The sequence below is a fragment of the Lepus europaeus genome, chromosome 17 (assembly GCF_033115175.1).
Source record: "Lepus europaeus isolate LE1 chromosome 17, mLepTim1.pri, whole genome shotgun sequence".
NCBI lineage: Eukaryota > Metazoa > Chordata > Mammalia > Lagomorpha > Leporidae > Lepus > Lepus europaeus.
The window spans coordinates 48367632-48428579 of NC_084843.1; the positions used below are offsets into that span (position 1 = coordinate 48367632).

General features: G+C 42.7%; 1 protein-coding gene and 2 pseudogenes across 1 annotated transcript; all 3 read left to right on the forward strand.

Annotated features, from left to right (window-relative positions):
- Positions 1 to 6534: 6534 nt before the first annotated feature.
- On the forward strand, positions 6535 to 15025 carry LOC133775797 (farnesyl pyrophosphate synthase-like; annotated as a pseudogene).
- Positions 15026 to 30646: 15621 nt separating this feature from the next.
- LOC133775798 (heterogeneous nuclear ribonucleoprotein A3-like) lies at positions 30647 to 31126 on the forward strand (the record flags this gene model as incomplete). The annotated part of the gene is made up of 1 exon (XM_062214289.1): positions 30647 to 31126. A coding segment is annotated over one exon (474 nt), but the record flags the coding sequence as incomplete, so codon positions are not given.
- Positions 31127 to 43126: 12000 nt separating this feature from the next.
- LOC133776460 (U2 spliceosomal RNA) lies at positions 43127 to 43274 on the forward strand (annotated as a pseudogene).
- The last annotated feature ends 17674 nt before the right edge of the window (positions 43275 to 60948 follow it).

Genomic DNA, 60948 nt, shown 5'->3' on the forward strand with positions numbered 1-60948 from the left:
TACCATGTTCAAGTTCAGATCTCGATGCAGGGGCTGGTCAGGATGCGTCACAGTTAAACTTGGAGGAATTAACAAAATGGTACTCAGTGTGAATGTCTGGACAAGGACACGAGTGGGTAACTGGGAACCAAAGGTCCCTGCCAAACCAGGCCCATACTGCTGCCTGCTGTGGAAACCAGAGTACCGGCTGGTGGGGTTGGAATTCTGTCTCCAAGACAGTGGGTCTCAGCATCTTCCCTGGACTCTTGCCTAAGCCTTCTCCTTCCAGGTTCCTCCTCAGCAAGCCCACCTGCCTGCCCAAAGTCTGTGTAGGGAGAGGATGCAGCTGGTTGGAAAGATGCATGCCCCGCTCCTGCCCCCGCCCTGGAACCAGCCCCTTCCTCAGTCCCCAGGCCATGGACCCTCCCAGATCACCAGCAATGACTTGGCCACTGACTGCTGGTGCTGTCCTATTTCTAGATCATCATGGTCACCAGCATCCAGGCAGAAGCATGCATGCATTAGATGAGGACAGCCAGTGCACTCCATTGCCTAGGGCTGACAAATGCCCTAGTCTGGGCATAGCCAGCAGGTCTGAGTACTCACTATACAGATTCGGAGGAGCCACGCCTCTCCCTCTCCCATCCAAGCTCTGCAGCTACCAGCGCCACCCCACACCACAGAAGTTGTGAGCCTGCCCAAGAACAGTAGGCACATGGCTGACCCACAGAAATGAGGCCCCTGATTTCTAGGAAGAGGTAGGTTCTTGAGGAAGTTGAAACGGAGATCATGATCTCCTCTAAGCCCAAACAGAAGAAACCCAATGAGTCTACCATGTGAGATCTTCAATTCAGAACCAAACTAATGAAAGGTGGATAGCCTTGGATTGTATCCCAAAGGAAATGCTTTCTCTGGAAAATGTTAATATAGGACACATTCCAGTTACCTGAGGTCGTTTGAGTGAAGACTGCCTAAACAGCTCTGTGAGATTTAGGCCCAAAAGCAGTGTGTATATCAGAGAGGATAATTTTCTTAACTACCTGGAAGGTATCACTGATTTTTCAAGAGAGCCTCTGTCTCCATAAAGCAAACACACCACCCAGCCACTCTCCAGGGGCTCGACAGTCCCTCATCCTCTGTTGATGTAAATGTTACCCCTAAGGAAGCCCAATTCCACATATTACAGCCTGGCAGGGGTGGGGAACCACTTTATGTCAAGGGCCATTTGACACTTACAACAACATTCCCAGGCCCCACAAACTGATCAACTTAAAAATTAGCCGGCTGTTATTGAATTTCGAGTCCTGCCTGCAGTTGCCTTGGCAGGGTCAGACCAGATGATTTTGCAGGCCTTATGTGGCCTGCAGGCTGGACTTTCCCCACAACTTGCAGAGGCTTCTGAGGGACCTGACCGTGCCCACATCTTGCTATCGAACACCTGGCCTCCAGAACAGTGAGCGAATATACTTCTGTGGTTTTAAACCAGCCAGTTTCTGGTGCTTTGTTATGGCAGTCATGGGAAATTGACATATCCCTGCAGTCCATTCCTGGTGAAAGCAAATGTCAATGCAAGGAACAGAGAAGGACGATATTATAGAAACTGCTTTGAATTATCTCCCAAATCTCATGATTTTACATACAATTCATAGGAAATTGCTTGCAACACACTTCCCAGCCAATCTCAATACACTGCAGCCACCCACCTCCACAGTGACAAACTGGTCATCTCGCCATACACTTTGCTTTTGCTGAGAAAACAGAGCCAGAGAGACCATTGACCCACCAGGACTCACCAGTGACTCACCAGCAACTTAAGCATGTTTCCCTCCTCATGCCCAGCCCACTTTGCTCTGGACAAACTTCTTGTACACAGGTAAGAAAAGGCCACCTGAAAGATGCAGAAGACTGCTCTTCGTTGTTTATATCAGTCCGCAAAAACCGTGCCTTCTGCCTCTAGTGTATAGCATTACAGGCAGCATGGCTGAAGCCTGAAGCTTCCATACGCAATTTTCCTCCTAACTCTGACTTTGAAGCCTAACAAAATGACTCACTTAGCCTGCTGAACTTTGAAGAACTGCTCAGGGTGAGTGTGTCAGGGCATCACCTTGGGAGGGGAGGAGTACACGCGTGCTTTGACATTACTGTTGGGGACTCAGATTAATAATACACCCTCCTTGAATGTAAAAACCAGTGGTGAACTCATCAAGAAGCCTACACCATAATTTGGAAGTGAGTGATTGCTCTATCTCAAACAAGAGTCTTACATAGTCCTCCAAAGGAGCCAAGATGAGATGTCAAAAACTGGAACAGGAAGGATGCATAAGAGCAATTAACTAATATCTTCAGCCTGAAAAGTTGCCCTCCAGGTTATGATGCCCTTCCAATAAGACTTTGCTAGCCTAGATTTCTCAGCATAATGTTCCCATGTGCTTCCTATCTGTCTGAATGCTAATTTAGTTTTCACTCACATTCCTAAAAATAATGAAGCTCCCAATTTTTAGACATAACAGATGTTATAAGAAATTAACTAGCCAGCAGGCGCCGCGGCTCAATAGGCTAATCCTCCACCTTGCGGCGCCGGCACACCAGGTTCTAGTCCCCGTCGGGGCGCCGGATTCTGTCCCGGTTGCCCCTCTTCCAGGCCAGCTCTCTGCTGTGGCCAGGGAGTGCAGTGGAGGATGGCCCAAGAGCTTGGGCCCTGCACCCCATGGGAGACCAGGAGAAGCATCTGGCTCCTGCCATCGGATCAGCGCAGTGCGCCGGCGCGGCAGCCATTGGAGGGTGAACCAAAGGCAAAGAAAGACCTTTCTCTCTGTCTCTCTCTCTCTCTCACTGTCCACTCTGCCTGTCAAAAATAAAAAAATTTAAAAATAAATAAATAAAATAAACTTGCCAAAAAAAAACAAAAAGAAAAAAGAAATTAACTAGCCTGCCAGTAAAAAGTTCCTATCCATTCTTCTTAGAAAGAAATTGAAGACTCATATCACAAGATGAACTTTCAAATAACACCTCAAAGGGAGCCTGGACACTCGCCAAGTATTCCGTACTGAAGTTTAGGTCCAAAATCCTGAGTCCAGCAGAACTACCTCCCTGAGGCGACAGAGGCAGAAACAGGGAGCAGCGCTGGTAGATGCTAAGCAGTGAAAGCCAACTTAGAATTCTAGCCTGAGGGGCCACTGAGGCATCTAGAGGAGAAAGAAATGGGAGAGTCAAGAGTCAAACAAAAAGCAGTCAAGAAAAGAATTGGGAAAAAGCAAGAAGGTCCTTTAATGAAAGCAAGCCAAACTGAATTAAAGGTATAAGGCCTTTTTCTTAATGCACACAGCTGACTATTGATTAAACCTTAAACATGATTTGATAACTATCCAAAAAAAAAAAAAAAATCAGTCCTCTTGGGGCAGACACTGTGGCACAGTTAAGCCACTGTTTGAGCTGCCCGCCTGCTATATCCAAGTGGTTGGTTTGAGTCCTGGCTACTCTGAACTTCAGATACAACCTCCTACTAATGTGCCTATCAGGCAATGGATAACACCTACGTACTTGTGTTCCTGCCACCACGTGGGAGATCTAGATGGAGTTCCTGGCTCCTGATTTCAACCTGGCCTACCCCTGGCTATTACAGGAACTTGAGGAGTGGGAACCAACAGATAGGAGATCTCTCTGTCTCTGTCTCCCTCTCCGTGTCACTCTGCCTTTCAAATAAGTAAATACATCTTTAAAAAAAAAATCAGTCTTCTGAAAATACTTCCTCAGCCTGTCACAGTTGCTGTTTTTTCTAGTCTATAAACGTGCCTGCCATGCCCACAGCCTGTAAGGAACTCTCAGAAGTACATGCCATCCACTGCATTACTGTAGTTCATTGGATCAGCAGTGAACACTTGATCCAAGACCAGCTCCCAATCAAAATGCTTCCTCAGTAACTTAAGAGATAGCCCACCTGTGGGTAGAACGTAATTGAGCTAAAGGGCTAAGTGGACTCTGAACTGGCCATTTTGGTGCTGGAAATGTGTCAATAGACAATCCTGAGCCACAGAAATAGAACAAGGCAGCATAAAGAAATAGATACTTGACACCCTGTGGTCCAAGAACAGTGAGAGAGGCAGGGGAATCACAGCTGCCTTAATGACTGACAGCATAGCAATCCTCACTCACAATCTGTATAAAATGCCTGCAGGGAGTTGGTTTCCATGAGGTTTCTGTATCCTTTTGTCCAACATCTCTTATATCCTGAAGGATTCTGGCTAAAGCAGCATGGTTACTTCTTCCCAAAGTTATTCCTACTGTTCTCCAAACACCCCTGTGTGGGCAGAACTGTCTTTCAGAGAAAAATACAACTCTAAGAAAGAAGGGGAAGCCTGAGAGCAAATGACTAAAATTGTCCTCTAAAATGATGTGCATGTGCACACACATGCATATAAAGCAGGATGAAATAGTGTGGATTCAATGGTGCTAAATGGGACAAGCTTGAATGTTGCCTTTTAAGGATGCTATAGTTAGCTTTACCCACAGACAACAATTGCTCATAATGATCTCAGATTCCACTGATACACATATCCCTTTTGATTTTTCTTCCTTATCCCTCAAAATAATGAAGACTATTCTGAATTTTTACCTAAGGGTAAAGCAGTAATATCTATCTGTTCCTACGAGATGAATTCTAAATGAGAAAAGTTGAGCAGGCCAAGTAAAAAAAGAGGACAATTTCACCATTTTTACAAAATGCAGAGAAAAGTGGATCATTTTGTCTCTGAACTTTTCATGGAAGTCAAGATTCAAAAAGTAAAAACTACACATAAAAAGAACATTTTGGGGGTTTTTTGACTGTAACATATAGGATTACAAAAAAGAAATAAGCTAAATTATCCAAGTAAAAGATACAGGCTGTCTGAATGGATTAAAAACAAGACCCATCTATTTGCTGCCTACAATAAACACACCTCACCAACAAAGATACACATAGGCTGAAAGTGAGAGGATGTAAAAAAGTTATTCCATGATAAAAATAAAGCAAAAACAAGCATGTGTTGCCATTTTAATATCAGACAAAATATACTTTAAGACAAAAACTATTAAAAGGACAAAGAAGGGCTTTATGTAATGATTAAGGGATCAATTCAACAGGAAGATGTGATTATAGTAAATATATGCCCAATGCCAGGGTGCTTGGATATTTAAAAAAAAAAATAATTTATTCAAAGGGAGACACATGTTCCAATACAATAATAATGGGGGGCTTAAATACCACATTTTCATCAATGACAGATCAACTAGACAAAATAACAAAGACACAACAGAGCTACTCTATAGTATGGACCAAATGGACTTGATTGATATCTGCAGAACCTTTCATCCCACAGTTGCACAATATACATTCCTTTCATCCATGAATGGAATTTTCTAGAATATACCATACAGTAGGCCATAAGGCAAGTCTCAACAATTTTTTTAAAAAGCTGAAATCATACCATGTATCTTTTTTGACCACAATGAAATGAAGCTTAAAATTAACAAATTAAGAAACTAGAAAATATGCAAACACATAGAAAATGAACAACTGAATGCTCCTGAATGGACAGTGGGTCATAGAAGAAATCAGAGAGAAATCAAAAATTCATAGAAATGAATGAAGATGACAACAGAACATATGAAATGTATTGGATACAGGAGAAACAATGTTAAGAGGAAAGTTTATGGCAATTAATGCCACATCAAGAAATTGGAAAGTCATCAAATAAATGATCTATCAATGCACCTCAAGGACCTAGAGAAACAATAACAAGCCAAACACAAAATTAGTAGAAGGAAAGAAATCATTAAAATCAGAGAAGAAATAAACAAAATTGAAACAAAAAAAAGATACAAAAGATCATTGAAATGAAGAGCTGGTTTTTTGAAAAAAATAAAATTGATGCATCATTGACCAAACTACCCTCCCAAAAAAGGGAGAAGATCCAAATTAATAAAATCAGAGGTGAAAAAGATGGTATTGCAACTGATATCACACAAATGAAAAGAATCACTAAGAATACTACAAAGAGCTATACACAAACTAGAAAGTCTAGAAAAGAATGGATAGATTTCTGGACACATGCAATCTACCAAAATTGAGCATGAAGACACAGAAACCTAAACAGACCAATACCCAAGACAAAGATGGAATCAGTAATAAAGACCCTCCCAAAAGAAAACCAAAGGCAGAATGGCTTCACTACTAAATTCTACCAAACTTTTAAAGAACTAACACCAATTTTCACAAAGTATTCAAAATAATTGAGAGAGGATCCTCCCAAACTCCTTCTATGAGGCCAGCACCATCTTTGTTCTAAAACCAAAAGAATATACAATAAAGAAAGAGAACTATAGATCAATATCACTGATTAACATAGATGCAAAAAATCCTCAACAAGATACTAGCTAATCAAATCCAATAATACATCAGAAAGATCATTCGCCTGGACCAAATAGGATTTATCCCTGTTATGCAGTGGTGGTTCAACATTTGCAAATCAATAAATGTGATACATAACATTAACAAACTGAAGAATAAAAAAACATATGATTAAGCAAGAACTGGCATCCAGGAACCAAGCACTTTGCTCCTGTCTCAGAATAAACAGAGACTAGAAGTCAGATGCTATGCAAAGAAAACCAGGAATTCATCCAACCCCAGATTGTCAAGGTACTAACTGAGGTGGAAATGGGGCACCCAGAGATAGGAGATGCTATTGCCCTGCTTAGGAGATCATGGAGTACAATGACCATTGGTGGCAAGTACATTCAGGGTTTGAGGGTGCTAATAGCCTTCTGGGAGCTGGTAGAACCAAAGAAGCAGGATGCTGAAAGTCTCCAGTGGCCCTGACTATGGTCTGGTATGTGGAACTGCTGCAAGCTTTCTTCCTGATATCAGACAACATCATGGCTATATCCCTCGCCCATCAGGAGCAGCTCTGCTGGTATCAGAAGCCAGGCATAGATTTGGACACTGCCAACAACATCCTGCTTCTGGAAGCATGCATTTACTGCCTGCTCAAGTTCTGGTGTCTGGAGCAGCCCTACTACCTGAACCTCATCAAGCTCTTCCTACAGAGTTCCTTTCTGAGATGGGAACAGATCCTGGACCTTGTCGCAGCACCCCAGGGCAATACAGATCTTCGCAGACACAATGAAAAGAGGTAAAAATCTATCATCAAGTACAATGCAGTCTTCTACTCCTTCTACTTTCCTGTAGCTAGTGCCAAGTACATGGTAGGCATCAACAAGGAGAAAGAACATGTTAATCCCAGAAAGATCATGCTGGAAACAGGAGAATTCTTTCATATTCAGGATGATTACCTCAACCTCTTTGGGGACCCCAGTGTGATGGACAAAGTTGGCACCTACACCCAAGACAAAAAATGCAGCTGGCTAGTGGTTCAATGTCTGCAATGGGCCACTCTGGAACAGTGCCTGATCCTACAGAATAATTACAGGCAAAAGGAGGCCAAGAACATGGCCAGGTTTAAAATTCTCTATGAGGAGCTAGATCAGCCAGTCATGTTCTCGCAGTATGGGAAGGACAGCTACAGCCACCTCATGATGGAGCAGGCCCTGCCACCATCCATCTCCGTGGGGCTAGTGCACAAGAGCTACATGCATAAAAAGTTATCCAGAGACTGTGAGAGAGGGGAGGGGAGACTCTCAATAAATTATTGTGTAACCTTAAAAAAGTATGATTATCTCAATAGATTCAGAGAAAGCATTTTATAAAATACAGCATCTTTTCATGAAAAAAAAACCTTACGCAAATTGAATATAGAAGGAACATTCCTCAATGCAATCAAGGCAATATATGACAAACACACAGTCAGCACCATATTGAATGGGGAAAAGTTGGAAATATTTCCACTAAGATCTGGAACCAAGCAAGGATGCCTACTTTCATGACTGCTATTCAATATAGTTCTGGAGATTTTAGCCAGAGCCATCAGGCAAGAAAAATAAATCAAAAGGATACAAATTGGAAAGGAGGAAATCAAATTATCCTTATTTGCAGATGATATGGTCCTATATACAGGAGAAACCAAAAGATTCCACTAAGAGACTGTTGGAGCTCATATGAGAGTTTGGTAAAGTTTCAGGACATAGAACCAACACACAAAAATCAATAGCCTTTGTATACATAGACAATGCCATGACTGAGAAAGAATTTTTAAGATCAGTACCATTCACTCATCTTAAATTTAAATACCTTGGAATAAATTCAACCAAGAATGTGAAAGATCTCTACAACAAAAATTTCAAAACATTAAAGGAAGAAATAGAATAAGACCAATAAAAGGAAAAATCTTCCTTGTTAATGGATTGGAAGAATTAATATCATCAAAATGTCCATACTACCCAAAGCAATTTACATATTCAATGTAATATCAATCAATATGCCAAGGACATCCTTCTCTGATCTGGAAATAAAACAATGTTAAAACTCATGTGGAAACACAAGAGACCTCAAAAGCTAAAGTGATTTTAATAAAAAAAAAACAAAGCTAGAGGCATCACAATACCAGATTTCAAGATATGCTACAGGGAAGTTATAATCAAAACAATCCCTGGAGAAAGAACAATAAATGGTGTTGGGAAAACTGGATATACACAAGCATAAGTATAAAACAAGACCCATGGCTTATACCTTATGCAAAAATCAACTCACAATGAATAAAAGATCTAAATCTATGACTGATACCATCAAATTAATAGAGAAAAAGATTGGGCAAACTCTTCAAGACCTTGGCATAAGCAAAGACTTCTTGGAAAAGACCCCAAAAGCACAAGCAATTAGAGCAGAAACAGATAAATGGAGTTACATCAAGCTAAGAAGCTTCTACACTGCAAAGGAAACAGTCAACAAAATGAAGAAGCCACCAATGGAATGGGAGAAAATATTTCAAAGGTTAAAATATAAATGGTCAACAGATACATGAGAATATGCTCAGAATCACTAGCCATCAGAGAAGTGCAAATAAAAACCACAATGAGATTTTACCTCATTAGAAGGGCTATCACCCAAAAAAAAAAAATGCTGGTGGGGATGTGGTGGAGAAGGTACCCTAATATATTGTTGGGGGAATGTCGACTAATACAACCATTATGGAGGACAGTATGGAGATTACTTAGAAATCTGAAAATAGATCTACCATATGACCCACCATCCCACTCCTAAGAATTTACCTAAATAAAATCAGCATATGAAAGAGTTATTTGTACCCCCATGTTTCTTACAGCTCAATTCACAATAGCTAAGATATGGAATCAATCCAAATGTCCATCAACTGATGACTGGATGAAGAAAATGTGGCATATATGTACAATGTGGAATAATACTCAGCTATAAAAAAGAATGAAATCCTGTCTTTTGTAACAAAATGGGTAAAACTGGAAACCATTATGCTTAGTGAAGAAAGTCAGTCCCAAAATGATAAATATCATGTTTTCTCTCATTATAGTAGTTTATATATAATACAAAAAAAAGTATAGGAACAAAATGGACATCTTGTGATTTGACTGCTTTTTTAGCCCTCGTTTATACTTCTTTGGAACTGTGGTCTTTATATGTTTTCATTTTTTGAATATTATGGTCATTGATGCATTAAGCATGTAATTATAGAGTGGACTGAAATTATGTCTTTGCAAATTTTAAACAAAAAATATGAAAGGAAGGAAGCAGAGGGATTGAGGGAAGGAGAAAGGTAGAGAGGAAAGTACCAGAATTGTACCTGAAATTCATTCTCTTTACATTAATAAATTTAAAAATAATGTTTCTAATATCATTTCAACTGTTTAATTATTTATTTAAGCAACAGAGAGAGAAAGAGGAAGGAAAAGATCTCTCTCCTAGTGGTTCACTCCCTCAACTGCCATAGACTCAGTGCCAAATCACAAGCCAGGAACTCAATCTAGATCTCCCACACAGAAGACAGGGACCAAACTACTTGAGCAATCAGTGTTGTTTACATTAACAGGAAGCTGGAATAAGGTGCCAGAGTTGAATTTCAAACCAGATAGTCAAATACAGAATACATCTTATCCAATGGGCCAACCACCTACTCCTAATGCTAATTTTATAATTTCTGACCTGGTTCACAATTAGGTAATAAATATCACTTACAAGAAGATGTATAGCTGCATTAAACCCTCACTCAAATGAATGTCAAGACCCTACACTGGAGTAGAATTCTATTAGGTATTGCTCTTTTGTATTCAACAACCCATCAAACAGCATCATACAGTAAATTAGATTGCTGGTTTTATACCAAGGCTCATTGAATTATAAATATGATTAACAAGATTAACTCACTATGGAATGGGAGAGGGAACGGGAAATGGGAGGGTTGTGGGTGGGAGGGAAGTTATTGGGTGAAAAAGCCACTGTAATCCAAAAGTTGTTCTTTGGAAATTTATATTTATTAAATAAAAAATTTTTTAAAAGATTAATTCACTAATTACTGGCATCTCAATTTATAAGAACTGATAATATTTAAACTCCATCAATAGTCACTACCATATTTAACTATTCCTTGCCGTTATTATTAATTAAAAGTGATACAATCAATTCTTAGGAGTATAACTAGCAAGCTGTTGGCATTCTTTGTTGAAAATGTATTGAAACAAAAGCAATTAGCAAACGTATAACTTGATTAAAACTATTGCAATGCTGAAGAGAGCCTGAACAATAGATTGCCCTGCTAGTTCTACTGTCAAAACTTTTAAATCAAATGTGATGCATGGATTGTTTTAAACTAAGAATTTATTCAGGGACAGCAAGAGGATAAGAAATATGACATCTTAAATGTTTGAGGAAATGAAGATGTCTACCCTGATTGGACAGTACACAATGCAGACATGTACAGAAAGATCACATAGAGGGCCGGCGCTGTGGTGCAGAGGGTTAACACCCTGGCCTGAAGCACTGGCATGCCATATGGGTGCTGGTTTGAGACCCAGCTGCTCCACTTCTGATCCAGCTCTCCGCTATGGCCTTGGAAAGCAATAGAAGATAGCCCAAGTTCTTGGGCCCCTGCACACACACACCAGGGAGATCCAGAAGAAGCTCCTGGCTCCTGCCTTCAGATCAGCGCAGTTCCAGCCATTGCAGCCAAATGGGGAGTGAACCATCAGATGAAAGATATCTCTCTCTCTCTCTCTCTCTCTCTCTGCCTCTCCTCTCTCTACAGAGAGGACTTTCAAATAAATAAATAAATCTAGAAAAAAGAAAGATCACATGGACCCCATCAATGTGTTCAATATTGATGTGTCAGTTCAGAAAGTTTTTAAATTCATAGTACTTATTTTAGAGACAGAGTTCTCATGGTCTGGTTCACTTTCCAAATGCCCACAACTGTCAGGATGAGGATAGGCTAAGGCTCAAAGCCAGGAACTCAATCCATGTCTCCCACTTAGATTGCAGGAACCCAGCTCCCCAAGTCATTACCTACTGCCTCTCTGAATATGCATTAGAAGAAAGCTGGATCGCTTCTCGGCCTTTTGGCTAAGATCGATCAAGTGTAGAAGAAAGCAGGAATCAGGCACAAAGATGGGACTCAATGCAGATCTGAAATGGGATGCAGGTGTCCCAACCTATACCAAATAAAATGTCCATGCCATTGGTTAAAAATTCTTTAAAATAGGCCGGCGCCGCGGCTCACTAGGCTAATCCTCTGCCTTGCGGCGCCGGCACACCGGGTTCTAGTCCCGGTCGGGGCACCGATCCTGTCCCGGTTGCCCCTCTTCCAGGCCAGCTCTCTGCTGTGGCCAGGGAGTGCAGTGGAGGATGGCCCAAGTTTTTGGGCCCTGCACCCCATGGGAGACCAGGATAAGCACCTGGCTCCTGCCATTGGAACAGCGCGGTGCGCCGGCCGCAGCGCGCTACCGCGGCGGCCATTGGAGGGTGAACCAACGGCAAAAGGAAGACCTTTCTCTCTGTCTCTCTCTCACTATCCACTCTGCCTGTCAAAAATAAAAAAATTTAAAAAAAATTCTTTAAAATAAATATGTAGCTGACATTGTGGTATAGTAGGTAAATCTGCCACCTGCAACACTAGCATCACATATGGGCACCAGCTTGTGTCCCGGCTTCACCACTCCCATCTAGCTCCCTATTAGTGGCATGGGAAGGACAACAAAAGATGGCCCAAGTGTTTGGGTCCCTACCACCCACTTGGGAGACCTGGATGAGCCTCCTGGCTCCTGACTTTAACCTGGCCCAGTGGTTGTGGCCACCTGGGGAGTGAACCAGCAGATGAAAGATTGCTCTTTCCATGTCTCTACCTCTTTCCATCTGTATCTCTGACTTCCAAATAAACAAACTATTTTCTTAAAAAAAGTAAATCAGACATCTTGAACAACACATGGAATATTCCACATCAAATTTGGTCTGTAGTATCATAACTCATAGTCTTAGAAAATGTGAAAGACCCATTCTGTGATTGGCAGGTAATTAAGTAGTGTGGCACGTGGGTCTCCTTGAATATTAGATGCTTTTCTGATTGAAAAAATTCAGAAGATTGAGGAGCAGTAAAACAGGGAAGAAGTAATCCTATTTTTACATCTCATCCAAATATGAAGATCACATTGGAAAACCTGCATAAGGAATAAAGTATTAAATTACTTTCACGGTATATGAACATCATGGTCACTGCTACTCTGTCATAATACTCTTTAAGAGATGTTTTATTTCAGTACTTTAGATGTCAGCTCCCGGATGATAATAGCCTACAAAACATCAGCATGAATTATACATGAAAAGATCACAAAACCCTGAATGAAACAAGGAGAGGTTGATCAAGTTTGGCTTCTTAGATGTAGAATTAAAATGAAGCCTGATTTTAAAAATTCTTCAGATACAGAAGCTCCAGTTCTGTAAAGGAGTAAGAAAAAATCCCTCTAATGTAATTATCATAACAAAACAGGAATGTAGGAAAATGGGAGGGGAGAGGGGCCTGAGCTGAGCAATTTTACTTCTGCAACTGATTTTCTTGATTTGTAGAGGGAATAAGCAAGCCAGCCTCATAGCCAATGCCTTAATCATTGATTCATGAATGTATGTGCCTACCATGTGCTAGCACTATAGTAGGCTCCAGGGACACCATAGGGAACAAGACAAAGATGTTCCCATGCTCTCGTCTTCATGAAGATTGCATCATCGTAGAAGAGACAGGGAGTAGCGTTGTGGCACAGCAAGTGAAGCCGCCACCTGTGACACTGGCATCCCCATGAGCACCTGTTTGAGTCCTAGCTACTCCACTTCCAATCTGGCTCCCTGATAATACACCTGGGACAACATCAGCAGGTGGCCCAAGGGCTTGGGCCCCTATGACCCACATGGTAGACCTGGATAGAGTTCCTGGTTCTGGCTTTGGCCTGGCCCAGCCTTGGCTGTTGTCACCATTTGGGAGGTGAACCACCAGATAGATCTCTCCTCTGTCTCTCGCGCGCTCTCTGTAATTCTGCCTTTCAAATAAATCTTTTTAAATAAATATATAAATAAAAAAGAAAAGATGGGAGTAAAGGAAATATATTTGTAAAATAGGGCTCACCAACCAAGTTTGGGAGCACACATAAAATAATTACAACCTTGTTCTTGTTCACAGGAGCAAGAACAATTCCCCTTAGTGACATGAGGGGTCACTTTGTGATCATCCTTATGCATACATCTTCACTTGACAGAGGTATTTTTTTAACAACAGACCCTGAGAAAGTCGCATTTCATTGATGAAGCTAGCTATGGATATAAAAGCAAAATTAAAGAACAAGAATAATTGTCCATGCCAGGCACTTAGGAAGCCGAGATTCTCTAGATGTTTCCCTGATATGCCTAAGAGTCAGAACCAAACAGAATCTATGTTTACAAGGACATATGTACGTAGACATTCAGCACAGACTAGGAAGTGCAATAAATCTACTCTCTGTGCTGTAGAACATGGCTGACAATGTGTCCCTAACACAGCAAGCTTCATTCCTTACTTGGTCCCTTGATGCTCTCCCATGCTTTTCTTCATCTCATGACAAAGAAAAGAAGTGGGGAGTGAATCAGCAGATGGAAGATCTTTCTCTCTCTGCTTCTGCCTCTCTGCAACTCTTTCAAGTAAATAAATAACTCTTTAAAAAAATAAAAATAAGGAAAGCATAATAAATTCATGATTGACAGGCCGGCGCCATGGCTTAACAGGCTAATTCTCCACCTTGTGGCGCCGGCACACCGGGTTCTAGTCCCGGTTGGGGCGCTGGATTCTATCCCGGTTGCCGCTCTTCCAGGCCAGCTCTCTACTATGGCCCGGGAAGGCAGTGGAGGATGGCCCAAGTGCTTGGGCCCTGCACCTGCATGGGAGACCAGGAGAAGCACCTGGCTCCTGGCTTCGGATCGGTGAGATGCGCCTGCCGCAGCGGCCATTGGAGGGTGAACCAATGGCAAAAAGGAAGACCTTTCTCTCTGTCTCTCTCTCTCACTATCCACTCTGCCTCTCAAAAAAAAAAAAAAAAAAATTCATGATTGACTATTACTATGAACCAATGCACTGTGGTAAGTTTATATACTTTAACAACATAACAAGATAAATGTCAGATAAGATTTTAAAATTGGATAATATTTAAATTATTTAAGATTTTTAAATATATCCTTAAAATGAAACTTTAAAGCATGAAATGCATTGGCTGTCTTATCTAATAGTTTCAATATTTGTTTTGTGACAAATATTACAAAAAAAACTTTTTTTTCATTTTGCATTATATTGTATGCACTGAGGATGCATCTGAAACATCTTTTTATTGGATGTTCAAATATAAACTGCTTCAAACAAATTGATTTTCATAAATACTTTGATTTTGATTTTGACATTGACATTGCTTTTGCTAATACAGATTTCAGATGTGTTTGTGATTTCATGTCAAAATATTTCACATAAATGTACATTTCTTCCTCTTTGCATTTCTCTTTAAAGTATTTGCCAAGTTAGTAAATACTACCTTTGATGATGAATATCTAGACACTGGAAAACTCCACACTACTATTGGATAGCATTCTACTAACAAAATTCAGATCTTCTAGGAAGTTAACAGTAATACTAGGAATTACAGGTCAAAATTACCAAGTAAGGACTTACTTTCTCTACAAAACTTATTTCTTGGAATTCCATTCATGGTACTTGTATATAATGTAAAGGTATGTAAACATGCCTCATTTATAAAGATAACTCACTGTGGAGCCAGCCCTGTGGCACAGCACGTTAAAGCCCCGGTCTGCAGTACCAGCATCCAATAAGGGCACTGGTTCGAGTCTCGGCTACTCCTCTTCTGATCCAGCTCTCTGCTATGGCCTGGGAAAGTAGTAGAAGATGGCCTAAATTTTTGGGTCCCAGCACCTGCATGGGAGGCCTGGAAGAAGTTCCTGGCTCCTGGCTTTGGATCGACATAGCTCTGGCTGTTGCAGCCATCTGAGGAGTGAACCAGTGGATGGAAGACTTTCTCTCTCTCTCTCTCTCTCTCCTTCCTGTAACTCTGCCTTTCAAATAAATAAAATAAATCTTTACACCCCCCCCCCAGTTGAGGTTGATTTCTTCTGAGAGGAGAAGCATGGTGGGGGCAAGAGGTGCGGAGTCACCACACAGACCCCGGGAGTCGGGTGAAAGCGGGCCAGAGGCGAGCAGCCCACAGACTCGTTTCTTTCAGTTAGTACAGCAGCTTAAATAGCCAAGACAGCCAATCCAGTCAAGGGGCAGTTTATGCCCTAACCAATCACAGCCTGTTGCCAAGCAGGCTCTGTTGCCAAGTGGTTTCCCAGGGAGTTTCCAAAGCCACTCCTGAGTAACTGATGCTCACTTGCCAGCGACCATCTTGTCATGGCCTTCTCATTCCACCACACCCCCCCAAAAAAAAGATAGCTCACTGTAAGAAACAAGCAGCTCAAAAACACCCATTTATAATACCATGGCCCAGGCACAAATAAGATTTAACCATATCACTCTCCTATGTGTGGCTGTTCCAGTCCCCAGAAACATCATTAATTTTTTTAAATTATTTATTTATTTGAAAGTTAGAGTTTCAGAGAGAGAGAAGGAGACACAGAGAGAGAGGTCTTCCATCCACTGATTCCCTCCCCAGATGGCTAAAATGGCTGGGGCTGGGCCAGGTCAAAGCCAGGAGCCAGGAGCTTCATCTGGGACTCCCATGTGGTTTCATGATCCCAAGGACTTGGGCAGTCCTCTGATGTTTTACACAGGTCCATTAGCAGGGAATTGGATTGAAAGTGGAGCAGCTGGACTCAAACAAGTCCACAGCTCCAACCCTCAAACTTCATTTTTTACTGCATTTGTTAACCTCTCCTACTCTTCTTTGTCTTGACATCAGTGGATTCCTTCAAATCAGTAGCATCTGTATGTTGATTGCTGTTCATTAATTCTTTCAAACGCTTTTTTCCTTAAGCACTAGAAAACTTGCCTACAAAATATCTTTCTTCACAGAGGCAAACACATTAGCAGTGGCACATCTCACCTTACATTTAGAGGTGCAGATGTTTTATGTAAAGGCAAGTATATATGCGTATGAGGTAAAATGAGGTTAACCCATGGCCTGCAACGTGGAGACTGCTGAATGGCAGTACATGTGCCTGACTGAGCTTCTCCATAAATCCCTAAATTTGCAATGATTGTTGAGCTCAGGGTCCATGTTGTGCTTTGATATTTAATTATGGAAAGTTCATGCTCCTTCACATTCACCTTTATACAAAGCCCTAGGAAAGTTGTCATCAATTGGCTGAGTTACTGAACCACAAACCACCCGAAGTGTTAAAGCTCAAATGGGCATTCCTAGGGCCTTTCTTTAAATGTATGTTTTCTATAGGCTAAAGAGAGAAGAGGTGCAATTGACTCAAAAAAGGCCTAATTCTCCGTTTTATTTTGGACTGAAAGAGAACAAAGGAGGCATCAAACACGTGGTTTTAAACAACCAACAGGGCTGTACATAAAAGGGAACCAAAGGAAAAACAAGAATAGTGCTTTAACTGGAGAAAATAGCAGAAGAAAGGAGATTAGTAGAAATATGTAAATGGGTGGGGGATGATCCTTCTCTGTGATGAAATTCTCCCAGAGTTAAGGATTTCCAAGTGGAAAGGGACTGGATAATAATACCATAAGGCCAAGAGAGCCACAGAACTGTGCTAGAGCAAGTGTGTGTGTGTGTGTGAAGGTCATCATTTATTCTTTATACCTGTTATCACTGCCAAGTACTCTACTACAGGAAAGAAGGATCAGTGTGTCCATGGAGAGAAACCACACAGTTATGGACTGAATATGTCCCCCCAAAATTAATATGCTGAATCCCTGATCTCCAAAGTGACTGTATTTGCTGAGGGGCCCTGAAGGAACATACCTAGGTGAAATGAGGTCTTAAGAGTAGGGTCCTAATCTGAAAGGACAGGCGTCTGTAAGAAGAGGAAGAGGCTCCAAACATCTGTTGGATGCTTTTGCTTATATAACTTTTACTTGTAATTAGATGAGCTTAATACAAAGTAATGTAAAAGATACAAAATTTTCTCTCTGGATCATTTCAAAACTAAGATCAAATTCATTCGTAGGCCATATACGTTATGATTTATGGAATATTGGAGGGAAAGAGATCTCTGCACTATTTATCATCAGTCTTCCTCCTCTCCAGTCAAATGATACTAGCAAATTTATTTTTCACAATGCACTCATTGGCTTGACCACCACAGCTTACACAATTCAAATAAGCTGCCACAGACAGAGAATGAGTCAACCAAGTAAAACACTGGTGAAAATAAGAAGATGCTTCATAAATATTGGGAGACTTGTACTATGACCACAAGAAGAAAGACCCAGTTTTTTGTGACTTTTTCAATGAAATGAAGGACTGATTTACTAAGAAGTTCTAATTAGTCCTTTTTTTATATTTACGATGTTAGAGTATTACAAAGAAGATAAATCTGAACTAAAAGTTCTAACTCTGTCACTTATAGCATGTTGTTTTGGAAAATTACTAAATGTCTAGGAGTTCCAGATCTGTTACCCACAAAATGAGTTTCATAATGATAGTAACCATCTCACAGCCTTAGTGGGAATATCAAGTTAATGCCAACAAGTCTGTAACACAAAGTAATGGCTCAGGAAACGTTATATATTATTGCTACTACTTTTATCTTGGCTTTATGCTGGTGCAAACAGTAAAGCACTATCTAGTGAGCTAGGTTGGAGGGGTAGGGGAAGAGAAACAGGAAGAGGAGCACCCAGCACTAGGCAGCCACATACTGTTACTGTATTAAGTGCTGTCACATACATCATTCTATTTTTTATTTTATGTATCTATTATTCACCACAATTTTATAGAGTAGGTACAAATTTCTCTACAGACGATAAAGACATTTGAAAAGAAGTGTGGAAACACTAACCATTTTACTAAGGTCAACACAGGTAGTAATTAGTGACTCTAAGATAAAGTACAGGCAATTTGACTCCAGGGTCTGAATCTTGACGACAATCAGATGATAAATATTTCAACAATATTCAAGTTAAAAATAGAGGAAGAATTCTCAGGTAAGGAACACTGTGGTTTGGGAGTTTCCTGGGGCAAAAGCAGAGGCATTCATAAAAGCCGTCAGAGAGAGCCGTGGCTCACTTGGTTAATCCTCTGCCTGCGGCACCGGCATCCTGTATGGGCGCCAGGTTCTAGTCCCGGTTGCTCCTCTTCCAGGCCAGCTATCTGCTGTGGCCCGGGAAGGCAGTGGAGGATGGCCCAAGTGCTTGGGTCCTGCATCCACATGGGAGATCAGGAGGAAGCACCTGGCTCCTGGCTTCAGATCGGCACAGGACACTGGCCTTAGCAGCCATTTGGGAGGTGAACCAACGTAAGGAAGACCTTTCTCTCTGTCTCTCTCTCTCACTGTCTAATTCTGCCTGTCAAAAAAAAAAAAAAAAAAAAGCCGTCAGAGACTGAATTGTCCATCTCATGACCATGGATCTAGAGGCAGGAACTGTGCCAGAAGACCCATGGAAGTACAATCAGAGGTCTGATATTTTCCTGACCTTCATATCTCATTCTACCCACTAATTACAAGGACTTTGCCTCCAGATTGACCCCTGAACTTGGAAATACATTTCTCAAGGGAGTTAAGACAATCTGTATATAAGCATTCCCTTGAATTCTTGAAGCTAGAAAAGAAAGACAGCAACATGGTCTGCTCCCTCCTGGGGGAAAATCTATCCATCTGTGTTTCACTTTGGTCATTTTCTTTCCTTTTCAATCTACTTCATCCCAGCTGGCAAGAAAAAGTGAGCCTGAAAATTACTTTTTCCTGAAGTTGCTAGAACTTCTTGTTCTCTTATTCATCATTGTGTGGTGACTCTTGTCCTTGCTATTGCATTAAAAGATCTGAGACTTAGGGGTAAACAATTTAGACAGTATCTCTAGTGGTAGGTGTGAGTTGAACTCAAGCAACAATATTTTTTTAATCCCAAATTATATTATAATGGGTCACAAATAGATCACATAATACGTTTTGGTTCTAGACCTCAGAACTTCCACTAGGATGGTCAAAATAAATTCTCCATGTGGATCAATGTAAATTGTTAAAGTTCTACATTAGGTTTTGGGGTTAAGGCTGGAGCATAATGAACAATGTTCCAGTTCCAGTCCTGTGGCATAGTAAGTTAAGCCTCCGCCTGCAGTGCTGGCATCCCATATGGGCACCATTTCGTGTCCTGGCTGTTCCTCTTCAGATCCAGCTCTCTGCTAATGGCCTGGGAAAGCAGTGGAAAATAACCCAAGTGCTTGGGCTCCTGTACTTACTTGGAGACCCAGAAGAAATTCCTGGATCCTGGCTTCAGATCAGCCAAGTTACAGCCATTGCAGCCTTTGGGAAGTAAACCAGAGAATGAAATACCTTTCTTTCTGTCTCCCCCTCTCTCTGTAACTCTGCCTCTCAAATAAATAAATAAAAATCTTTAATTAAAAAAAATGCTCTTAGGTTCTACTATTTTATTCTATGAATATGTTATTTCCTTTGGAGACTACTTATGGTTAAACTTAAATAATATCCCAAGGTTATAGGTCAAAGACTCTTTGAGTCAAATATAGTTTGCACCCTCTTATCCCATGGTATTTGTATTTCTCACAAATAAAGAGCTCACATATCTCTTTAATTAGAATACTGTTATTTACCCTTGCCATTTCTCTAACTTAGCAACATTTAAGCTGAAAGTTATATCCTAAATAATTATGATATGATTCCTGAAATACTGAAAATAATTTTTAAAGTAGCATAAAAACAATTCTGAGAGAAAATTTTTCTCGTGGATATACAATAGGTCAGTCCCAAGCTTTGATTTATGTGTAACATGATATAAAAATGCTGATTTATTTGTCCTGTAACTATGAAAAATCACACATTCTCTTCACTAAGGAAGAAAATGTTAAAACAGCAATAATAAGCAATGTGCAAAAGGAGAGGTGTAACAGCAGTTTTAAAATGAACCAATTACAGCAGGAGACAGAGGCTCTCAATTTAGTTCACACATTAAAATATCCTGGTGAGTTTTTTAGAGACCAATTGAACTAGAATATCTTGAGGTGAGACCCATGAATCATTTGTTTTGTTTCTTTAACTCCCCAGGTTATTCCAATACTTGGTGAAGACAGAGAAAGTGCATTCTCCGGGGCCATCAAAGAAGGAGCTACCTTTCTCTGACGGGAGGAGAGAACTTCCACTTTGACTATGACCTTGTCTAAATATGATCAGAGTCGGAGAACTCGGAAGGCTTCCATAGCCTTGGCAACTCATGACTAGAGCCTAGGGAGATTACTGATGCCATAAACAAGAGTGTCAAATTGTTAAGTCAACAACAGGAGTCACTGTGCACTTACTCCTCATGTGGATCTCTGTCCTTAATGTGTTGTCCAATGTGAATTAATGCTATAACTAGTACTGAAACAGTATTTTACACTTTGTGTTCTGTGTGGGTGCAAACTGATGAAATCTTTACTTAATATATACTAAATCGATCTTCTGTATATAAAGATAATTGAAAATGAATCTTGATATGAATGGAATGGGAGAGGGAGCGGGAGATGGGAGGGGTGCAAGTGGGAGGGAAGTTATGGGGGGGGGAGCCATTGTAATCCATAAACTGTACTTTGGAAATTTATATTTACTAAATAAAAGTTAAAAAAAATAAAGTGGAGGAGGGCCTTATATTTAAAGAAGAGCATTTTTTGAACAGCCCTGGTCTCCACTGCTGAGGAACAGGAAGAAAAAAAAAAAGAAGAGAGAAAGAGAGAGCGTTCGCAGAAGCAGAGTCTCAGGACCATGGACAGCTACACAGTGCCGGGGCGAAGGCAGGAAAAACTAGTTGACAGCTAAGGTTTTTGAATGGTTACTTTTACTAAACAGACAAACGAGGAAGGAAAAAAAAGGAAGACAAAAGCACTAATAATCGAGGGAAAACTCAATTTTTGTTTAAAACAGTGTTCTAGCAACGGAAAGACGTGGGTCCAGATAGAAAATAGTATCAGGAAAAGCAGGCAGTTACATGATGATGATTCAGGTTTATTCTTCTGACAAATGACATGTGCCTGTAGTCTACTCTTCAGTCACAAAAACAAGAATTATATTCTTTTATTGTTTTAGAAAAACAATGACCTTCTGGGTCTAGACTTTACTCTTCCATTTTTGTTAGGAAAATATTTGTAAGGCCTAATGGCATTGTCCATAGGAAAGCAAGAACACATTGTTTGGAAACTTCATGGGACAACAACATGAGAGTAAGCAGAAAACATCTGTAGGATGCTTTTTCTTATATAACTTTTACTTGTAATTAGATGAACTTAATACAAAGTAATGTAAAAGATACAAAAATTTCTCTCTGGTTCACTTCAAAACTAAGATCAAATTAATTCACAGGCCATATGTATTAAGATTTTTAGTGTATTGGAGGGAAAGAGATCTCTGCATTATTTATCAATGTCTTCCTCCTCTCTAGTCAAATGATATTAGCAAATTTCTTTTTTGCAATTCACCCATTGGTCTGACCACCACAGCTCACACAATTCATATGACAATTCATAATGGGCAGAGCACTCACATAGCATTCAGGACACTCCACAGTCACTTTTACTACAATGTGCCACATTATTTATTGGAAACCAAATAAACCAAAACCACAGAGGCATAATACAAATGCCTCAATCTTTTCTGTCATATGTGGCATTTCAGTCAGTTACTCATTGAAAATACCTTTCATGGCCAGCATTGTGGCTAGCAGGTTAAGCCGCCACCTGCAGCACTGGCATCCTGTATGGGCATTGTTTCAAGTTCCAGCTGTTCCACTTCTGATCCAGATCCCTGCTAATGAGACTAGGAAAGCAGTAGAAGATGCCCCAAGTTCTTGTGCCCCTGCATTCATGTGGGAGACCTGGAAGAAGCTCTTGGCTCCTGGCTTTGGCATATCCCAGCCCCAGCCATTACAGACATTTGGGGAGTGAAACAATGGATAGAAGACCTCTCTCTCTGTGTCTCTCCTTCTCTCTAACTCTGCCTTTCAAATAAATAAAATAAATCTTTAAAAAAGAAAGAAGGACCGGCACTGTGGCACAGCAGGTTAAAGCCCCGGCCTGCAGTGCTAGCATCCCATTGGGCACCAGCTCAAGTCCTGGCTGCTCTACTTCAGATCCAGCTCCCTGCTTATGTGCCTGGGAAGGCAGCAGATGATGGCCCAAGTCCTTGGGCCTCTGTACCTGTGTGGGAGGTCTGGAGGAAGCTCCTGGCTGCTGGCTGCTGGCTGCTGGCTGCTGGCTGCTGGCTCCTGGCTTAGGATCAGCTCAACTCCAGCCATTGTTGCTGTTCAGGGAGTGAACCAGTGGATGAAGACACCTCTCTCTCTCTATTTCTCTAACTCTGTCATTCAAATAAATGAATTAAATCTCTAAAAAAGAAAGAAGAAGAAAGAAAGCTTTTCAGAAAATAGGGGCCAGCACTGTGACATAGCTGGTAAAGCTGCCACCTGTAGTGCCAGCATCCCATATGGGCACCTGTTCCAGTCCAGGCTGCTCCACTTCTGATGCAGCTCTCTGCTAAGCCTGGGAAAGCACTAGAAGATGGCCCAAATACTTGGGTCCCTGCACCCATGTGGGAGACTCAGAAGTCTGAGTTTGGCTCTTGGCTTCCGATCGGCCCAGCTCCAGCCATTGTGGCCATTTGGAGAGTGAACCAGAGGATGGAAGATTTTCTCTCTCTCTCTCTCTCTCTCTCTGCCTCTGCCTCTGCCTCTCTCTAACTCTGCCTTCCAAATAAATAAAAAGAAAAGCTTTTCAGAAAATAAATAAAGCAAACACCTTACATTAAATGAAGGAGTACAACTGTAAAGGCTGAAAGTCAAGCAAAACTCTTTGTTTGCAATCAATTATGGGGCAAACAGAAAACACCCATTATCTAACCTATTCACAACTGATTAGTCACTGAAAATAAAAAATGAGAGAAGACTTTTCTCCATGAATAAAGCATTTTCATATTTTTAAAGGGCAGGGTTTTTCAGACTTCTGTCTCATCTTATGTGTGACATTGACCTTTTGATGATTTTATACTTTTTACTTAGAGTTCAGCCTGAGAGAGTCAGAAGCCAGTTTTCCAAACCACTTCACTGCCACTCCTGCATGGTCCCAGTGAACATTGTGCACATTCTTCCGAAAGAAAATGATGAGTGCTGTCCCATGTTTCCTGTGAGTTTGGAAAGGCAAGCATTAGAGCAAAATGTGAGAAATACTTACAGTTGTCAACAATTCTATCTCTGAGCTAAAGTTGCAAATATTTGACTAAATTCCAAAGGGATATCTATGGATGTTTCCCTTGAGAAAGAATAGCAATCTCTAAGAATGTCTATGGCTTTTTTAAAAAAGGGGGGCTGGCACTGTGGCATAGTGGGTAAAGTTGCTGCCTGTAGTGCCAGCATCCCTTATGGACGCCTGTTCAAGTCCTGGCTGCTCCACTTCCAATCCAGCTCTCTGCCACGGCCTGGGAAAGCAGTAGAAGATGGCCCAAGTCCTTGGGCCCCTGAACCCATGTGGGAGACCCAAAAGAAACTCCTGGCTCCTGGCTTCGGATCAGCACAGCTCCGGCTGTTGTGGCCATCTGGGGGAGTGAACCAGCAGATGGAAGACCTCTCTCTCTCTCTGCCTCTCCTTCCCTCTCTGTGTAACTCTGACCTTCAAATAAATAAATTAATCTTTTTTCCTTCTTTTCAACTTTTATTTAATAAATATAAATTTCCAAAGTACAACTTTTGAATTATAGCAGCTTTTCCCCCCATAACCTCCCTCCCACCCACATCCATCCCATCTCCCACTCCCTCTCCCATCCTTCTTCATCATGATTCATTTTCAATTATCTTTATATACAGAAGATCAACTTAGTGTATACCAAGTAAATATTTCAACAAACTGTGCCCACAAAGACATACAAAGTATATAGTACTGTTTGAGTAGTAGTTTTATCATTAATTCTCATAGTGCAACACATTAAAGGCCGAGGTCCTATATGGGGAGCAGGTGCACAGTGATTCTCGTTGTTGATTTAACAATTGACACCCTTATTTATGACATCAGTAATCACCAGAGGCTCTTGTCATGAGCTGCCAAGGCTATGGAAGCCTCTTGAGTTTACCAACTCTGATCTTATTTACACAAGGTCATATTCAAAGTGAAGTTCTCTCCTCCCTTCAGAGAAAGGTACCTCCTTCTTTGATGGCCCGTTTTTTTCTGCTAGGATCTCACTCACAGAGATATTTCACTTAGGTCATTTTTTTTTTGCCACAATGTCTTGGCTTTCCATGCCTGCAAAACTCTCATGAACTTTTTGGCCAGATCCGAATGCCTTAAGGGCTGATTCTGAGGCCAGAGTGCTGTTTAGGGCTTTTGCCATTCTATGAGTCTGCTGTGTATCCTGCTTCCCATGTTGGATTGTTCTCTCCTTTTTAATTCTATCAATTATTATTTGCAGACACTGGTCTTATTTATGTAATCACTTTGACACTTTTTTCTATCATTATGATCAATTATGGTCTTAAACTGATCACTTTAACAAGTAAGATGGCATTGGTACATGCCACCTTGATGGGATTGAATTGGAATCCCTGGCACGTTTCTAGCTCTACCATTAGGGGTAAGTCCAAGTGAGCATGTGCTGAACTGTATTTTTCCTCCCTCTCTTATTCCCACTCTTATATTTAATAGGGATCATTTTTCAGTTAAATTTAAACACCTAAGAATAATTGTGTGTTAATTAAAGAGTTCAACCAATGGTATTAAGTAGAACAACAACAAAAAAAAACACTAAAAGGAACAAAATAGTAAGTTGTTCCTCAATAGTCAGGACAAGGGCTGATCAAATAAATAAATAAATCCTTAAAAAAAAAAAGCTTTAAAATTTATGTTTCTTCCTGGTTTCCCAGAAGTTTGGAATCCCCTTAGGGTTCATATCTCCAGTCTTGATCTCTGTCTGGGTAACACAAAACTCAGATAATTGGGGTGCTTTTAACTGTTTGCTTCAGAGCTGGTATTGCAGCACAGCAGGTTAAGCTGTCGCTGGCATCCCATATGAGTGCCTGCTTGAATCCTGGCTGCTCTACTTCTAATCCAGCTCCCTGCTAACGTGCCTGGAAAAGTAGCGGAAGACGGCCCAAGTGCTTGGGCCCCTGACATCCATGTGGGAGACCCAGATGGAGTTCTGGGCTCCTGGCTTTGGCCTGGACCAGCCCAGCCATTACAGCCATTTGGGGAGTAAACCAGCAGGTGGAAGATAGCCTCTCACTCTCTCTCTCTTTTCCCCTCTTTCTCTCTCTGTAAGTCTGCTTTTCAAATAATACATCTTTTTAGAAGTTTAAAACAATATATAAGGCCAGCCCTGGCCTAAGGTGCCAGCATCCCAGTTTGGGTCCTGGCTGCTCCACTTCCAATCAAGCTCCCTGCTGGTGCACCTAGGAGGGCAACAAAGGATGGCCTTAGTGCTCAGGCTCCTGCACCCTTGTGGGAGACCTGGTAGAGGCTCCTGGATCCAGATCCTGGTTTTCATGTGGCTCAGTCCTGGCTGCTACAGCCATTTGGGGAGTGAGCCAGGATCTCTCTCTCTCTTTCTCTCTCTCTCTCTCTCTGTGTGTGTGTGTGTCTTCTTCTTTCTCTTTGGCTCTACCTTTTAAATAAATAAACTTAAAAAAATAAATCTTAAAAAATTTTTTAAAAAATAATTGTTTGCTTAACTGGCGAGATCAATGCCTTTCTGGTTAATCCTTCTTCTTTGGATGGTGGCTAAAACCCACCCATTTATTAGGAACTGGGACAATATTTTTGTGAACACTGAAAGGCTAAGCAAATTAGTTTCCAAAGCATATGTTTCAGAAGTTGATTAATCATACAAACAACCAGAGAACTTCAAATGTCACCAACCCATGGATCATTATGTACCCTTAATTCTATATTTACTTTCCTGGAGTGTGATAAAGTATGTGATACCAAAGAACAGAACAGAGAAAGGCCTAACAAAAATTAATGGCATATATAGTTAATTTAGAGTTGATAGATGGCAGACAGTAAGTTTTTTCCCAAGTGAGAAATTCTGCTTTCCAGTTATATTTGTCTTTTTTTGTATTGAGATAAAATTCATATAACACAGAATTAGCAAATATATAGTATATGATACCGTTTCATATCTCTAGGGGTTTTTAAATCTAAACCAGCTATGGGTGACATACTATAATCAAACAAATCATACAAATCAAAACAAATAGTTTTGGTTTTTTGTCACTGAATGAATTTTAAATACAAATGACTCAAATTGATGAATTATTCAACATATGCTTATAAAGCACTAAAAGAGGAGCAGGTGCTGTGACACAACTGGTTAAGCCACTGCTTGATACACCCACATCCCATATCATTGTTCCCGTTCAATCCTGGCAACTCTACTTCTGATCTAGTTTCCGGCTAATACATCCTAGGAGGCAGCAGATGATGGCTCAAGTGCTTGGGCTGCTGCCACTCACATGGGAGACCCGGATGGAGTTCCAGGCTCCTGGTTTTGGCCTAGCTCATTCCCAGCTGTTACAAGCATTTGAAGAGTGAACCAGCAGATGAAGATTCCCTTTCTCTGTCTCTCTCTCTCTCTCTCTCTCTCTCCCTCCCTCTCTCTCTCTCCCTCTCTGCCTTTCAAGTAGAAGAAAATAAACATTTTAAAATTCTGAAATAATATGTCAACCAGAGGAAAAATAATAATCAAGTAGTTTGTGTTCTTGTGCATTTGGCTGACAGCGCTTTACTTTGAAATCTACCACTATTATGGTGTCTCAGAGACCTCACGCAGCAGGAACTCCATTGAAAACTAAGACCTCCACAAAGAGATGCCCTGTGCTCATGATCGGGAAGCTCCCTCAACCCTCAGAGATCACAACACACCTTTGGCAACACAGATTCAACTTTTGATCTCACTCAGGGGAAAAATAATTGTGCCATTTTACTTGACTCTTCTAACAAAGCAGCAAGTCTGAGAAGATAGCAGAAGATTCAGAAAACATATGAAGTCTACATGAAGGGAACTCCAAATCCACTCATCAGAACCCTTATTCTGCCCAGTGACAGTCTGGCACTCTCTCTCTCTCTCTCTTTTTTTTTTTTTTTTTTTTAAGATTTGAAAGGCAGAGTTACAGAAAGAGAGAGAGGTTCTCTCACAGTGGCTCATTCCTCAAATGACCACAATGGCCAGGACTGGGCCAGACCACAGCCAAGAGCTTCTTCATGAGTGCAGGGGCCTAAGCACCTGGGCCATCTTCCATTGCTTTCCCAGGCTCATTTGCAGGGAGTTGGACTGGAAGTGGAGGGGCTGAGACTTGAACTGGTGCCCACAGGGGATGCTGGCACTGCAGGCTGCAGTTTAACTCGCTATGCCACAATGCCAGCCCCAGATGAGGGCATTTCTGTGCCTAAACATGATCAGGATTGCCCTGCCCAAAAAGAATGCAGGATTCTAAGCTTTCCCAAGTACAAGCAGCCTACTGCCTTATGCCCATTGCCTTGGTAATTACTTTTGATAATATAATAAACAATTCAAAACCATAAAGTTAAAAACTGTTAATTAGTGACCCCCTCACATACTGTTGTACTTTAGCCTCAGAGTTTATAAAGTGGGGATCAGTGAGAAGATGCCCAGGTCTTAAAGTCTGAGTGGATGTGGGGCACCTGGGTCCTGACTATGCTCCTGTAACCATATTTGTAGACTGGTACCTAGTAAGGCTGCTCCTGAGAATGTGTTTATTTTATGCATAAGAAATTCCAAATGTCACCCAAAGATAGAGTCTTGACTCCAGAATTACCTGTGTAGCTTTACAAATGCAAGAAAACCAGGGCTGCAACCCACCTCTGAGGATGCCATCCCCAGTGCACAGCAAGTGAAATCAGCCAGTGAGTTTTAGCCGTAGCCAGGGCTGAGTACTCCATGGAAGACAGTTGGTCCTTAGATGATTCCTGAGAACCAGTCTAAGTCTTATGTTGTATGCTACACAGTGAAGAATTTCTCCCTGCACATTTATTTGAGAAAAAATGCATCCCACTGCTCTGTTATCCTCTTCTAAGATCCTAAGACAAAGAGTTTTAGTACCAAGCATGATATCAGGACTTTAAATCCATGTTTCACTTCTCTCCTAATATTTACCATTGATGAATGAGAGGTTGAGATCCTAGTGACTCCATTCCATTACTGAAGTGAATTGAAAGGCTTCAAAAAAATGCTCAGCCAAGCCATACATAATTTGAAAACATGCTCCCTATGGATTGCAAAATAGATGTCTGTTTTGATGGAAACATCCTGCGTGGCCTTTGTGTCGGGGGTGGTGACTCCTTAAGAGAGCTCATCGCCCCTGTCAGAGCATAGTCTGTCCACAACGCCTCTCCAAATCTTAGCAAGAGCATGTCTGCCACCCAGTGTTCAAATACATCCAGTGTTCAGCACAAAATGCAGCCAGCATTCATATAAACGCACCTGCTTGCTCTCAAGCCTTTGTTTAATTTTCCACAGCTAAGGTCAGTTCAGAGTAAGGGGCATGCTTTGGGGTAAGAGGGAAAAGTATTCTTCCTGAGAAAAACCTATAAAAACACAAATACTTGCACTTCATACTTACTCCCTGAAGACTACAAAAATGAATCCAAAAAGGCATAATCCATTGCCTGATGCCCATTCTCATTAAATAGGCAACATACACAACACGTGTTTGCAGAGCCACACCCTTGCTCTAACATATGGCTTCCATATGCATGCTTATAAACTTGAGATATTTTCCTCCTTGTTGGCAGGCAATAATTCATATTTCAACAAGAAATTAACAGTAAGGACTTCCTTGTTTTGGTGCTGAAAGTCATATTCCACAAAACATAATTCACATCAAAAATTTTTTTGTCCCTACAAAATGCCACTGGACTCACTAGAGTAAACATTTCTGTCTCCCCAGGTGATAATGGTAAAGACATTGTCTCTCATCTAGATTTCTTCAGCTGCAAAATAGGCCTGAATCTATTCACAAGGAGAAGTTGAAGAGCAGCTAGTATAAGCAAGGATAAAGGTCTTGCAGAAACAAATGTGGATATGTGCCTTCATGATACAATGTACCAGAGGGAGATAGTCATAGCCTACAAGGGTAGAGATAGGGCACCAGTTAAGGAGTGCAGGGGGAGGAGACTCTGAGATAACCAGCACTTCTGTCCTCACGGTGCCACCTCTGCTGTGCACTACGTCCTCTTGGCACTCTTCCAGGCTAATGACAAAATAGCTGTGCCCCTCAGGAATGAGGAAATGACCATGGGCATCACAGGAATTTATCCAGCCGCCACTGTGTAAGTGTTTTACACCTGATGCTCCCTCTCATCACTGCTTTTGGACAGAAAGAGAACTAACTGGCCTCAATCAGGCACTGGCTACGTACCAGGCCCTGAGCTCTACCTACATCACACACACACACTTCGCACCAGTGAGACAGTACCAGTGACCCCCATCAGTCAGAGTGAAAGGATCTAGAGGTCTTCCAGACATCCAAGCAATCCTAGTGTTCCATTTATCCTTGGAACCATAAACCGAACTGGCTGGAGGCACAAGGAACAAAAGGTTTTTGAGAATTCCAGGCCAGTGTGCTTCAAACATCAACCTTATTTAACAGTGTTCATATCATCTTGTACCACTACTTTCACATTCCAAACCCCTGCGAACAAGAATTCACCCAGGATTCTTTCACTTTACGCCAGGATTTGACATTTGAAGCCTCTCATCTGACATTCTTCAGTGCACAAGTGCTCCCTCCAATCCACTATGCTCTAAACTCACCTTTCTGCATTCATACTTCATCAGAACGGACCCTGCTCTCGTACTTGTCCTGTTCTCCAGGATGAAATCCAGACTGCTCTCTGTGACATGTGAGGCTTTCCTCAATCCCTTCTCAGCCCCCTCTGGGCTCTCCTTCCTGAATGCCCCCTGATACTCAGCTGGATGTATCCACTCACTAGAAAACGGACCTGGCTTCCATTCCCTGCTCCTCCACAGGCCAATTCCTCCACTCCAGAGTGACCCCGCCATCCCTCCTGCCTGTCAAGATGTCCCCCATATTGATCTGGCAACTTTATGGGTCGTGGAGGAAACTTTGGAGGTGGTGGAGGTAATTTTGGCCGCGGTGGATACTTTGGTGGAAGAGGAGGCTATGGTGGTGGAGGTGGTGGCAGTAGAGGAAGTTATGGAGGAGGTGATGGTGGTTACAATGGTTTTGGAGGTGATGGTGGCAACTATGGTGGTGGTCCTGGTTATAGCAGCAGAGGAGGCTATGGTGGTGGACCAGGATATGGAAACCAAGGTGGTGGATATGGTGGAGGAGGAGGATATGATGGTTACAATGAAGGAGGAAATTTTGGAGGTATCTATGGTGGTGGTGGAAACTACAATGATTTTGGTAATTATAGTGGACAACAGCAATCAAATTACGGACCCATGAAAGGGGGCAGTTTTGGTGAAAGAAGCTCGGGCAGTCCCTATGGTGGTGGTTATGGATCTGGTGGTGGAAGTGGTGGATATGGTAGCAGAAGGTTCTAAAAAAAAGGGGGGGGGCTACAGTTCTTAGCAGGAGAGAGAGCAAGGAGTTGTCAGGAAAGCTGCAGGTTACTTTGAGACAGTCGTCCCAAATGCATTAGAGGAACTGTAAAAATCTGCCACAGAAGGAACGATGATCCATAGTCAGAAAAGTTACTGCAGCTTAAACAGGAAACCCTTCTTGTTCAGGACTGTCATAGCCACAGTTTGCAAAAAGTGCAGCTATTGATTAATGCAATGTAGTGTCAATTAGATGTACATTCCTGAGGTCTTTTATCTGTTGTAGCTTTGTCTTTTCTTTTTCTTTTCATTACATCAGGTATATTGCCCTGTAAATTGTGGTAGTGGTACCAGGAATAAAAATTAAGGAATTTTTAACTTTTCAAAAAAAAAAAAGATGTCCCCCATATTCTTCTAATATCATCTGGCATCATATTTCCTCCATGAGAACTCTCTCAGTGATGACTCTGACCAGGCAACCCCTCCAGCTCTTCCTGTTAGCATCACATGATAGAAAGTGTGTGTGTGTGTGTGTGTGACACACATTGCACAGAAGCTACTTTGGGGCAGAAACGGCATTTCCAACTTGATATTAAGATACATTTAATATACCTGGCATGTATTACACATGATCTTAAGTTTCTCTAAACCACCAGCATAACACCTAATACCCACCTAGGCGTAAATGGATATTTAGGAAATGTCTGCAGAAGAAAAGCTCACACTGTTTGAAGGCATATTCTGAGTCATGCCCTGTAGAGGTATTTTTATGTGCACTATTTTATTTAATCATGAAGACTGGCCTAGGAGGTAGATATTGTTTTCCCATTTTTCAAGATGAGAAACTAGTGTTCTAATACTTCCAACAAGGTGCACTGGTCACCCACAACATGGTCAGGCTCAGAGCACAGTTAGTGGTGCCTATCCCCAAAATATCCCATTACAGAAAATCTCTCTTTGGAGGACGACTTAATCTGTCAAATAAATACCATCTTGTAAGGAGAATTTCTTTTTTTCAAATTAGGTAGCGTTTCTGATCCCAAGTTATAAACTAGATTTGTAAACTTGTTGTAACACAGTAGTTCAAATTTAGGTACAAATACTGTGTTTCAATCTTTAAGAATACAGCAGTAAAAAAAAATTTTTTTTTTTTTTGGGGGAAGTAAAATAGCAAGGTTTATTAAGAAGGAACATCTGTAAGGACGGATGGGCACCTCTCCAGACAGGACCTGAGAGAGAGTGCCCAGTCCCTCAGACTGGGGGGGGGGGGGGGGGGGGCGCTGCATGGGTGAGTGGAGAGTACACCTGGCCAGGCCAGGCCAGGCCAGGCCAGGCGGGCAACTCAGCAAAGATGCAGAGAGCTGAGAGCGCAGTCCAGTTGAGGCTGGGGGTTTTTAAGGAGATGGGTCTTGCTTCCCCACCTCAGCTCCTCTTGGAACAAAGGGCTTTTTGGATGTAAATAGAAAAACTTCTCTTGAAAGTCTGAAACAAAGGACTTTATGGATGCAAATGTTATCAGACCAGAGGAAGAGAGCAGGGTGTTTGAGATGCAGATGCTGGGCTGCACCTGGGAGATTGTGGAAGATTTATCAGGCAGGAAGCAGGAGGGGTGAGGGCCTCCACCTGGCAGGTTATCAGGTAGAAGGGGGCAGGGCAGGCAGGATGCGAAATCTGGGCTTCCCCTGAAACATTGTTAGGAAGTCATCCTATCAAAGTCAAGAAAATTTTTTTTCTAACAACTAAGCCTCCAGATCTACATACCAATTTACAGAAAATTCAGAGCTTTCGGGATGAGGCAAACAATACTATAAAGAATCAATAAACTAAATCATGAATGAGGAGCATTTTGTTGGATGAATGACCCACCTTGGGTCATTAGCATGGCAGCCAGTGGCCAGCCTAGGGCTAGAACCCAGGCAATCTGCTCTAGAAATTGGGCTTTTTGGCTAGCGCCGCAGCTCACTTGGCTAATCCTCCGCCTGTGGCGCCAGTACTCCAAGTTCTAGTCCCGGTTGGGGCCCCGGATTCTGTCCCAGTTGCTCCTCTTCCAGTCCAGCTCTCTGCCAGGAAGGCAGTTGAGGATGGCCCAAGTGCTTGGGCCTTGCACCTGCATGGGAGACCAGGAGGAGGCACCTGACTCCTGGCTTTGGATCGGCGCAGCGCGCCAGCCATAGCAGCCATAGAGGAGTGAAACAACAGAAGGAAGACCTTTCTCTCTGTCTCTCACTCTCTCTCTAACTCTGCCTGTCAAAAAAAAAAAAATTGGGCTTTTTAAAAAAATTATTAATGCTTTTTATTTATCTAAGAGGCAGCAAGAAAAAAACAAAGACAGGTAAACAGAGAAAGCGCCCTCATTCATTGGTTTACTGACAAAATAGCTGCAATGGCTAGGGACAGACCGGGGCAAGGCTAGAAACCAGGAATATAACCCAGGTTCCACACATGGGCGGCAGGAACCCAAGTGCTTGATGTATTGCTGCTGCCCTCCAAGGTCTGCATTAGCATGGAGCTGGAATTAAGAGTCAGACCTGGGTATGAAATCCAGGCACTCCACTGTGGCCTGTGGGCATCTAAACCACAAGGCTAAAATATGACTGCCCCCTAGAATCTGATACCTTACTACACAATGCTGCCATTTGCAAATGGCACCATATTTCTCTGTTAGATTATCCAAAGCCCAAAAGAAACAAACAATAAAAACCCACTATGATGCCATTTAAACTTAAATCAGAAACTAAACACCTTTCCTCCTCCTTTAAAAAATCCATTTAAGAGGCCAGCACTGTGATACAATGGGTTGTTACCACCTGTAGTGCCAGTTCAAGTCCCAGCAATTCTATTTTTTTTTTTTTACAGGCAGAGTGGATAGTGAGAGAGAGAGACAGAGAGAAAGGTCTTCCTTTTTGCCATTGGTTCACCCTCCAATGGCTGCTGCGGCCGGCGCATCTCGCTGATCCGAAGCCAGGAGCCAGGTGCTTCTCCTGGTCTCCCATGCGGGTGCAGGGCCCAAGCACTTGGGCCATCCTCCACTGCCTTCCCGGGCCATAGCAGAGAACTGGCCTGGAAGAGGGGCAACTGGGATAGAATCCAGCACCCTAACCGGGACTAGAACCCCATGTGCCGGCGCCGCAAGGCGGAGGATTAGCCTGTTAAGCCACGGCGCCGGCCAATTCTATTTCTGATCCAGCTCCCTGCTAATGTACTTCGGGAAGCAGGGAAGATGGCCCAATTGCTTGGGTCACTGGACCCATGTGGGAGACCAGGATGAAACTCCTGGTTTGGACCTGGCCCAGCCCTGGCAGTTGCAGCCATTTGGGGAGTGAACCAGTGGATGAAGATTGTCTCTCTCTCTCTCTTTCTTTTACTCTGCCTCTCAAATACATAAATAAATTTAAAAAAAGAAAAAATGCATTTAAACTGCCTAATTCTTTCCCAGTAGTAAAAATACACTTGATAGTTAATTCTGAAAGCACAGCTTAGTACCAGGATGAGAAATATAACCACAAAACCATTCCTGGGCCACCACAGCTGACATCAGCAAGCCTGGGACAGTTGCCATGACTCCAGCAACTTATGTACACTGTGGTCTCACAGCCACAGCCCCTCTCCTGATTACTTAACATGACCATTGAGTAAGAACTGAAGTTCCCCTTTTTCTAGCTTGGACAACATTTGTAATAATGTGTCCTGATATTGAATTTTACCACTTCAGATAGTTTCTCGAGCAATTTAAGATGATCTGATTTCAAAACCAGTCTGAAGTAGTGACTAACCACTTTTTACAGTTTTAATCCTTGTACTGGGTTTTTTTATTTGCGAAAGTTGAACTAGTTCCTCCCTGAAGACAAGTGTATTTTTTCACATTATTCCCTTGAAAAAGCATTAAACACTAAGTTCACACAGTTTTCCAACCAGGTTTTCAAAATACAGGCTCCTAGACTCCACCTCGGAACAACTGAGTCTGACTCTGGTGAGGCATAAGAAGCCATCCACAAACCAAAAAGGTGATCCCTTTCCAAGTACCATATCTTCCAGCACCTTGGCCTTAGACCTTCTGGCCTACTGCATGCTCAGAGATAAAGTTATGTTATTTATAGGCCACTCAGTTTATGTCATTTTGCTTTAGCAACCCAAACAGACTAAGACAATTTTTCCCATCAGGTTTCTATAGCTACTTCTCAACTGGCTCCTCCAGACTCCTAATTCAGAGCACTTGGCAAGGAACCAAACACATCTGAGTAATCCCACATTGCATTTCACCATTGATCTGGGACAGGTACACAACCAGCCATCAACCCAAAATAAGAAAAACATGGCAGCCTAGAAGTAGGCAAGGACGTTGTGAAAAGTCCCCTTTTGGACTGCATCTGATAATCCTCACCTATGGCACCAGCAAGTCCAAGTGGAGGGATGGAGTAAAGGATGCATTGGTTAGAAACAGTAAAATAAAGGAACTGCGGGGGCCCAGAAAGATTTTCCTTCAGTTCAGTTCTCTCTCCTCAGGGAGCCAGAGGCATCAGCCTGCGGGGGTGGGACAGGAGGTCAGATCCTTGTAAATCTTCTTCCTTTCTTCCTAACTCACACCAAACACGCACACACATACACATGCACACACTCACCCCCACAACCTTCATCCTTAAGGTACCTACAGCTGGGTCACCTTACCCAGCCAAAATATGTGCTCAGGCTTGTTAATTTTTCTGAAAGTATGTAAGTGGGCATTTTATATTATTATGCAAAAGAGCAAAAAAGCAGCATTTCCAAATTGAATGCTCTGAATAATACTCCATGCTCCAAGATTTTTTAATGATTAGTGTTCATTTATTTGAAAGGCAGAGAGACAGAAGCAGATAGACAAGAGTTCCTTCGTCCAGTGGCTTACCCCTCAAATGCCTACAATAGCTGTGACTGGGCCAGGCCAAAGGCAGGAGCCCAGAATTCAACTGAATCCCCCATGTGGATGGCAGGGACCAAAGTTCTTGAGCCATTACTTGCTGCCTCCCACTGTACAAATCAGCAGGAAATCAGAATTAAAAGTGGAGGGACCAGTGTTATGGCAGGGCTGGTAAAGCTGTTGCCTGCAATGCCAGCATCCAATATGGACACTAGTTTGTGTCCCCGCTGCTCCACTTTTGATCCATCTCCTTGCTAATGCGCCTGGGAAAACAGCAGAAGATGGCCCAAGTGCTTGAGCCCCTGCTATCCACATGGACATCCTGGAAGAAGCTCCTGGCCCCTGGCTTCGGCCTGGCCCAGCCCAGGCTGTTGAAGCCATCTGGGGAGTGAACCTGTAGACAGAGGTTTTCTCTCTCTTTCTCTCTGTCTTTTCCTCTCTCTGCAACCCTGACTTTCAAATAAGTAAAACTAAATCCTTAAAAAAAAATTAAAAGTGGAGCGGAGACTCCAACCCTGTGATATGAGATGTCTTATCAGTGGCATCTTAACCACTGTGCCAAGTAACCTCCAAGCTCCACTTCCATGTCAGCTTTCACTGTGCAAACTCTGTTACACTGCAGGTATAAACAGAGGTAATTTCAATGTGACTTTTTAAAAAGCCCAGATTTTTTCAGTTTAAAAATACATTATCTCAATGCCAGTGTTGTGGTGTAGCGGGTAAAGCTGCCACCTGCATTACCAGCATCCCAGTTCAAACCCCAGCTGTTCCACTTCTGATACAGCTCCCTGCTAATGTGCCTGGGAAAGCAGCAGAGGATGACCCAAATACTTGGGACCCTGCCATCCAATGGGGGAGACCTATAAGTACCTCCTGGCTCCTGACTTCAGTCTGGCCCAGCTTGGGCCATTGCAGCCATTCTGGGAGTGAACCAGCAGATGAAAGGTTTCACCATGTCCCCTCCCCCTCTCTCTGTAACTCTGTCTTCAAATAAATTTAAAAAATCTTTTTTTAAAAAAAACATATTATTGATACAGCCAAATGATTTCTTGAATCTATCTATTGGAATTGAGGTGGCTTATTTTTAAATATTACTTGCAGAACAGAGAATATATAATTGCTCTTAAAGTGCAATTAAAATCCATCCTATTATTAAAAAGCATTTTATCAAGTGAATTATTTAAAACTCAATTCATTAGCCCTATATCGCTAATTTAATTACTGGTAATATGGATGATAATGTCAATATTAATCAAATAAATTTTTTAATTTGTAAATGAATTCAATCAAATTTTAAAATGCCTCATTTGCACTAAGAGCTTACTAGAATGCCACCATTAACAAATAGATAGATTCGAGAAGCCATGAAAACAAAAGTTCATGAAACCATCAGAATCCATGTATTACAGTTACATGGTTTGCATATAAATGGACATCGTACAAGTGCTAAATGGTTAGGTCTGTTAGAACTACACTTCAGTTTATATTAAAACAGGGTACTAACTGAATCAGGGTGCACTTCACACTGGCCCAGGACCCTATCCATATTGGTCAATTATTTTTCCTCTGTGCCAGGGCCATTTGTCCTTACAGAGGAGCACTGCAGGTCAGTAGGAGGCTCAGAGAAGAAACTGGGGAGAGAGCATTCACTGTGCTGGAGAAATACCTGGTGATATATCAGTACTTTCCTCAATTTTTATTGCTAAAGATCAACCAATAAATATTTATATACATAATAAGACAATATTGTTTCCTACTTAAGTGAATGTTTTTACTTTTTGCAAAAGAATTCTATAATATGTTTAAATAATTTTAATTTTTTAAGTTAAGAAGCATTCTCTCATAAATGCTGTTAATACTATTTTTAATGAACTTTTCTTCCCTAATATATAAGAAAATATACACATACTGGGAGGTTTTCAAAATGTTCATGGAAAATAAATATTATGAAAAAACTATGCAGGGCAAGCATTTGGCACAGCAGTTAAGACACTTCTAAAGAAGCCTGTATTCCAAATTAAAGTGCCATGCTTCAAGTCCTGGCTTCACTTCCAATGCCAGCTGATTCTCCCTAATGTGCACTCTGGGAGACAGTAGATGATGACCCAAGTGGCCTTGGGTCCTTGTCACCCATGTGGGACCATCGTGGCACTTGGGTTAAGTTTAGAACTCCCGAACTATGCATAGATTTAAAAAAAAATGCACCAAAATAAATCTGTACTAGTTATTATAACATGTCTGAAAAAATATTTAATTTAAGACTTTAGGAAGAATAAGACATCAGTTTGAAAAAAGCCCCTATCAGATAAACATGAATTTTTTTTTTTTTGACAGGCAGAGTGGATAGAGAGAAAGAGAGACAGAGAGAAAGAGAGAAAGGTCGTCCTTTTTGCCGTTGGTTCACCCTCCAATGGCCGCTGCGGCCGGCGCATCTCGCTGATCCGAAGCCAGGAGCCAGGCGCTTCTCCTGGTCTCCCATGCGGGTGCAGGGCCCAAGGACTTGGGCCATCCTCCACTGCCTTCCCGGGCCATAGCAGAGAGCTGGCTTGGAAGAGGGGCAACCGGGATAGAATCCGGCACCCCAACCGGGACTAGAACCTGGTGTGCCGGCGCCGCAAGGCGAAGGATTAGCCTGTTAAGCCATGGCGCCAGCCATGAACTTTGCTATAATTGAAGTAAGAACAAACATTCACTGTGTGGTGCGGCTGGGGTGGAAGATTAGTAATATCATTAATACTTTTCAAAAAGTTTATGGGGACAATGCTTCAGGAAAATCAGCAGACCATCCATATCGTACCCTAAATGAGTAAGACTAACAATTAGCAGAAAAACAAAACCAATAGCCAATATCACAGGCATCTCAATTGTCTCAGCTAGCTTAGTTCTCACCAAAAAATTAAATGAAGCAAAGTGTATACTGGATGGGTGCCAAAATGCTTGTACCCAGATTGATTGCAGAGAATAGCAGAGCTCTCAATGGAAATTTTAAACAAGTCTGATCAAGATCCTGAAGAATTTCATGGAAGAACTGTACCAGAAGATGAAACATGGACCAATCAGTAGAAGCCCGGAGACAATGCACAATCAAAGCAACGGCCACCAAGGGGTGGAAGTGGTCCCATCAAAGCAAATGTGGACCAGTAAAGAACAAAATTCATGGCAACAGCTTTGGGGGATGCTCAAGGCATTTTGCTTGCTGACTTCCTGGAGAGCCAAAGAATAGTAACACACAATTATTAGGAGAATGTCTTGAGAAAGTTAGCCAGAGCTATAGCAGCAAATCTAGGGAAGCTTCTGCAGAAAGTCCTTCTCCACCACAACAATGTTCCTGTTCATTCCTCCCATGAAACAAAGGCAACTCGGCAAGATTTTCCATGAGCAATCATCAGACCACCACCTTACAGTCCTGATTTCTCTCTGACTTCTTTTTCCTTTCCTAACCTTAAAAAATCTTTAAAAATCCCCCATTTTCCCTCAGTCAATAATGTGAAAAGACTGAACTGACATAGTTAAATTTACAGGGTCCTCACTTATTTAGAAATGAACTAAATTGTGGGCACCATCACTTATAAAAGCATCTTAAACTGACAGAGTTCATGTTGAGAAATAAAGTTTGCATTTTTATTTTTACCTTTAATTCCTTTTACACAAACTTTCTGAAACCCCCTCACATATCAAGAATCATCAAGGATTTCATTGTGCCATTTTTCATATTCTTCACATCAAAGGCATTGATTTTATTTTTTTTAAGATTCTATTTATTTAGGCCCAGGGCAAAAGAGAAGCTCTGCCCACAGGAGTGCTGCTACCTCTGACTTACATAATTCAGAGACTCCAGTGCTGTGCAGCGTTCCAGTGCCGTGCTGATCTGTCATGGGAACGCTGCCACATTGATCTACTCTATCTCTGGACAGAGCCCAGGCAGCCGGAGCCTCAGGCCAGATGCCTTTTGGTGCAAGAAGCTAGATGCAGATCTTGAGGGATTGTGAGAGAATCAAGAGAGTAGTAACAAGAAAGAAGTGATCATGAACCCTATAATCTAAAACAGAATTGTGGTAAGTTACCAAACAGGCATTTCAGAGAACAGGAAAGAATAAGAACAACACCACCAAAATAGGAACTGGTGGAGAGCAGAGGGCTGTGAGGTATTGAAAAAGCGTACTTAGAGGAAGGGAGGAGGGAAAGGAACAAGCGAGGGCAGTGTGGTGGGTGTGGACCACGCTGTTCTGTGAGAGTTTCAAGAAGAATGTGAGTTCTCTAACTCTGCTTGATGAGGCCTGAGGGACAAACAGACAGGGCTACTGAAAGTGCCTGTGTGGCCTGCTGAGGGATGTCTTTAAGCAGGCTTACCTCGCTTCAGCGCCAGCAAGCGTTGCTCCCACCTGCAGGGCGTTTGCTTCACGCTTCTTGACTTGCCCAGCCCTGTAAGTGTTCCCAGAAATGATTTCGTCTTGATTTTCTCTGTGGCCTGTAGGTGGAGCGCTACTAAACAGTTCCTGAGTCGCAGCTTGTGGGAAATTGTAGTTAACCCTCATTTTCTTACTTCTGGCCAGTCTCTCCATCTTCAGGCCTCAATTCTGAAGACCCTGACACAAAAAATCTGCTGGTTCCTCCCACATTCAGAGACTCCTGACAGTTTCGAGGGCCTTTAGAGTTGGATACCTCTTCTTGACGTTTTACTTTAAACCAAGCTGATACCGAGCCGGTGCTGTGGCGTAGCAGGTAAAGCTGCGGCCTGCAGTGCTGGTATCCCATATGGGCACTGGTTTGAGTCCTGGCTATTCCACTTTCAATCCCGCTCTCTGGGAAAACAGTAGAAGATGGCGCAAGTGCTTGAGCCCCTGCACCTGCGTAAGAGACCCGCAAGCAGCTCCTGGCTTCGGATTGACTCAGCTCCTGCTGTTGTGGCCATCTGGGGAGTGAACCAGCAAATGGAAGACCTCTCTCTCTCTCTCTCTCTCTCTCTCTCTCTCTCTGTCATTGAAATAAATAAATAAATAAATCTTCAAAATATACATATGTTTAAAATATTTATATTTAAAATATATACGTTTAAAAAAACCAGGCTGATGCTTCAAGCTGGCGGCCTCCCAAAACACCACAGAAGCACAGAAGCGGATATAAAACCTGGCACAAGCACCACTTGGGGAGCCCCTGTCTCCCTCTGGTTCATTCATTCAGCAACTCAGGCATGACCACAGCTGCTAGGAGCTGACAACCCAGACACCAACTATGAGTGCTGCACGCAGAAGCATGGGCTACTGTGCGAAAGGGGAGGTGGCTGATCTTGCTGATGATCAGAAACAGCTGATCAGAAGGCTTAATGGATAAAAAAGGCAGGCCGGTGCCGCGGCTCACTAGGCTAACCCTCCGCCTGCGGCGCCAGGACTCCAGGTTCTAGTCCCTGTCGGGGTGCCGGATTCTGTCCCAGTTGCCCCTCTTCCAGGCCAGCTCTCTGCTGTGGCCCAGCAGTGCAGTGGAGGATACCCCAAGTGCTTGGGCCCTGCACCCCATGGGAGACCAGGAGGAAGCACCTGGCTCCTGGCTTCGGATCGGCGCAGCGGCCATTGGGGGGTGAACCAACAACAAAAGGAAAACTTTTCTCTCTGTCTCTCTCTCACTGTCCACTCTGCCTGTCAAAAAAAAAAAGGTCAGGCAATGGCCTTGCCACCCCACGTACCCAACACATCCAGCCTCTGCATTTCCTGGACTCTGTTGGTATCTCATCCCAGTTTTCCCTCCTCAGGACACGCTGCACTTCCCCAGCTGACCCTTCATGGTATAAACACACATCCTTGTTTGAGATTGTCAATAGTGCTCCCAGCCACCTGGTCTGAGGCTGACATTCTCACAGCAACCTACAAGCTTCGTGAAAAAGGCAAGGATTTTCTGAGTCTCATTTTTTCTTACCCTGAAATATGGAATTACTCACACCTTCCTGTCTACAGATAAAAGAATCAATAAAATAATATTTCTATTACTGTTGCATTAGGAAAGATGTTAAAGAGTTAGAATTGTGTAGTAAAGAAATATCAACTAGGCCAGGTGCCTCCAAAACACCCAGTCTCTCCCATGATCCCATGATCCTTTAATGCCAAAATAATGATCATCATACTAGCAATGGTAAAATTTTTTGATTGTGTCCTTTGGTGTCTGTGTATAGCAGACACGCTAGAAGTATATTGCAAGCATTTACTCTTCCCAACAATCCTAGCATTTACTGCAAGTGTCATCATCACCTCCACTTTCAACTTGAAGGAATTGTGAGAGGAGCAAGTAGAGGTAACTTGGGAATCATTCCATGGCCAGGCCATGATGGTACCCAGAGCAGACACGCCAGTGAGCATGTCAGGGATGACCACCCTCCATCTCCCAACACCTGCTGCAAGACCCCTCTCCTCATTGTCCCCTGATTTTGTTTTGAGGGGTCTACATTACAAGCCAGAAGCAGCCCAGCCATTTTTTTTCTCTAAAACACCACAACAGTGCTTTATAACAACCACGCTGCAATCACAGAACTTTCCACACTGCTTCTCCCATGGTCAGGCCACAGAGTTACAGGAGATGGCTGTGCTCCACCCCGCAGGTGTGAGAAAGACTAATTCTACCGAGTGCTGGAAGAGTTGCTGATAAAATGGAAGTCTCCTACCAAAACAGATTTTCTTTAAAAAAAAAAAACTTCTGTCTACAATGATGTGTGCATCCTGCAAGACGCCAGCCTCAGTGCCCCTATTCTGGTCTCTGGAGCAGTTCAAAAGAGCAGGGAGAGAAAGAGAAAATAGGACACTATCAGATAGCCTCGGGCCCTTTAGTTACCAGGGCCTGTTCTGGTTGGATTATCGCTGTGAGTGCTCAAGATAACAATGAGATGATCACTCCTTTTCTCTGTGGAAGCTCAAGGTTGATTTCTTTCTAACAGACAGGAAACAGAGTCCCATATAGCATATGCCCAAGGCATTATTAAGTAGCTCATTTTCAAAAGAGTTGACTCTATTACCATTTAAGGGCATAACCTAGAAATATGCTATTCAGAGTAAAGAAATGAGACAAGAAAAAAGATGAAAATGAATGACACCAAGAAAACTCTAATATGTCCATTCAGATAAAGTAGTCTCATCGCTTCTCAGCCTTTTGGCTAAGATCAAGTGTAATATCTGTTCTTATCAGATAAAGTAGTCAGGCTGGGAAGCTGCACACTTGCTGAGAAGACACAAAGCACATGCTGCTAGATGGCCCTGGTGGCTCCCCCGTGCTGCACCCTCTGCTGATCCCTGCTGCCTGCTCTTTGGAACTGGTCCTGCTCAAGGGCTGTCATCATTAGCTCACACTGGCACTAGGAGGTAAACCATATAACGTATTGACTTCTGTGCTCCGGATACTCTCCTGTTCCAGTAAGACCACTTTTGTTACCAGAAATCTCTCACGGTTCATGTGGCCAGCCAAGAGTTTCCTGTTCTCCTGCCTCAATCTCCATATAGATCCAAGTAATACCAGGACAGGAGTCTTTGCGTGGAGAAGTATATTCTCAGGCCATCAGCTCTGCCTAAGTACCCTGCACACATGGGCTCTCTTTTTCAATCTTCCCCAACACACTTCCCTTATGCTTATTCCTCCTGTCACCAGAAGCGTCCGATCTGCACTATGGCCTGACAGCTATACAACAAAATTCAAAAAGTGGTCTCCATGTTTACAGCCACCTGCTATTTTTTTATTCCAAATAATGTCAGCCCTCATGGGCAGAGTGGTGGAGAGGAAAAGACAGACAGACCTGGGATTCAGTACTGGCCTTGACAAAATGGAACGTGTAAGTGTACCCTCCAGCCATCTATGCATTTTCTCCTATGTAAACTGAAGATACGGTGCCTCCTCTGGGTTTTTTTTGAATTAGCAAAACTTGATGATGTAAGTTCATTTCCTTCTCATTTCTCTTTTTTCCACTTGTACCCACTCAGAAGATACTTTCTTTCCAGACTTACCAACCTTCATTTCAATTCAATTCTGGCTGCTTGCAGAAGACAGGTCATTTTCATAGGATACAAATTTACCACTATTGAGTTCCTGGGAAAAAAACAAAAACACAGATTTTTGAAGGCAATTTTACAATACCATTTTTCAAAATATACTGAAAAATGGCAGTCATATTTGTCAGAAGATGTTTAAAAGACTTCAAGTGGGCCGGCGCCATGGCTTAACAGGCTAATCCTCTGCCTTGCGGCGCCGGCACACCGGTTCTAGTCCCGGTTGGGGAGCCGGATTCTATCCCGGTTGCCCCTCTTCCAGGCCAGCTCTCTGCTGTGGCCCGGGAAGGCAGTGGAGGATGGCCCAAGTGCTTGGGCCCTGCACCCCATGGGAGACCAGGAGAAGCACCTGGCTCCTGGCTTCGGATCAGCGAGATGCGCCGGCCGCAGCGGCCATTGGAGGGTGAACCAACGGCAAAAAGGAAGACCTTTCTCTCTGTCTCTCTCTCTCTCACTATCCACTCTGTCTGTAAAAAAATATATAAATAAATAAAAATAAAAAATAAAAGACTTCAAGTGAATACTTTAGAAAATAATAGTGGACTTTTGGTGGGCGGCCGGGAGCGGCGTGGGCGCCGGGGCGAGCGGCTTCTCCCGCAGCCTCGGAGCTGCGTCCGCGTTCCGCTGCCCCGGCGTTGCCCTCAGTAGCCTGTGAGGGACGACGCGCCTGGCGTTTGGTGGTCGGACGCCCTGCTGCATCCCGCGGAGGGCCTGGGGGGTCCGCGGGCGCCGTCCTCCAGCGGCCTTGCTTGTGGGCCGCAGAGCGGACCCGTCGTCGGCCGCGGCCCGGGTCCCGCGGGCGGCGGGCGAGCCTGGGGTGGGGTGGGGAGGCGCCCGAGCCGCCCGGCCTCTCCCGGGGAGCTGCCGGGTGTCATCTCTCCTGACTCAGAGCGCGGCGCCTGACTGGGGCCAGGCCAGGAGTGCGGCTAGGCGTACTTACGGGCACTTTGTTGTGCTCAGCCCTGCCCGGAAGGCTGTGGTTGGCTGGTTTCTGCACCAGCGTTAACGCCGTCGCTCCAGTCAGGGTGAGCGGGCAGGACGTGCCATGGCCCTGACCTGTGCGGGAAGCCGGAGACGGAGAAGGAACACGTAAAGTAAGGACGCGCGCCTTGGGCGTCTTGCTGCTGGCCCACCCTGTCAGCGAGGCGTGGGGCCGGTCCGGCCGACGGGTGGTCCGCTCGCTTGTGAGACGTGAGGGCGTGGCTGTGGTTGGCTGGGGCACGCCCAGCTCAGATCCGCGACCCAAGTCAGGTAAAACGGAAACACGTCTGCTAACGTATGCAGTGCCCGGTCGTGTGAACCTGAAGGAAAAGCCGCTCAGGACGTGTTGGCCTCCACTGTGTTGCGTTCTCAGTAAAGGACGATCATTTGAAGAGAGAGGTGGACTGGACGTTTGGCCCAGGGGTTAAGACTCTGGTTAGGATGCCCATGTCCCATACCAGCATGTCTGCGTTAAGTTTCTGGCTCTGGCTCCTGATTGCAGCTTCCAGGTGATGACTCAAATGATTGGGTTGCTGCCTCCCATGTGGGGACCTGGGTTGAGTCCCTGATCCCTCAGCCAGTGTGGGTATTTGGGGAGTGAATCAGTGGATGAGGGCTCTGTCTTCTGCCTCTCAAATAAATGAAAAATAACCTGTCGAGAAATAACAGGACAAAAGAAAACGGTTTTACGCTTCCAAGTGTTAGAAACTGGAGAAGCAGATATATGAGAAGAAATTAATGGCTTATGGTTCAGTTGTAGCCTCCCTGGTGTCCTCCCTGAAGAGTCTGAGGTTGTGTCCAGTAGAAGCGAATTTGTATACTCTCTTGAGGCAGAAAATGAGGAGGAGTGAGACAGCTTTTCCTCTGCTGCTGCTTATTTGTCTTCAACTCTATAATTTTCATATCAAAGGATATTTTTAAAAAAGACTTGTTTTACCTGAAAGAGTTATAGAGAGGCAGAAGCGGGGAGAGAGAGAGAGAGGTCTTTCAACTGCTGGTTCACTCCCCAACTGGCGGCAATGGCCGGAGCTGGGCTGATCTGAAGCCAGGAGCCAGGAGCTTCTTCCGGGTCTCCCACGCAGGTGCAGGGGACCAAGGACTTTTGCCATCTTCTACTGCTTTCCCAGGCCATAACAGAGAACTGCGTCGGAAATGGAGTCGCCGGGATTTGATACCAGCACTGCAGGTGGCGAATTTACCTGCTGTGCCACAGTGCCAACCCCCAAAGGATATTCTGAGGTGACATTCTAGTTTCCTTCAATATATTGAATCAGAGGTTTCCTTTATCTTTTTTCGTTATACTTGATTTTCTGCTCTCCCACTCCCAATAAGAAATAGCTTATTTTGATAATTCTGAGGTAGTAAAGGAGTGCTGAAAGGAATGATACCCATTTAGCTGGGTGGCACTAAACCCATCTTATGTGATAAAGTTATCATATTAAGTATGGAACTGATCATATACATAGGACCAGCAGTCAAAGGGATCACATAAATAAGACCCAGTGCTTGGTAATAACAATAGATAGAATTACAAAGGAGAGAAAGTTCCCACATGGGAAGCAGTCCACACAGCAGACTCATAGGATGACCAATGCCCTAAACAGCACTCTGACCTCAGAATCAGCCTCTAAGTCCTGACTGAAAACACCACGAGAGCATTTCAGGCATGGAAAGCCGACATAGTGGCAAAAATGGTTTGGCATGAAGGATCTCTGAGTGAGACCCTGGTGGAAAGAAGGGGCCATCAAAGAAGGATGTACTTTTCTCTGAAGAGAGGAGAATTTCCACTTTGCATATGGCCTAGTATAAAACCCAATGGAGTTTGTGAACTCAAAAGGCTTCCATAGCCTTGGCAGCTCATGTCAAGAGCTTCCGGTGATCACTGACGTCATAAATAAGAGTGTCAATTGTTAAATCAACAACAGGAGTTGTTGCTGGGCCTCTGTCCTTAATGGGTTGTGCACTATGAGAATTAATGGTAAAACTTGTCTTCAAACTGTACTTTATACTTTGTGTGTCTGTGTGGATGCAAATAGTTGAAATCTCTTCTTAGTAAAGAATTGGTCTCTGTATATGAAGTCACTTAAAAATGAATCTTAATGGAAAATGGAATGGGAGAGGGAGTGGGAGGTGGGATGGGGGGAAGAAACACTATATCTCTAAAAGTTGTACATATTAAAATTTGTATTCATTAAATAAAAACCTTCAAACAAAAAAAAAAGAAAAAAGAAAATAATAGTGGACTTTCTATGGATTCTGGTCTGTCGAATTAGGACTAGTAAATGTCAGAGCAGCCAGGCCATGTTAAGCACCTGTGTTCTTCAACACACAATGCTCTACTCTGTGAGAAGTACAAAAATAAATCAGATCCCATCTCTGTTTTCCATACTGAATTGACATGTTTGAGAATAAAAGGAAAAAGACACATGTTAAACAGTTTTTAACTATCTAAATCAATAGAGAAAGTAACAGGAATGGCTCAGTCACAAAAGACAAATCCAATGGACTTTTTTAAAAAGTCCAAGAAGGATTTATTGGCTCTAGAGGTTAAAATCCATGAATATTTAGCTTCAAGAATGGCTAGATCAAAATACTCCAGTGATGTCGTAATCTATTTCTCTGTGTGTGCGTGTGCATGTCAACTCCAGTCCAGCATTTTTCCCATGTTGATTTCTTTTTCAGACCAGTTATCCTTTGTGCTAATAAGGACCTCAAATTCTAGTCCTCAAAATTCAGTAACTGTAGGAGTAATAAAGCTTCTTTTCACCCATTGGCTAAAACAAAAGCCCCAGGCTGCCTCTAGTTAGCTAGTATGGATCACATGACCATCCTAAGTGAATTACCAAGGCTCAGCAGATGAAATTCTACAACGGGCAAGGTAAGTCTCATATGACTTTCCCTGGAATTGGAGTGCTCGGGTCAACCTCTTTTCATCACATGGAAAAAATGAAAAAATCATGGTGGTGTTCCCTGAGGAATTGGAAGTATATGCGGCATATGGAAAAAATGCTACAGAGCATATCAGGTAAGATAATGTTAGAATCTAAGTGCCAGAATAATTGCAAACCATAATACTTTAGGTGAAAATAGAAGTTCATTTTTCACAGTCAAGTATCCCAGTGAATCAGACTGGAACTGCTAAGGTGCACCAAGGTGTAAGAGATCCTGGCTCAGCTATCTTGTGACTGCCTCTTTTGGGATTTCTGCTGTTTTTCGTTTTGGTTTTGGTTTTTATTTGTTTGTTGTTTGTTTGTTTGGATTTTTTAAAGATTTCATTTTATTTATTTGAAAGAGTTACAGAGAGAGGTGGAGACAGAGAGAGAGGTCTTCCATCCACTGGTTCACTCCCCAGTTGGCCGCAACAGCCGGAGCTGTGCTGATCCGAAGCCAGGAGCCAGGAGCTTCTTCCATGTCTCCCACATGGGTGCAGGAGCCCAAGTACTTGGGCCATCTTCTACTGCTTTCCCGGGCCATAGCAGAGAGCTGGATCAGAGGAGGAGCAGCTGGGACTAAAACCAGTGCCCATATGGGGCGCTTCAGGCCAGGGCTTTACCCCGCTGAGCCACAGCGCCAGCCCCATGTTTGTTTGTTTGCTTTTTAAGATTGATTTTTAACCTCTACTCTACCACCAATGGCTCTGCTCCCAACCTGTGTGTACTGATGGTCCTCTTCCTCACTTAATGCTGTATAATTGTTCAGAATTTCTCTACAGACAAACCCCTTTACCTACAAAAGATGAGTGACTTTTATCCCAGTCTTGGCTGGGATCAGCTTTAAGCCACATCCATCAAACTGTCCCCACATGAGTCCAGAGACCCCCCGCCATTTCCTCTCCTCTATGAAATCCTCTCATTACCTGGTTAATGCCACTCTTAGGACCATTGGTTACTATTCTCACCCTGTCTTTTATACTACAGTGTCTAAGTGTTTACAGCAGGTTATAATGGAACAAACGAAGGCCTTCAACAACCAGGCGGTCAACCAAATGCTGCTACAGGGATATACTCCGCTCCCACGCAGGAGACAGCGGCCTGAGACATCGCCCCATGCCAGCGGAGAGTACCTCATCATCCCATGTAGGCAGGAAGTAGCTCTAAAGACAGATCATCGTCCCCCTACCCCTCCTGGACTTTTGGGACTAATGTAATCCCATACAACTCCTGCTTTATAAAAAATAAAAGGGGGGAATGTTAGGAAACTGGGGCAGTTTTAGCCAGGTGGCCACATGGCCCAGATACCTGAGCCAGGCTCCACCCCCCATACTAATGTGATTTGATGCTCCTGCTTCCCTGCCCGCCCTCAGGCAAAGTTTTAAAAGGGCCTGTTCCTGAACACGTGCTCTCTCAGCTCTTCTCTCCTGCTCTCTTGGTTCTTCTTTCTTGGCCCTTCTCTCCTGCGCTCTCCTGGCCTATCTTGGCTCCTCTCGTCTCTTTTCTCTCTCCTCTCTGCTCTCTCCTCTCTCTTAGCTCCTCTCTTCTCTGTTTATCTCTTATACTCTTTCTCTCTCTTTCCCTTCGCCGCCCCTTCACTCCAGTCTGTTGGGTGTTCCCCAATAAACCCTTTCCCTTAAAAAAAAAAAAAAAAGAGGGAAGTGCCTTTCTCTGAAGGGAGGAGAGAACTTCCACTTTGACTATGACCTTGTCTAAATATGATCAGAGTCGGCGAACTCGGAAGGCTTCCATAGCCTTCGCAACTCAGGACGGGAGCCTAGGATGGTTACTGGCGCCATAAACTAGAATATCAATTTGTTGGGTCAACAACAGGAGTCACTGTGCACTTGCTCCTCATGTGGGATCTCTGTCCTTAATGTGCTATACATTGTGATTTAATGCTATAACTAGTACTCAAACAGTATGTTTCACTTTGTGTTTCTGTGTGGGTGCAAACTGTTGAAATCTTTACTTAATGTATACTAAATTGATCTTCTGTATATAAAGATAATTGGAAATGAATCTGGATGTGAATGGAAGGGGAAAGGGAGCGGGAGAGGGGAGGGTTGCGGGTGGGAGGGAAGTTAAGGGGTGGGGGGGGGAGCCATTGTAATCCATAAGCTGTACTTCAGAAATTTATATTCATTAAATAAAAGTTAAAAAAAAAAAAGAAATTGAACTCAAGCACTCTTAAAAAAAAAAAAAGATTGATTGATTTGAAAGACAGAGTGTAGGGGGGTAGAGAAAGGAACAAAAGAGAGAGAGAAAAGGAGATCTTCCTTCTCTGGTTCACTCCCCAAATGGCTGCAACAGCCAGGTGTATGCCAGACCAAAGGAGCCAGGATTTCCATCCCAGTCTCCCACATGTGTGGTAGGGGCCCAAGTACTTGAGCCATCATCCACTGTCTCCCCAGGCACAGTAGATGGAAGCTGGATTGGAAGTAGAGTATCCAGGACTCAAACCAACACTCTGGTATGGGCTACCAGTGTTTCCAAGTGTGGCTTAACACACTTTGCCATAATGCTGGCCCCTGGAGATTTCCACTCCAGAGATCATCTCACAGTCCAAAATGGTTGCTTTAGCTCTAGTGATTACACCCCTATTCTATCCAACAGTTAGAAAGCAGTATACAAGAAATGCAGGGTCCTCCTGCAATAAACACCACTTCCAGTTACACATCACAGAACATTTGGCCACATTAAGCTACAAAGGAGGCTGAAAAGAATGATCTTTATTCTGGGGAACCTTAAATCCAATAAACATTTTGGACTTAGTATCATCATTGAATAAAGGAGGGATGAATACTAGAGAAGGAGAAGCCTAGAAATCTTTACCACATCCATTTAAATAATTGAAATACAGCACAAGCTAGTAAGTGCTAATGAAACCAAATAAGAAGATGATGGTTTTGACTTTATATTTCTGGAAGGCTAAACAGCTATGATTAAAATTATTCTCCTGGTAACACTGTCAAATTAGGGAATTGTTAATCCAGAGGAATACTAGGAGATGATAAAAATAAAACTGTGGCAGCCAGATAATTCAGGTACATTGTTTGAATATCATTAGAATAATGCTAAACAATGATCAAAGTAAACCTGAGACAGCCAGCAACTTCAAACATGTCACTTCCACGGCTTTAAACACTCAACAAAGACATAGTTTTGAAAATAATAATGAAATAATTTCTTACACATCAGATCTTCAAATCACGCCACAAATAGTAACAAGTAATTTATAGATAACTTTGAGAATAATATTAAATAAATGTCATCTCTGTTCTATTACAAAGCATACAGAATCAAAGCCGAGAGTACTTTGAACTCTACAGTCTTCAGAACTGTTAGGAAACTGGCTCAGTCTTATCTGTGGCACGATCTACACCTGATTTACATTCTATGCCCTGGTACTGAAAGCCAGGTAGCTGCATGGCCCAAACTACCTGAGCCAAGCTCCACCCCCATCCTAATGGGATTCGCTGCTCCTGCTTCCCTGCCCACCCTTGGGCAAAGTTTTAAAAGGGCCTGTTCTTGAACACGTACTCTCTTGGCTCTCTCTCTTGGCTTCTCTCCGTCTCTCTTGGCTTCTCTCCTGCTCACTCTCCTGGCTCTCTCTCTCTTGGCTCCTCTCCTCCTCTCGTCTCTCTTCTCTTTCTGTCTCTCTCTCCTATAGTCTCCTTCTCTCTTCTTCCCTCTTCACCCCTTCCCTCCGGTCTACTGAGTTTTCCCCAATAAACCCTTTCCAGTGTTCGGTGTGTTTTGTGACGGCTAACAAGAACAAATGAAGAGCCTGGTTTCAGAGGTTCTTACCGCTTCCTGCCTCTTCTCCCAGAAATCCCCAGTATGGTGAGTGCTGCAGCCTAACTATGGGTTAGCAGGAATGTGAGGGTAGTAAAGGTGATGCTGGCAGGCATATAGGATAAAATTGATTAGATTTGTGAGCTGGAAGACCAGGCCCCCTGTGTGATTTCATGCCCCCACCTGACCACACCTGTGCACCCACCTGCCAATCCGGCTAATTAACCACCCCCCTTTGGAAGTGGATTAAAGGCCTGAAACATGGTGGGTCCGGGCCTTTTAACCTTTGCCCTTCTTTTCCTCCCTGCCCTTGATCCCCTTGCTCCCTTCCCACCTTCGGGGCGTGTGGCCTTCGGGCCACCCCCTCCATGCTTCCCAGCATGCATGCTCCTCCACTTGGCTTGCTCCTGGCCTACTCTCTGCTCGGTAGGAATCCAGATTTCTCTTTCTCTCTTAGATAGAGCCCTCACTCTCCTATGCACTTCTTTCATTAAATAAAAAAACTTATCACACTGCCTGGTTTCTTTGAGCCACTATTCAGAATTCTCTGAATTCATGGAAAGAGCCCACACAGCTTATTAGTTTCAGATATATTAATAAGCAAATCGGTAACAAAGGCAGAAAATGCACAAAAAAGGAAAACAATAAGAAACTATAACCACAAATGGTAGACAAAGACAGCAATACTGTGTTGGACAAAAATGTGTTATATTAGGGGTTAGGCAAAAGGGAGCCAGGCTGTGGAAGGAGCTGAAATGCGGGTCAAATGCTCAGGAAACCAAAACTAAAATAGGAAAAGCAGTAGTTTTCTGTATTCAGAGGGCTTCCTGCAAGAAAAAAAATAGGATGAAGTTTTAAAATAGGATGTGTTTTAAAAATAAAACAGAGTAAGTTGGCACTTTATATGATTTGATTTAAAGTGAGCACTAAATAATTAAAAAGCTAAAATGCACTTAAAAATATAAGTCCCACTCCCCAGTACCTGTGAATACGACCTTATTTGGAGATAGGGTCTTTTCAGATGTAGTCAAGGTGAGCTCTTACCAGGGTGGGCTCTAAACCCAGTGACTGGTATCCTTATAAAGAGAGGAAGATTCAGAGACATCAACACAACAAAGAGGGAGGAAAGGCCACAGAAAGACACAGAGGTTAATCAGACAACAATAAACCAAGGAACCCCAAGAGTTTCTGGGAGCTACCAGAAGCTGGGAAAACACAAGGCAGGAGCCCTTGTGGTTGCAGAGAAAGAGAGCCTAGCCTTAACCAACACCCTGAATTAGGACTTCGGAATGGAGAGAGAATAAATTTCTGCTGTGTTAAGCCACGGAGTTATGGTAATTTTGTTAACAGCAGCCCGAGGAAACAGATGCAAATAGTTTGGGCAACTGTTCTCGGCCAAAATTCCACACTGCATCATCAGGAGCTAGTGGCAGACAGCAGACCCTCAGGGATATGGGAAAATCTGGCACTGGTTATTCAGCTTAACAGTGAAAATCATGTTAGTGCTTAGAAACAGACTTTTGTAGCAGCCCATAGCACGCTGTGGTGAATTATCTCATTAAACTAATTCCTGGGATTACCTGGAATAAATTGACCTTGAAACAGATTTAGGAAAACTGAGCTATTCTCTGGTCTTAGAGTAATGTGAATATGAGGAATTCAAAACTGAGGGATAGCCACTTTTAACAAAATCAGATTTAAATGAGAAGAGAGTGTCAAATTCTTAAATTCTCTGGGCTATGATAAACTAAAGTCTTTCTATCATTATCCAGGACCAGGGCAGATATACTGGGAACCAAACTCCTTCAGGTTGCTGAGTTTAATCTCATCATTTCTTACATGACAATTGCAGTATTGTTCCCAAAGGGGTGGGGCATCAAGAATTCTACTGACGGGGTGGGCATATAGCACAGCAGTTAAGATGTCACTCAGGGCTGGTGCCGCGGCTCAGTAGGCTAATCCTCCGCCTTGCGGCGCCGGCACACCGGGTTCTAGTCCCGGTCGGGGCACCGATCCTGTCCCAGTTGCCCCTCTTCCAGGCCAGCTCTCTGCTGTGGCCCGGGAGTGCAGTGGAGGATGGCCCAAGTCCTTGGGCCCTACACCCCATGGGAGACCAGGAGAAGCACCTGGCTCCTGCCATCGGATTAGCGCGGTGCACTGGCAGCAGTGCGTCTACCTACCACGGCGGCCATTGGAGGGTGAACCAATGGCAAAGGAAGACCTCTCTCTCTCTCTCTCTCTCTCTCACTCTCACTCTCTCACTCTCTCACTGTCCACTTTGCCTGTCAAAAAATTTAAAAAAAAAAAAAAAAAGATGTCACTTAGGATGCCTCCATCTCATATCACAGTGCCTGGGTATCAGTCCTGGCTCTGCTTCTAATTCCACCTTCCTGGTTATATGTACCATGGGAGACAGCAGATGATGCCCCAGGCTCCTTGCTTTAGCCTGGCACAAGCAGATGTCTATCTGTCTGTCTCTCTCTCTCTCTCTGTTTTATATCTCTCTGCCTTTGAAAATAGACCAATATTTTGGAAAAAAAAAAAAAAGGTTTTTACTTAGTACATACAGCAGGCTTTAGAAAATCTTGGTACCCCAAGACTCCTGCATGACCAACCTCAAACAAGCGAATCAGCCTCTCTGGCCCCACCGAAGTAGGCAGGCATACAGGTTAAAATTGATTAGGTTTGTGAGCTGGAAGACCACGCCTTCACCACGCCCCTGTGTGACCTCATGCCTCTACCTGGCCATACCTGAGTGCCCACCAGCCAATCAGCTTAATTAACCACTCCCCTTTGAGAGTGGATTAAAAGCCTGGGACAGGGTGTGTCTGACCCTTTCCTCCCTCCCTCACCCTGGCCTCTGGCCAGGGGGGAGAGGGGGTTGGCTGTAGCCCTGTGCCTCCAGGGTGCCCTAGGCTTCCTGGCCTAGATGCTCTTCCATGTGGCTGGTTCCTGGTGCTCGGTATGAACCCAGATTTATCCCTCTCTCGCTTAGATAAAGCTCTTACTCTCCTATGCATCTTTCACACTAAATAAAAGCTTAAAATGTACCATGCTACCTTGTTCATTTATGATGGTACTTAGAACTCTAAATATTAGGCAAGAATCCACTGAGGCTTATTAATATTGGGGATTTATTAATAAGCATATGGCGATATTGTATGGTACCCCAAATTTTGATAACATATGTGGCACCCCAGACTCGACTTCCAGGGAACTTTAAGGGGCCACATTTCAATGTAATTTTAAGGGGTCAAATTCCGATATTACCACCTGATTCCTTGCCTGAGCCAGACACTTTGCCAAAGGAAGCAGATTCTCAATTCTCATCTGAGTCTCTCCCTCCCCTCCTTACAGTCTTGTCATACTAACTAGAGGAAGATATAGCATATGCTCAGAGACTAAACCCAGGAGGAAATTCACTGCTTAAGTTTCAGGAAAGATGCTGTCTCCTGGGGTTAAGAGCACAGACATGGGGTCCAGCTTGCTTGAATTCAAATTTTCACTGTGACACTTACTGTGTGACCTTAGTCAAGGTCCTTTACTGAGGCAAAAGCCTCAATTTCTATGAATTGTAAGAATCAATATAAATATCAAAAATCAATATCAAATCAATATCAATAAAATGTGTGTACTACCTAAAGCAGTGGAGCTAATAAGCCCTTGTCTATAAGGTAAATTTTATATATGCTGCCTCAAAAATATTTTTAGAAATTATAGTTAATAGATATCTCAAAAAGATGCTGAAATTGTGTCATTTATAGCATACACTTGCTAGATGTTCTATAAATAATTAAAATAACATTTTTAACATTTTGCTTACTATGTTTCAACATAATTATTTTCTTATTTTATATCTCCTTGTATTTTACCTTATTTTATGTATCTAAAAGCAAGACTGAGAAAAGGAATCAGATTAACAAGGGTACATTTCTTGTCAGGTCAGACTGACCACTTCTGCATGGGAGATTTGAAAAGGCATACATTTGACCTTTGTTGTAATTGTGTAACCCTCCAGTTACATTTTCTACTTGCCATTCAGCAATGCTAGTCCTGAGAATATAACAAATAAAAATTTTTTTAGGGCAGAAGCAAAAAAAAAAAAAAGCTTTATCCCTTAAGGTTTTGTAATAATGAAAGTGGACCAGTATATATGCTGTTAGGACATCTGGCACATGATCAGCGCTATGCAAGTCTGAGCCATCATTGGATGTTCCATTAAGCTAGCTTTAGCATGCAATCCGCTTGGGCTCTGCACAGCAGTTGCTTCTTCGTGTAGTTAGACTCAGACCTTTGCTGCCAGGCAGGGTCCATACTGATGTGCTTTGAACCACTGTACACACAAACAATCTATACATCTTCTATTGTGAGTAGGTGCCTGTGGCCAAGGAAGCAGACACAGCCCCAAAGCTGTATGGCTCACTATCAGTTCCATCTTACTTAAGCTGCAACATGGGAAAGTAGAAGCACACAGTGATATCAAGACAGTGAGGCCCAGTTTACAGCTTCATCATTCAGTGTGACAGATATTGTTTGCTTTCCCCTATACAAGCTGTTGTGAACTGGAAGTTTATATGCCACCACCTCTGCCCAAAAGTGTATGTTAAACTGCTCTTGAAGTGTGATGGTATTTGAAGATAGAGCTATTGGGAGATCATTAGAAGCCCGCACAAAGGGATTAGTTTACAAGAGCTCGTGCTAGAGATCTCTCCGTGGTCCTATCCACTATATGAGAGCACACAGAGAAGGCAGCAGCTGTTTTTATAAGGCAGGAAGAGGACCGGCGCCACAGCTCACTAGGCTAATCCTCCGCCTGTGCGGCGCACCGGGTTCTAGTCCTGGTCGGGGCGCTGGATTCCATCCCGGTTGCCCCTCTTCCAGGCCAGCTCTCTGCTGTGGCCCGGGAGGGCAGTGGAGGATGGCCCAAGTCCTTGGGCCCTGCACCTACATGGGAGACCAGGGGAAGCACCTGGCTCCTGGCTTCGGATCAGCGTGGTGTGCCGGCTGCAGCGCGCCAGCCACGGTGGCCATTGGAGGGTGAACCAACAGCAAAAGGAAGACCTTTCTCTCTGTCTCTCTCTCACTGTCCACTCTGCCTGTCAAAAAAAATTTTTTTTAATTAAAATTAAAAAAATAAAAATAAAAAAAAAAATAAGGCAGGAAGAGACGCTCACCAGAACCTGACCAAGCTGACACCCTGATCTCAGATTTCCGGAGCTTTGAGAAAATACATTCTATTGTTTAACCCACTCGGTCCACAGCACTTGTTATGGGAACCCAAGCTGACCAAGGCACAGGTACTGTCCTTTGTCCTCTCTAGAGTGCACAAGACGCAGACCCTGCTCTAAGAGAACTTCCAGCTGGCTGACTCAGTACTAACATCGGAGTGAACAGGCACAGGGAGAGGGAAGTGCACCAAGCAGAGCTGAGGGAAGGAATCTATAAGCCATCCCCCTAACACACACACAACTCTGCCAAGTGAAAGGCTTTGCTTGTTTCTTTCTTTCTGATGATAGCAAGCAATTTGAAAACAACATCAACAATGTGGAATACATGTTTCTTGTCACACTTTGCCCAGCAAACTCTAAGAAGCACTCTGCCTCCCACACTCTCACTCTCCCTCACTCCCTCCCTTCCTCTCTCCTTCTCCCGCTATGTGTGTGTGTGTGTGTGCATGCATGTTCCCTCACTTCTGTCCCCACATACTTAGAATTCTTGGAAGAGACTGGACCAGAAGTCACCAGTATCCTGAGATTTCAAAACAGGCCCTGCTGGATGTGGTGGTTTCAGAACCAAGGACAGCACTCTGTCCACTTGCTGAGCTTACAATTTTTATTGGTAGTAGTATGATTGAATTTCCCCCAAAGTCACAGTTAAGACAGATCTCTCATATATCACTCCAAGAAAATAATATTAATAGTAAAATAATATTGGCCATATCTAACATTTATTGAGTGTTTAATGGAGGCTATGCATGTACTATTTCATTTTATTCCTATAAACAACCATGTCAGGTAGCTATTTTCATTAACCCCATGTTAAAGTTGACTAATTCAAGAGGAGGTGAACTGGTTTGTCTAAGGTCACAAAAATAGTAAAAATCAGAACCATAACTGGAATCTTTCATTATGCTACTTAACATTTCTATTTGCATATTGCCAAAATTACTGCTTTTGTGAATACTTTTCCTGTCATAAGGTATTTTTCCAGGAACACTGTTTGAATTATCTGCATTTCACTGTGTGAACCTTATACTGACATGATTTAATTAATTATAGGATAATAGCATATCCATGAATCAGATAACATGCAGAATCTCCTGCAAGGAGTCATATTGTGAAGCTGAGAGAAAACATTCCCAATTAACCACTGCCTTCATGTGAACACTGAAGAGTTACTGCCTCCTCAGGGAAGAAATGATAAGAGTAAATAATATTTCTGAAAAATTGTTCTTTTGGGGGGAGACTTTGCTAGGCATTTTTGTAATATTTTGAAATTTTATGTTCATTGCTTAAAATACAGTTTAGTGTAGGTTTTCAATTCATATAGTTTCTTCATATCTAAGAGTTAACTAGAACCAAAAAGTAAAATACCTTTATTATCAAATACCTAGAGATAATCATTCTGTTTTTGTGTATTTCTCACAGTGTTTTCTGCATAATGTTAATTTCACTAAGTGGGGAAGCAAGTGCATCAAAGTTTGTAGGTATTTTTGTATTGAGAATTTTGGATAATATCATGGAGATATTCAGGTTGGTTTTCAATTATAAATCTTAAATGTGATTCCATAGGACAAAATCTAGAATCAGAATTTCTAAAATTTCAGTATCAACTTGCAATATGCATATACAACACTAGGTGGTACTAGGAGACTTTCTTCTCTGCTTAAAAGCTTGGGAGGATGTGCTGTGTGTGCCCGTGTGTGTGTGTGTGTGTGTGTTATTCTCTACTTTGTGCCTGTCAAAATGTAAAATTAAGCTTGTAAGAAAATTTGGGGTTACAGAAAATTCCCAAACTGGATTGTGTTGATGGCTCATAAATTTATATAACAAACTTGTCACAAAATCTTGAATTGTAACTTAGTAAAGCTGTTAAAAGATTAAAATGAACTTTTTCACACCTGGTCTTTCTTGAGAATCTAAAAATTTTGTCTATATGGTTCATAATAAACATCTTTGGTTAGCTGTATGATAAAATTCTTAATTCATCTATATGACCTAGACATGCCTCCACCATTGTACTCCTGTAATCTGCATCCTTTCAAAATTGCCTTAAAACATCAGAAAACAACGAGAATGCTACAAGTAACTAATTCACCTGTATAACTAAGTGCTTATTTAAAAACTATTTTTTCTGGGGCCGGTGCTGTGGCGCAGCAGGTTAATGCCCTGGCCTGAAGCACCGGCATTCCATATGGGCGCCGGTTCAAGACCCGGCTGCTCCACTTCCCATCCAGCTCTCTGCCTCTCCTCTCTCTGTGTAACTCTGACTTTCAAGTAAAATTTTAAAAAAAGACGTTGTTGCTGTCAAAATAAATAGATAAATAAAAACTTTTTCCTGGCGGTATACAGTACTCTAAATGAGAAATTATCCGATTTTTAGTTCTGGCTTTCCAGTGTCTTCTTTACCATTCAGAGTAGCTCCATGAAGAGCGAGCTCCATGCACCCACCTTTCATTAATTTGGAACTTTTCAGCATGCTATTGTGTTTTTCTACAAGGTTAGTACATGGAAAAGCATATTCTCATAAATCCAGGCTTACCCTGTTATGGAAATTAGAGAATTGGAAAGCAGACAAAATAAGTGCTGTAAATACCTTGCCCCTTAGATCTACAGTGAACTCTTGGTACTAAGCTCTGGGAATGTGGACAAAGCAAGTTGGAAGTTGTCTAACCTCTGTAGACCATGTCCTCATGTGTAAATATGGAAAAAAAAATTTCTCAGAGATTTTGTGAGGATTAAATGGTTTCAACATCAGCAACATAGAAGGGAAAAGCATTAAAACTGCCTGGCCAACTGTGCTTGTCAGAAAGCAGCTAGCACGACATTTCAGTAAAACTCAATCTCCAGTCTTCAACATGGTTGAGAAATCAGGGAACAAAACACAAAATAAAAGCTTTGGCTTAAGTAGTCAGAGAGCCAGCTGTTTTTAATAAAGACATTAAAGATGCAGATAGAGGAACTATCAAAAACTCTAGGCAAGAGGAATATAGGGACAAAACAATAGGTTATAACATGCATGTTTAGCATTCTATTTTAATGTGTTTGCACTATTGCAGCATAACCATTAAGCCTGCTACACAAAGGCTCAAAATGAGTCTTGTAACATACTACAAGACAGTTATAATCAAAACAGCATAGTACTGCTACAGAAACAGATGGATAGACCAATGGAACAGAAAAGAAACACCAGAAATCAATCCAAACATCTACAGCCAACTTATATTTGAAAAAGGAGCTAAAACCAATTCCTGGAGCAAGGACAGTCTATTCACCAAATGGTGCTGCGAAAACTGGATTTCCACATGCAGAAGCATGAAGCAAGACCCCTACCTTTCACCTTACACAAAAATCCACTCAACATGGATTAAAGACCTAAATCTATGACCCAACACCATCAAATTATTAGAGAACATCAGGGAAACCCTACAAGATATAGGCACAGGCAAAGACTTCTTGGAAAAGACCCCAGAAGCACAGGCAATCAAAACCAAAATTAACAATTGGGATTGCATCAAATTGAGAAGTTTCTGTATTGCAAAAGAAGCAGTCAGGAAAGTGAAGAGGCAACCGACAGAATGGGAAAAAATATTTTCAAATTATGCAACCAATAAAGGATTAATAACCAGAATCTACAAAGAGATCAAGAAACTCCACAACAACAAAACAAACAACCCACTTAAGAGATGGGCCAAGGACCTCAATAGACATTTTTCAAAAGAGGAAATCCAAATGGCCAACAGACACATGAAAAAATGTTCAGGATGATCACTAGCCATCAGGGAAATGCAAGTCAAAGCCACAATGAGGTTTTACCTCACCCCGGTTAGAATGGCTCACATACAGAAATAAACTAACAACAGATGCTGGCGAGGATGTGGGGGAAAAGGCAAACTAATCCACTGTTGGTGGGAATGCAAACTGGTAAAGCCACTATGGAAGACAGTTTGGAGATTACTCGGAAACCTGAACATGACCCTACTGCACGACC